This window comes from Mastacembelus armatus, chromosome 13 (assembly GCF_900324485.2).
Source record: "Mastacembelus armatus chromosome 13, fMasArm1.2, whole genome shotgun sequence".
Classification (NCBI taxonomy): domain Eukaryota; kingdom Metazoa; phylum Chordata; class Actinopteri; order Synbranchiformes; family Mastacembelidae; genus Mastacembelus; species Mastacembelus armatus.
The window spans coordinates 514,282-586,370 of record NC_046645.1 but is presented as its reverse complement, the minus strand read 5'-3'; the positions used below and the strand labels follow the sequence as shown (position 1 = coordinate 586,370).

The 72,089-nt window shown below is 42.4% G+C and overlaps 2 protein-coding genes and 1 non-coding gene across 3 annotated transcripts in view; 1 reads left to right on the top strand and 2 right to left on the bottom strand.

The window, feature by feature from the left end:
* LOC113145014 (solute carrier family 25 member 36-A) overlaps window positions 1–4,385 on the bottom strand; it is a 10,166-nt gene extending 5,781 nt beyond the window's left edge. Inside the window, exons 1-3 of the mRNA XM_026331347.1 lie at window positions 3,993–4,385; window positions 2,268–2,432; window positions 945–1,022 (exon numbers count right to left, since the gene is read on the bottom strand). Coding sequence (XP_026187132.1) covers window positions 945–1,022; window positions 2,268–2,432; window positions 3,993–4,033 — 284 coding nt within the window. The 5' untranslated portion in view covers window positions 4,034–4,385. The remainder of the gene's footprint in view (window positions 1–944; window positions 1,023–2,267; window positions 2,433–3,992) is intronic.
* A 444-nt stretch (window positions 4,386–4,829) lies between these two features.
* trnak-uuu (transfer RNA lysine (anticodon UUU)) lies at window positions 4,830–4,902 on the bottom strand. The gene has a single exon. It is a non-coding gene; the product is annotated as a tRNA-Lys (tRNA).
* A 6,545-nt stretch (window positions 4,903–11,447) lies between these two features.
* On the top strand, window positions 11,448–28,090 carry pxylp1 (2-phosphoxylose phosphatase 1). Its single transcript, XM_026298950.1, has 6 exons — window positions 11,448–11,579; window positions 14,903–15,049; window positions 21,075–21,263; window positions 21,546–21,672; window positions 26,443–26,582; window positions 26,743–28,090. The coding sequence occupies exons 2-6, from the start codon at window positions 14,968–14,970 to the stop codon at window positions 27,768–27,770; spliced, it is 1,566 nt and encodes a 521-aa protein (XP_026154735.1). The 5' UTR covers window positions 11,448–11,579; window positions 14,903–14,967; the 3' UTR covers window positions 27,771–28,090.
* The last annotated feature ends 43,999 nt before the right edge of the window (window positions 28,091–72,089 follow it).

The window sequence follows — 72,089 nt, the reverse complement described above, 5'->3', positions numbered from 1 at the left end:
GTCGACTGTGTCTCCTGTAGCCAGTTTGGTTATTGGTTACTACATCAACAACAAGTAAAACTGTCAGGTTCAGCGTAATAAGCCTTAAACATTCATTACATGAAAAGCAGAGAGCAGGACCAACAGTCTTAGCAAACCAGCCTTGTTAGACAAAGAGTTCATTCAGTACACAAAGCACGTCTTTATTTATTTCCCCTAATTAGCTTGACTTGTTTTCACTAATTAAAAAGGCCATAATTAGCATGTTCATACTCTGACTGAATACAAGTGTTTCTGCCTTCTCCCCTCTAGCAGCCATAGCTCGGCCTTATTGTCAGACACATAAGTCTGTATTTGTCTGTGCCTTCACCTTTAAATGTGCGTCACAGCTCAGGAGGCCTTGTTGCCTTCCACTACATCAGCACTCATTCATGCTAACAAAACACTTTACATGTGCTTAGCACTGGCCACTGCCAGCTGCAGCCTCAGCAGCTGCCACCAGTTTGTTCCTGCAATTACTATGGTAATTAATGATAGTGGCTGTAATATGTTAATACCTAACTGCAGTCAGATTGTTATCCTGCTTTGATGGTTAATGTCAGCTGTGAAAATCTGATTATTAACAACAGGTCGGTGGGACCGTTTGGCTGCAAAGTGGACATAAGGTGAGGCGGTATCACGTGAAACACTGCTATCAGTACAAATCTTATGCCCATTTTCCTGCTTAATGCCACATCCCAAATGACAGGATGCTGATGCTCATGTTAACATAATCATGTTAGCATTCATCTGGAAGCACAGCTATGGCTGAGTGCAGCTGAGCCCAAGGAGGTAAAGCCTAATACAGCTATGGACCTGTTCTTATGGAAAATAAGCTATTTGTCCTTATGTGCAATGACCCAAAGCATAAAATAATATCAAGAAATATGCTTAGTGATATAAGTCAAACCCTTGAATGAGCTTACCTGGAAGGTGCCACACCCACCAGGTTTGGGCCCAGGCCCCTGAAGAGGGAACGAGGCCCTTCTTTCTCCAAGATCAATCTAAACAAGAACCACAAACACAAAGTAAAATATTCATTAACACCCAACAAGACCACATGCATGATTTAAAATATTATGTAAAACAGGCAGAAACACATTAGTCGACCTGTGTTGTCTGGTTTCTTGTTGTTTAATATACAACTGAAGTTCAAATTAAATTTCCAAATGCATCTGGTAACAATACAAGTTACTTCTTTAACAGTGAGTTGGTCCATTCAACAACACAGCCCAAGGCAAGATACTTTGAAAACAACTAACCAGACTGTCTAAAGAGCTGGTATGAATATGTAATAACAGCATGAGTACTGTTTTTGATTCTTCCTTATTTTTCAGCTAAAATAACCATCAAGTCAAAGCTTAAACTGATATACAAGTAGGTTGCAATGAAATGTAATGAACACATTCATTTTTTTAGACAAAAATAAATAAAAACAATCACATTCAGAATTTGAAGCTCACATGAACCATCCACCGCTTCCAGCAGGAACTTTAGCCTACATTCAAAGCACTTAAACTAGCAGGGATCTAAAATTAGAAAAATCACCCGTAGTCAGTTGTTTGGCCTGTCCAATACATTCAGATCACTGGGGATAATGAACAGGGGCTGGACAACATTAGCCAGTATCCAGGGAATAGGGAAAACCTGACCAGTTATGCAGGTAACCAGTATGTCAAGCTGCACAATGTTTTCACAAACATGTGAGCTACTTTACAGACAAACAGTAAGATTGAACCTAAAGCCATCTCAGTGATCTATTATTCCTAAATATTGCTGTGGCACATTTGGCTTAGATGGCTGCAATGTGCAGACAGGGCACATGAACATTTTAAAATTTCTATCTGGCCTTGATGATACTACCTCATGTACTGCTGCCTGCAACACGTCAACAATGCCATTTGATTGCAAGCTGAATGTTCTTCCAAATACTTAGATGTAGGGATACTCGCTTCAACAGGACTCTGTGCTTACTATTTAGTCTGAGGGGAGATCATGAACAACAACATGTTGCCTGCTGAGGATGGAACCATGACACTGCAGCCAAGCCTCTCTGGGAGAGCAGGGAGGAGGAACCACGAGCTACATACATGAACAGCTCCATTTATTTTGGTTAAATAATGACCACAACCTAGCAATGTTTACCAAGATTTATGTTCCAGCAAAAATTTGTACGACGTATACAAAACACAAACTAGGGCATGAAAGTTGTGTAAGTGTGACTGTGATAAATGTTGCCGAGTACTCACTTGAGACAGTGGAGAGGCCCCGGTGGGGACACGCGGGCCACACTGGCCCCATTAACGGTACTGAGCTGAACCTCAGACACATAGAGGGTGATGGAGGATGACTGCAGACGGGTCTTCACTACTTCCAGTGGACAAGTCAATATGGCTCCTACCGTGCCCCCACATCTGACAGAAAGGCAGGGATGGAAAAGGTGAAGGTGAGAAAACAATCAATCACCAGTCTGTGCTGGCAGAAGCTGAGGGCCCTCCTGAAGGTCGACAACATTCAGGATGGTCGTAGTTGTCAATCTTCTTGCATAAATAAATTAGTTAACGGTGTGGTTAGTGGAATTCCAAAGATCCCAGGCATGCAGACAAGAAACAGCACAGTGTGGGAATAGCGAGAGCCAGTGAGGAATGCTTTGTGTTTCTTAGGGAACAACAGAAAGCTTCTGTTCAGGGCCACACCACATTCCAATTCACAGATACAGGTATTTTCATATAAAGATTTATAAAATAACAACTCACTGTCTTTTGTTTAGCAAACCTGAGAGTAGGGTCTAACACTGAAACCATTCAATAAATATAGATATTAGATGTTTGTAGAGATGTTACTTACCAAAAGAATTTATTTTATTCATTTGACCATTTACAGATTTACAAAACAGTGAGCCAGGATCTTAAGACAACCATAACTTGGCAGCCTTGCTACATCAAGGATATAAGCTGAGACACAGCTCAGGTATTTCAGAAAAGTCACCTGACAGACCACTACATAAGGAAGACTGTTTAGAGAGAACACAAAACCAAGATCTACACGGACCCCATAAAGAAAGTGAACGTGATGAGATTGTGTTGAGCAGAGCAGGTCTAGACTAGAGGAAAACAAGAACAGCAGCATTTAAAGTAGCTATATTCATTTTCAAGCACCAAAGTGGAGGCAGCAATTCCTGTCTGTGTTGGCAGGTGAACCAATGGGTGTCATGCAGACACACAAGCAGGACACTGGCAAAGCAAAAAAGGTCAGACTTGATCTCACTTAGGCCCAAACTTACTACCACAAACTGCATGTCTCAACTCATTACCAGGATACGCTGCCTGTGGCATGGGTCTGCAAAGTGACTGTGCCATGGCCTGCAATTGATAAATAATAGAGACCTGTCTGTCAAAGTCAGGAGTATGTGCAGTACCTGTCTATAACCACTTCCAGGCTGTGGTTACATCACACTTGGTATAAATGCATCGCTATTAACATAATTTCTGTGCCAGAAAAAAAGCTGGACGTGGCGTGTCTACATGACAGTGTAGATGCTGCATTGTCAAATCGGGTCATAAACGAATCTCTGATTTCCCAACGCTATTTTTTCTGAGTCACGTTTAATGGCAATTTGCCCACGTCGGTTTTAATTGACCAGTGTCACAGCGAAAGAGGGACTGACTCACTTTTAGCCCCGACGGCCTCTTGCAAACAAAGACTATACAGAAATATGTGACTCCTACATCTGATGACGTTTTGTTCAATCCGATTACATTTCAATGCCATTGTAACGTCAGCGTTAACCTGTGACGTCCAGCTCAGCACCTACGGACCAGCTGCCTGACGCTAGCACTGATGTTAAGCTAATAACATTTGCTCACTGACCAAATCCCAACATAACGAACCCACCGACACATCCCAGTCTGCGCGGCTACACCGGTTAGCACACTCGGTTAGCCCGAGTTAACCGGCCCCGGTAGGTAACTCACCCTCCAGCAAACAGGTGAACTAACGTGTCTCTTTGACTCATTGTGGATCATATTCGGGAGCCGGGACAGGGACAACGGGAGCAGACGTGTTGAAACTGGGATGTGACGACGCCGATTGTGCCCAGTACGTCTGTGTTGTGGTAGAGGTCAGTTGCGTGGAAAAAAAAAAACAGACGAGGGGATGTAACTGCTAACTCAGCTAGCTTAGCGCCAGCGGGTTTCCGGTGCTGACTCGGTATCGGAGTGACGGTTCGGGGCGTCTCCTCGACGGACAGGACGATGCTTCATCATAAGGTGCTTGTCGGTGATGCTGCCGGGCTAACTTCGGTCTTGTAGCAGCAGCTGAGACTATGGACGCGACCCCATTCACGTTGACGTACTTTTCCTCACTGAGCGCCGTGCGGCGCAGGTCACGCCAAACAGAGAAGCTGATTGGCTGAGGCGGCCCACGCGCCGCCCCCCCCCCCGTCACTAACATACCCTTTCACGTGATAGAGCTTTTATTTTGAAGGGCAGAGACCATCGATCAGGATGTGGCTGGAGAAACGTGCACATATCTTAACGTTTATTTTGTTGGGTTACATTGGAAAAATAATATTAATCACGCAGCTCAGTGCACGTTTGCCAGACACGTTGTGGTTGTTTGTAAAGATACGTCAATGTTTCCTATTGGGCCTGTTGAAGGAACTCCCATAAGGCACCTCGCTTTCATTTAGAGATGCAGGTACCGGGCAGAAACACCGTAGATTCACACGTTGTCACGATCACACGTTGTCACGGACAGTGTCTTTATCGGTAACGCGACAGTAAAGATGTTTAAGACTTCAAAAGCTTATACGCCCGAACAGGGACTTGAACCCTGGACCCTCAGATTAAAAGTCTGATGCTCTACCGACTGAGCTATCCGGGCCCTGAAAACTCGTGTGTACCGAGTTTTATTTAGAACGCCTTGGCTCAAACCGCATTTTATTATTTTATTATTTTCGTCATTTCACGGAAATTAAGTTACGTTTATACTTTATCATAATTTATAGGATGTGTTATCAAACACCTATGGGTGGGGGGGCAAGTCTGTGCATGCCTAGGTGGGGGCAGTGGCCTAATGGATAGAGAGTCGGACTTGAAAATTGCAGGTTCGAGTCTCAGGTCAGGGGCACAGGGTGAATAGACAGCGCCCTGTCCACCTTCAATACCACGACTGAGGTGAGTCCCCTGAGCAAGGTCCCACCGCCCAGGTGTGTGTGTTCACTTTGGAATTGGGTTAAATGCAGAGCACAAATTCTGAGTATCGGTCACCATACTTGGCCACATAAGCCACATAAGTCACTTTCACTTTCACTATTCCAAAGTAATTGTTAGGCCAGAAGGTTGACCAACCCTGTAATTCAACAGAACCTGCATTAAGCAACATACACTGTGACAGGTGAAGGCCTGTCTCCAGCATGTAGGTATTAGGCTCCAATAAGCTGCACGTAGATGAACATACCAGTCAGCATTCCTGATGATGTTCACTTCAGCAACGTGCTATGACAACATACAGTATCTGCCCATGTAATGCCAGTGACGTTGCCAACTTTCTAATTACAACAGTTGGTACAAATATCAACTAAGTTTTCAAAAGAAAGAACCAGTTATTGCAACTGTACATAGCCACTAATCATATGCTCGACACAAATGATAGGATGAATTTAGACTTTGGGAAAACTCTGCTACCCACAGACCGATTTGGCCTCAATCCATTTTGGTATATGGGACCAAAATATGTCATACAGAAGTTCTTTGTGCATTTACGATGGGCGACTGTATATATATGTGTGTGTGTGTGTGTGTTGTAAGTGAAAAAGAAATTGAGACATGAGACTGAAGTGTACACAGAAAATTAGGTTTTCCAATTTGGACAGTGAAATAAAATCCATGCCCCACTTAATTTCATAATTACAGACGCAGTTTAACCAAATAAGATCATGTGCCACAGTTTCTCATGTAATCATGTTACTGCTTCACCGTATGAAAGGCAAGAAAAGGCACAAGAGCGTGACAGCCTGACTCACTACTCTGTTTTGTGTGTTTTCTTGGGTCATGTAAAAGTTGCAGTAGTACTCCAACAGAATTGCTGTCACAGCTCAATATAACTAAATAGCAATTTATTAATTACTTGTTTTCTACCTTAAGCTAAAGTGAATAAAGAGAAAACCCATGAACTTTTTTAGGACTGCTTCCTAAAATGCTTCGGTAGAGAAAACAACAACATTTTTGTGGCATTTTAAAGGTTTAGGTGGCTAAAAAAAAAAAAAAAACAGTAAGAGGAAGTTCTGGACTTACCAGTCAGCATTCCCGCTGCGGGGAGTTCAAAGGGTTGGGGGTTCGAGTCCCGATCAGGGCATCACCTTCAGGCAAAGTCCTTAATGCTACTGGTTTACCTCGTTACAAAATGAGTGACAGAAACACAGGAGTCATACTGGCTCGGATGTTAGCCGGGTCAACAAGGTCCACGTCAGGTGCTGGGGAACCAGGGCAAACTGATGAGAACTGGGCTACTGGAAAACAACACTCATGGATCAGGGACACTAGTTTATTTGTGTATATAATATTTTCTTCTGTTATGACTCATTCATATGCAACGTTAATGGCGCTAATGTTAGCATTGGGCTACATAGGTTATGTTGGCTATTGTTCCAGATTTTAGGAAAATAACAAATCCTCAGCAAACAAAATGAAACCTATCTGTCCAGGTGAAACAACCATCAGGGCATCACTTTCAGACCTTTTCACCCTCAGTTGTCACAACTTTTGAAAAGACACACTAGTGTTAATTCATCACATGCTCTTTGTTTTAGTTGGAGCTTTCTTGAACACTGTCTTCCATTTATGAACCAAAGCTGCTGTGGGTTCTGTCTCTGCCATAGGTCTCTAGTTATAAAAACAGTGGTACCACATTGGCACGCAATGCCTTCTGGGAGACTTTATGCATTGACTGCAATGTGCGCACAAACAGGAAATAGGTTGACAGCCAATGGTTTTGTTCGGGTCAGGTAAAATGATCAGTCTGGCTTTTGTTGAGCCCTGTAGATGAGATAGATTTTCTTGACGTTGTCAGTGAATTTAATTTATTCATTGTCGTCAGGATACAACGAGAAATCACGAAATGTAATAAAAAAGCTTCTGAAAGCAGTCGCCAGCACTACCACAACTGCAGTTTGTAGTAATTACAAAATAACAATCTTGGATTTATTTTTCTCACATTAAATTTTTGTTCTTTAACAAATGACACATTTAATAGTCTAAGGCTGTGCTTGCAACCCAGTACTGAGGTCATTTCCAATTGAATGGTAGCCCACTGTGAACAAAGTGTGCAAACTAATGGTGATGAGCTGGTAATGAGTCTTGTGACTGTGCTCTGCAAACTATTCATCCATCCTGCTCTAGTCACGGTAAGACAAAGGTAATTAAACTGTGATTTTCTCCGTGTGGGTGCTTATTACTATAGTACGTTTATGTAACAGAGCCTTCTCTCACAGACATTTTTTCCATATACCTTGGAAAAGTTTCTTGTATTTCTTCAAACCTTGGCTTCAATCTTTTTCAGGGTAACAAGTGTAGGCTGGTAACTGTGAGTTCTTAGTCTGGCCCTTGCTTTCTTAAAAATAGACAGTTTAATTCACCCTAAGAAAGATTTATTTGAAGAACTGGACATTTGAAGAAAGCAGGATTTTACTATGTCCATCATAATTAGCCAAGTGGATAAGATCTCTTATCTGGAAGAGGTTAAATCCCCAAAAATCCTTCTGTTCACCAGTTAACTGTGAGTCTCTGTGACTGTAGTTAAAAGCCATTGGAAATTGTAAACCCAAGCAATCCAACAATGTGAAATGTATTCTTGTTTATGAAAGAATGGCAACTGTGGGTACATAAGCATTAGGTGTCTGTGAGGAAAGTGTATTTTTGAGCTGCTTCCATAGTGTTAGTTTTGGCTGCCGAGCCAGAGGCCAGTGTCTTGGTGTCGTCCATACAGGTCAGTCTGGAAATAGTCAAATAAAATGTTAGTCTGAACTCTGAGAGCAAACATTATTTTTGGTTCACCTCTGAGGACTCACAAGATGACAGCTACAGTGGAGCAGCCAATGCATATTTTAAAAATGAGAGTACGGCGTGTTATTGAAATAAACTTTGAACCAAAGTTGACCTGTGGCAAGTGTTACTGGACAAGTCCACCACTTATCATGAATGTGTTGTGACAGCTGCCAAGGTGTGTGTCCCCATGTGAACCCCATGGTTCCTGCTCCTGCTCTATTAGGGAGAAGCAGTGAATGTGTAGCTGTGTAGCAACCATATTACGGTGCTCTCTTATAAAGGAAATTCATTTTCCTTCACTGTGAAGTAATTCATGGCAAGTTTCTATATTTTGAAACTGGACTGTGACCCTTCAGAGGAAACTTTAGGGTTTCTAGTTTATTCTTTGGAAATGATATGTTGCTGTAAAAGTAAAACTTATCAATTTAATGCTGTGGTGATTATGGAAATTAAAATGAACATATTTCTGTTGCAGTTGCAAAAAGAGCAAATGCCAACAAATTTTATGTTTTATAACCGCCTCCATTCATATATTGAGAGATGAAACTCAAACAGGCAGTTACCAGGCATGCACTCACTGCAGGCTGTTAGGACTGATGCAAATTAGTGTCTCATGATGTTCACAAACTCACATCTGACTGCCACGCATAATTTAGATTCTGTCAAAATTATATCAACTCAGCATTAGCATTAAATCTTTCTCAGAGCCTCACTATATACAGGGTATATTTGGATATGTAACACAGCCATTATACACACTTACACCCAGTTTCATTGTCAGTTTTGGGCTATAACTTGGCAACAAAACAGAGCCACATGCACACACATGCCGTTTGCAATCACTAATGCTATCCCTGTCATTCCTGTCCCATGACTTCTCCAGTCAAGTGGGAAGGAAAAAGATCAAGTTAAGTGGTTGCACGTTCAGCAGCTTGCCTCATATGACTGCCGTACCTACAGATATTACTGCAGCAGAGGAGGGAGAACGATACAGACAATGATCCGCTGACGTCCTGGGAGCTTCCTTTGGGATGCCTGATTAAATCATCAGTAATCACAGACTTAGATGCTACTTTGGGACAAATCAGGGGCGACTACATTTCTTTGAAAAGCAGCTGTACCAAAAGGATATATCGCAGTTCTTACAAATATCTTAGAAACATGTGACTTTTCACCTGCATTAAAGCCTTAAGTTTAAAAGAATGTATGACTTAGTAGACAGAAGCTAAGAAATGTTGAAATGAATGCAGGTTTTAGCTGCAATTTAAACACTATGTAAAACACCAACTATTCTGCTGCTGATCAGACACAAATATAAGATGATATTCTCTCAGTGTTTGAATCATTTCTCAGTGTCTTGCTCTGACTGAAGCTGAATGTGCGTAAACTTAGCACCTTTGCAGAATTTGCTGACCACATGAGCAAATAGTGAAACTGGGCAGACACTGATTAGTGGAAACCAGATGGCAGCGCTACAGGACGCTCACAGTCGTGTCTGGAGAGGACCAGGCTGGTAATAGTGACCCATTTTCAAAATCTTGACTTCAGCTTAATTTTTGTTTGCAAATCAAAATGTCTACAGGAGGTATTTCTAAATAAATTCAACTTCTCTAGATGATCAGTAACTTAGATATAGAGATACAGATATAAGCATGTAACTCCAGTATCTATTGTTATTTGGTTCCCAATTTTCATTAAACACAATTTAAAACACATCAGAACAATTTTGACTTTGGCCCCACCAGTGGCAGAATTGAAAATATACTGTGGTACATAGAAGTATGTGGTAGTCAGTGAAGGGCTGATAGCAGCACACAAAGCCTGCAGCTGTTTGTGCCAGAATGGTCTCATTTTTCTGCTAAAAACAACATTTGTAAAAGATTGTAAAGGAGATTTATAGCAATATTCCAGCCAGAGTACAAAACTTTTTCCCCTTATAAGCTTAAAATTTGTCTGGAAAACATTTTGTAGGTCTTTATTGAAGAATAGAGGACATGGCTATTAATGTATTCCAAAAATGAACATTTTATTGGCTTAAACCAATACATGAATAATAAAACTTCTGTAAAAAATCCTGCAGCATGCAAGATTTTTGATTACATCTTAAAATAACTTTTATATTTCTTTGTCTAGACGTCTTTGCTGTAGTTGGCAGTTAACACATAATGTCATGTCAAAGTCTCAGCACCGTTTGTATCATTGCAAATGTTCAGTGACATTAACAGTGATGTCAGGTCCAAGTCCTTTATTTGGGCTATCAGCAGTAAAAGGAAGATTTAATAGACATTTTCCCTCAAATCCTTTACAAGGTCATGGCAGTGATGTACACATAGCATCATAACAGGAGAATTAGAGCAAACAGCAGTTATGATGGTAGTTTGCTTAGTTGTTTTCATATCTAACTCTAACACATTGTGCATTCTGGTTTCAGATTGTGAAATAGCAATTGTGATTTCAAATGCGAATGCACCAGATGGTTTTAGGAAATAGAGCAGTTGACGTGGCCTGTGTATTGACGACAGTCTGCGTAATGTAATGTAATCCATATCGGTGGCGAGTGGTTTGCATGTCAGGGATGTCAGAGAGTTAAAGGTATGTGCAAGTTACAGATGTTTTAGCAGATTTAGCATTTGCCAAATCTGAATAGGTCTGTGCTAAACCTCAAAAACTGGCCTCCCTCTAGACTTTGCCTGAATACACCACTGAAACAAATCTAGATGACATTTCCAAACACAGCTGTGTGAATAATGCTTATGAGGGGACTTTTACTTTGCAGTATTAGAGTAAAGAGGCATTGACTACACTTGCTACTTCAAAGTCACATTTCAATTGCCAAGGACATTCATGCACAAAACAAAACAAGAGACAGCTCCTCACATCTCTAGTAAAAAAACATGGTTTACAGTAAATACAGAAAATAAATGTGCCATGGTCAGTATAAGAAGCCAACAGGTGCATTGCTGGTTCAGCTCCAGTAGATGGAGCAATGAGGTTGGGATTTTGAGAGACACAAATTTGTGATTTCAGAACTGCCAAATGAAAAAGAGTCAGTAAATGAAACCCGGAAAACAATACATCTTGCTTTCAAAACAATATTGTATTATTGGCCTTTGTTCTCCAAACAAAACCAGAACCTGTGGTTCTGCGGGTGATTGACACAGAGGAATGATCATAATACCATATCAATAATACCAATAAAACCCCCCGAATGACTGCAAACGAAAATGCCATCCCACAAAGTTGGCCTACATGAAATGCTAGGATTATTATTTATTATTTATTTACAATAGTTATTAAAAATATATATTTTAAAAATCATCAGACATTCCGTATCCCATTCGTAAATAGAAAGCGTTTTATTTTGAAAGTTGCCACAGAAAGTGTCTCCCTTCAGGTTGCGGGGCTTGACGCGGGGCTTTGCCGCGGTCGCCAGTCGGTCGGACCGGAGGAACCGAAGCGCTGGATTCAAGTGTTTCACCCGGTGGTGTCGTGTTCTCACACGCTCACGTCCTGCAGGTAAGAAGACACCTGGACGTTTTACGTCACGTTTTCGGTCTTAGGTGTTCAGGTGTTCGGGTGTTCGGTGTTTTGTCCGGTCGAGTAACGTGTTGATGTGGCGGTTTAATCTGTTGCCGCGGTTCGTCCACAGCGACACGAAGCATCGACACGAGCCGAGATGGAAGCAACAGGTAAGTTAGTGAAAATCAAAAGTTAGAGCCACATGCGAGGGACGTGCTCTGTCGTCACACACGTTAATCAATGTAGGTAACTAGCTAGCTAACCGCGAGCTAACTAGTTAACTGATAGCCAACTACTTAACCGATGGCTAACTACTTAACAGCTAGCTAACTAGCTAGTTGACTGTGGTCTAACTAGTTAACCAGCAGTCTGGTGAAGAAATGGTTTAAGTTTTTCTGGACTTATTACCAGATGGAGACTCCAGATCCTTGTACCGACGAACAGGACAAATGAGGCTTCATTGGTCCTGGAAGATAAAACATGTCCTTTAATGGTTTATGCCTTGATTCATGCGGATCACAACATTAAAGTTCCAACATTTTGACTGGGGTTTGGTGTGAGAGCCTGAAACCACAGATGAGTCTTTGCAGGCGGCGGTGCTGGTCCAAAGGACCAGGGTGTCCCGGACCAGAGAACACTGAAGGGACTGGTTTGATTCTCTTCAATCAAATGACTACAAAAGAACAATAAAAAGGCACAAAGTGAGAAAAAGAACTATGCACTAACTAGTAAAACTATGGACTAACTAGTAAAACTATGGACTAACTAGTAAAACTATGGACTAACTAGTAAAACTATGGACTAACTACTAAAACTATGCACTAACTAGTAAAACTATGCACTAACTAGTAAAACTTGACACAAAATGCCAAAAAAGAAAACACCAAAGACATTAAACTTCTCTAATCTGTAAAACAACTGGAGAAAACAAGTGAAAATAGAGACGAGTAAAAGTGGCAAAATAATGTGCTAAAAACAGGAAACAAAACAAAAACAAGAAGTTAGAAGTTTAATTTCAAATCACATGGTGACTTTTGCTGTTAGAAGTGAATTAGAGACGGGAGCCGTGTCTGTCCCCAGGGACCCGTTGTCTCATAATCTGTCCACTGGGTCCAATTTTAGCAGAAGCAGTGTTTCTCCTACTGGACGTTCGTATTTTAATTGTTTCACTGGTGCAGGAAGCAACACAGTCCAGTGTTGTTTTAATGCAGAGCAAATGTATATGTGAATCCAGCCTTATTGTATCTGGGGTAGACGTAGCCTGGAATGGTCTGGGTTGGGCGTATTTTTAGACCACTTAATGGTAGGGTTTGTTGTAGGGCTGCATTTAAGGCCGTCTTAGTTTGTTCCTCCCTCGTGTTTCTCTTTAGTTTCCAACCCTTTGCCCTTTACAGACTGTTGATGGACGAGTAAAGCTGAAAAATGGTGCAGACTATTACACTGCAGTGTGATGCTGAAACCCAAGGGGGCATGGTTTAACAGTTTACTTGCATATGTTCAATTTGGTTAGGTCACTGAGCGTTGGCTTTTGATCAGTTGCTTGAAGTTGTGAAGGTGAACCATAATACATGTGAATCCTTATTTATATATGTTATGGTAGTAACAGACGGAGTAAAAGAGCAAGGGTTATTTCCTACACCTGTGGTTATTTCATAGCCTGACCCATGGATGGTATTTCAACCAGTTTGGTAGTGGTTAGGGCTGTGCCACGTGTCCTTGTAAATTTGGGATTTGGCCCAAACCATCAGCAGTTAATCTGTCAGATAATAGGGCGACTTACGCTATCGTGTCCTCCAGAGACGGTACACTTAAGCAACCTAGCCACAGAAAGTTAAATATGGACTGCCTTCAGGGAGACAAATCAATAAGTCATGTTAGTCACTGGTGGTGATGGTGCATTTAAACCTTTCTATGTAATGACGATAGCTGGAGGAATCCAACCATACGGGGATAAGGGGGAGGAATATGTAGGTTTTTTTCAGGACCCAGACGGATTTTTGCATTGATTCTTTTTATCCGTGTTCTGATCCATGTTGATATATGAGCCGGCACTTTCTCAAATGTTCAAGCTCCGGGGTTCCAAAGTAAATCAGGAATTCAGTGATGCATGTATGGGATTTTTTTTTTTCTTTTCTAATTGAGGACAGATCTGATGAGTGATTTATTTATTTAGTCTGAGGCTGCAATTACAGGCCACTTTACCACAAGTGGGCTATTTGTAACCCAGGATGATTTCTAGACCAAACTTTCACCAAACCACTTTAGTTTTTAGTTTCTTTTTCTTATCAAAACAACCTCCTCATAAACACAAATTGCTGATTTATACTATTAGACATTACAGCTGCAAGTAAATGATTGGTAACATTAGTTAACTGGAAATGCCATTGTTGTTACCTTAAAATGGATTTATAAGAAGCACCTGCACAAAGCTCAATCTTAAGGGTGCTGATTAACTGCTGTGAATTAAAAGAGCAGAAGCGGAAGCTACACCTGACATGGGCTGACTTGATCTGGTTGATCTGCTTTATAACGTCACTATTCGTGCTTGTATTAATATGACTGACAGGATCAGTTCATCCCTATAACTTTCCTGTGTTGAATTTCTGTGGAAACTTCATAAGGGAGGCTTTAACTGTGGTTGGAGCATGTGGTGTGTATATCTCAATAATCTAATTTCTGTATATGAACACCTCAAACCTGTAGTGCTGATCCAGTTTCTCCCGTCTGCCACTGTCTCCGTTTTTGCGGTGTGATTGTATTTGAATCCCCTTAATGTTTTTCTGTCTGTGGAGTGGACGATTATCAGACATTTCCACATATAGATACTGCAGGAGGTGAAAGCTGCATGTCAGTGGTTCGAAAACAGCAGGAATTTAGTTTAAGTTAAACACATTCATCAAATTGCAATATCTGCAATTTCACTGCAATTGGCGTAATCAGTTGCACCTCATCTAACACACAAACATTATAAAGTTATTTTTGGATTCAGTGTGATGTAAGAATATTGTTATCTCCAATGTCCATTAAAAATAAATGTTCATAAAGCGACTTTAATGTCACAGGAAGAAGAGTCTGTGTAATTAATCAAAGTAATCCAGTGATGTCTGATTGACAACTCCTGTATTAATTAGCTACGTCTGAGTGTTTTCATAATTAAATTATCTTACAGTTAATAATTATCTTTAATAAGGAAACAAAGACAACTGTTAATCAGGCCCTCAGATAATAATTTTAATGGCCTACAAATTAGAACACCAGGCATGTTCTAAAGTTGTTACTGCATAATATGGTGTCTCATCAGCTCACTCCTTGTGTTTCAGACTGCACGGATGGGCCGTAGTGTGGATGGCTGACAGCCAGGGACGTGGACCAATCACATGACAAGATGCTGGCTCGTAATCGCTTCCTCCTGCTGGTGTTGGTGGGTGGGGCCGCGCTGGCCATCATCAGTCTGAGCCTCCAGTTCTGTAAGTTCGCTGTGTGCTTATTTATTGTCTTTTCACATGATATTCAGATGTCCTGATAGTCCACAGAAAAGTTGCACAGTTGTTTGGTTTGCATATATCTTTGTGTTGATACTTGCATATCCTGTCGTTGCTTTTCCATTCAAGTGACCCTATGATACTAAAACAAACAGAATCCCCTATAGAGTCCCTATAAATATCCGGCATCAACAGTGAAGCTGTAGATGGTATGAAACCTCTGAGAGCTGGTTGCAGCACATGTGCTGTGGAACTAGCTGAACACAATTATGTCTTTTCCCCACCAACTCATTGTTCAGCATCTCCTGTAGATATTGTCTAGACGGCATATCCCTGGCAGTCACAGTGAATGCAAGGAAACCAGTGTTCGGTCAAAGGAGATGTCTGTCCTGCACTGGCTGTGATTTGCAACCCCCACACAGCCATAATTGGAAAACCACTGGGTGATGAAGAAGGCGTAGCATGCAGTACAAATGGAAATTTGTGTGTGGAAACGAAGCTACTTTGTGCTAATTTTCTGGAAACCCCAGTGCAGTCGTAGTGTTTTTCATAACTGTAAGCTTGTAGCTGGGCAGATATATAGGTTTAGACTGATAAATCATAGAGCTGGTATGTTGGACTTAGTCTTTGCCGTTTTCTGAGCTGTCCATCATCAGCTATTTTAAGATACTGTCCTTTCTTTTAAAGTGAAACGTCTAATCTGTAGATACAGAAAGCTGTAACTTCCTTCTCTTCTCTTTGTTTTGCTGCTTTAAATGTCATGCAAGATTGAAAAGTCACATGTAAAAAAAAAAAAAAAAAATTCCTCTAGTCTGTGAACCCATGAACACAATCAGCCATCACTCCCTTCATACCTCCCTCCCTCCTTACCTGAATAATAATGTGTGTAAAAGGAGGATGGTGTGTAAGTTCTTATTAATGTTTCCTCTCCTGCCTTGTAATCTTTTTAAAAAGCTCAGAGGCAGCAAACGATGCTAAGACGAGTGAAACTACCCTGCAGAAATGGCGAGGTATTTGCATGCATGCCTGTTTGGTGGAAACCAGATTATGTGGTTTCTTAATTAACATACTACTGTTTGTTGTGGGAGTGCTCACTGTCATAATAGCCATCGACTAATCTTTTTTGATCAGTTGTCCTGTGGGATCAAAGCTGCTGCGATCATTTATTTATCTCACATAGAGAAGAATTGGAGCCGTTATTCAGGGGAAGCACACGATGAAAGCGTTTGACGTTCGTCCTCAAGTTTAATAGATCGTCAGCTGTTTTTATTTTACTTCTCTGCTCTTGCTCACTGTCAAATCATCTGGCCTACTTCATCTGCAGTCTGTCCTGGTCTCCTTGCTGGCTTTTACGAGTAGCACATCCATGTGTTTGTTAATATTTGTTGACAATTCTCAAGACTGACGGATGATGATTATTGACAGAGGAAATGTCTCTCACTGGTTGCAGGCTGCCTCCTATCAAAGTGCAGTGACTGACCCTTGGGAGACTCCCAGAGAAAAGTAACTACACAGGAAAACTGTATTAGTGGGAATTAAAGTGACTGGAACATGAAAAGGAGCTATTTTGAGACACGAGCAGCAGCGAAGGGAAAGGTGAAGTGGAGGCTGATGGGAGTTAAGTGCTGCAGGAGAGTTGGTAGATTCACGGTGAAGGATGAAATAGAAAGGAAAGGGGGCAGGTATGTCAAGTATGTGACTGGTTTTAATTCTTCTTGAGTAATATAGTTCTATATAAATGTTAATATTGGTGATACAATCACCAACTGGCACTAACCGATGTGTGTGTTATTGGAGTGACAGGGCTCAGTAATCCACCTGGAATTTGCTTAAAAACCTTCCAAATGAATTGATCAACATGTTGCACATAACTTTAGTTTGTGTCAATCATTTAATTAATTCACCCTCTAACCTTTTCAACCTCTTTTGAAGAGTCATGTTTAGGAAGTGGTGAATAGATGGATGGATGACAGGGGAACTTAACGTTCTGTCTTGGTCTTCCTGGGTTTTAACATTCTGGCTTTGGTTCAGCCAACTAATATAATCGTTTTATGTGTTTGTGTTCTCTTACCACCAAAAACACACGTTGTCTCTTCAAACCTCATGTTGTGGCACCAGGGTGTGCTCTCACAGCAGTGGGAAGACGCTTTGCCTGGGTAATATGTACCAGTTTCTCTATACAAGAACTTTGTATAGTGTATGTCAATGTGTGTTTGTAGCTGCGAAGGCTTGGGGCTGTTTAGTACAACAAACTGATGTATTGTTTTTTTCTTGGAGATTAGGTTTCACTGTCTGACAGCCAGCTTCCTACAGATGCATGACAAATAGCATTAACTGTAGAGCTGGGAATCTGACTTTACAGAATGAAACCGTGAAGGGAGGTTGTTCACATTTCTTCATGATATTGCACAAAACCCCACGGGACACCATGAAAAATGTTGTAATCATGAAAGACAATCCGTGATTTAGACGGTTTTCCTAATCCGGAGCTGATTAGCAAACAGTTCTGATGTACACATCACTTTTCTGGTGTGATATGTGCTTGTCCAATGCCAAATTGTGTGGGCTTAAGCCTTTCCCAGCATGCATTTTAAAAAAGGGTCCTCCACAGGTTGCCAGTCTATCCCAGGACTAATACAGACCAACATTACAGCTAACATGTCTCATATGGATCTAACAAACTCTAGGTTTTTGCCCATTTCCTGACATTTAACTTGTTGTCTGGTCAAAACTTGTCAAAACTGACATTCCCATGAGCCTTAGCTGCACCTTTTGTTAAAGTTTATTATACCTGCTGCACATTAGCGTGCTGACATTTTTACTGTGGCAGTGGTAACAGCTGTGGACTCTTATTTTTGTTTTGCCTTCATCTGAGCCAACTAACCAAAACTAGAGCTGTGGAAGTTACCACATGCATGCATTCACATGCTCTGGCATTTTAGTGTCTAGTTTACTGAATAAGCTTGGACTGTGGGAAGAAACCCACTGTGCTTCTGCAATTAAATTTGGACAAAAAGTGTATTGCAAAGCTTTAGTATGAGCAGATACTCTATATTAAATGCCAATCAGGGACTTTTCAGTACATGCCTAGCTTTTGCTTGTGTTATCAAGCATTAGTGCTTAATTAAACATGTTTAATCCGGGCTTGGATCAGGTTGGTGTCCATGCAGATTGTTTACAAATCCACAGATTTCTGTCTGTACAGCTATAAATAGGTTTTTTTTTTTTGATTAGGTCTCTGTGAGCACGAGAGAAGTTGGTTTTCATTTGTGTTAATCTGATGTAATGCAGGACGTCAGAAGGTCTGTTGTGATGGACAGCTGCAGGCAGCCCTGTTCATCAGTGACACAGTAATTAGTCTGCCTCAATATTTGTTACGCTCTTTTTCTCTGGGCTTTGGTCACCACAGTGCTCCCCGTACAGAACAGTTTGCAAGTGTGGACACACCTTCATAATTTAAGGTCAAACCACATTCTGTGAGAACCTGTTCACCTTCTAATCACTGCGGTGCCTTAGCTATTACGAATTTGTTTGTGTGCATTTTTGAGGCAGAACACCCTCTTTGCCTTCAGCTACAAGTGAAGCTACGTCTGTGTGGAGAATGATTAGTTTACACCAATAAGGAGGTGGAAGATTTAATAGTGTGTTCTATGTTTAGCTCTGTATTTGTCAGTAATATGCATACATGTTTGTGTGTGTGTGTGTGTGTGTGTCTGTGTGTAGTGTCGAAGCATTGAAATTCAAGGGATTTGTGAAATTGAGCTGACGCCTCTGTTGAAGGCACTCTGACAGCCTCGTGCTTTATTTGCAGGATCTGAAGGCGGCGGATGGAAAGTTGGAAACACTTTTAAAGTCCTAAACCTTTGCCACATTTAGTGTTGGTGCACGGATTTGTTATGTGCCGTAAGTGTTTTTGTGTGTGTGCGCTGAAGTATGCGCCGTGTGCCGTTGCTGTGTGTGCACTTGGTTGTGTTGGGCAGCCAGTTACAAAAGCTCCATTGTGTAGGTGACTGTGACTGAGCTGGCCTCCAAAAGTTTGGTTAGTTCAGGCCAGCGTGTGTGTGTGTGTGTGGGGTGGGGGGGCCCAGTATATGCAGCACAGCGCAGGGGACAGGTTGTGGTACTGAATGAGCTCCAGTGTGTGCGGCCGGACCTCAGACTACCAGGCAGTCGTCAAAATGGTCTCCACCGTCTCGACACATCTTTTCTTCCTCCTCATCGGTGGTGAGTTTATGCAGAAATCTTCATACGAAACTCAAAGCTCTCTCAAAGAAGACTTTACTACATAATACCATGGCATGGATTCTCATTTACCTTAAGATAGTTTGCCATGCTCTTTCTGGGTTTAGGTCCAAAGCTGAAAAATAATGAAACCTTAACAAGATCAGGCCTAAAATCGACTTTGAGGGCCTCTAATTGTGTTTCTGTGACCTGAGTCTTGAATTTTGACCTTCTCAATCTCTTAACTGTTTTGACATTGACCAGTCCCCAGTGGGATCACGTACCTGGTAAGGTTAGTTAACAAATAAATCCTGTTTATTATCCAAAGCCAAACAGTAATTTTTGCTTGAAGAAAATGTTGTTGACTAATTAATAAACCGAATCTTTGCTTCAGCTGATTTTATGATTAATCTACCAAAGAAAATACAAATTAATTTCTATCTTCATCCACTACGATGAGGCACGTGTTAGCAGCTGCATTGAGATACATGGGTAGTGATGATAATCCTTCATTTCTCCAACTGAATGTGATGTTTTCTTCTGCTGCAATTTTTTTATCTTCCCATCGGAGTGGAAGCGCCAGTCGATGTTTACGCTTCTTGTACATCATGATTTATTCACCAAGTCTGTTTCCATTGCACTTTATCACATTTTGTTTTTATCGATAGACAATGATGTTTAATTTACAATGCTATAAAACAGAAAGTAGCTGGAACCAGTACAGATTTGACATTTTTGTTGGATAAATCACTCAAATGAGCATTTATGTTTTTGTCTGGTGGGTAAACTGCAGTTTGTAGATCACATTGATGGTCCAGAAGAATAATGTTCTTCCAAACTTTCACTTCTATTAATTTCAACCTGTCCTGCTTTGGATTAGTTAAATCCAAAACGTAAAACGTAGATTTTGTAGATTAAGTCTGCAGTGCTGTCGACTTTATGAGCCCAAACGGCGTGAAGAGAGCGTGGACACTGTGTTATTGAGCAAACGCTAACAAAGGCTGTGCAAAACACCGAACACACAATACTGCATTCAGAGGAGCTGATTCAGGTCTGAGGGTTGTTAGAGAAATGAGAAGCCATTAGCTCTTGGTGTTTTATGATCAGGCAGACAGACAGGGGCCTTGCTTTCCTTCTCTTCAGCAGGATGTAATATTTACACAGTTGACTGAAGCCTGGAAGTCTGGTGTGTGTGTGTGTGTGTGTGTGTGTGTGTGTGTGTGTGTGTGTGTGTGTGTGTGTGTGTGTGTGCGCGCACGCACGCACGCACGTGCATGTGTGTGACATAGGATTTGCATTGGATTGGATTTGACTTGCTGTGGTGGGATATGGGTTCAGCTTCTTTCATTAGAGTTGGATCTTCATGAATGGGCCTTGCGGTTCCCACAACACCTCTGCTCTTATTGGACGGTTTGTCCCAGAGGTCACAGGTCACTAGTGTCCAGGCAACACACTGGTCGCAGTGAAGGGTTTTCGGATGTAGAGCTGTTGACATGGAGATAAGCTACGGTTGAATGGGTTTTATGCACTCGTCATTATGCTGTTATGCTTTTTCCTTCTTCTCATTTATGAATTATTTTCTGCAAATCTTAAACATCAAGTGTTAAATAATTTACATTATCAATTCATTGCTTTCCAGAAATGTATTTGTAGCCACATGACTTTTATTTTGAAAACCTTTACGCTGCCTGCACACTGGTGTTGTGAAGCATGTGTGGTGTTTTTGCCTTCTGAGTCTTTTAATTTTTATGCTCGTCTGTCACTTTCATTTTATTTATTTATCTTGCAGTGAACCTGATCCCCACCGCTCCTGAAGTAGAGGAGCGGCCCTTCCAGGCTGTACATGGAGGCATTGGGGTGGCTCTAGTGAAGAGCAGAAAGAGAGTGTTCCCAGTGCCTCACACCCAGGAGCCCAACCCCATATCTGAGGCCTATGGCTACTGCAACGTTCCCAACAGCACCGAGCAGGCCTGGGAAGGTGAGACCTGTACGCCGACACAGAAACCATCTCAAGACCAGTTCTCAAACTGTTAGAACCACCTAAATTTATGGACAGTGAATAAATACTTAATATAGTAATGAGGTCAGATTCATTGTGTCAAAACCTGGGTGATGTTTTTAATAGAACCTTTTCTGGGGACACTGTTACAGAGAGAACACGAACATGTTCTTTTAATACCCCTTCACTGCAATAAACAAAGTCATTAATGTGAGTAATAAGGGCTTTTATTTGGCTGATGATGTGAGTCTCCTCTGACAGGTCACAGTCCTGCTGATTACAAGCTGCTGTCTGTCCAGGTGATGATTCGTCATGGAGACCGCTACCCGCTCTACTCCATCCCCAAGACCAAACGACCTGCCATCGACTGCACCCTGTCGCCCACCAGGTATGACACACATTAGAAAGGTAAAGGCACTTTGAGCATCAAGACATTAATCAGTAGCTGTTTTAACCCTCGTGTTATTCTGCGGGTCAAAAAGTATTTAATATAATAACAGTTTGTTTGGTTTGAGTCTTCGTCTGCTTGGCTTAATTAGTGTAATCATATCACGTATAAAACGAAAATTGTTCATTTCACATATTTGTAATATACAAGAAGATAACAGGAGTTAATAACCGTTTAAATTAACTTTGTAAATAATAGAATATTTTGTAACTTTAATGTTTTTCGGGCATTAATTGGACTGGATGTCATCTGCGAATATTTTATGGGAATTTTCTGGTGATTCATCGATCAAATGATTAACTTGATTGAAATTGAGAAAATAATAGTTAAATTCATTGATAACAAAAATAATCGTTTGTCTCGAAATTAAAAAATGTTCTTGGCACTGAAGAGAAGATAAAGGAGCGTACAATAAATGACCGTGTTGTATTCTCAGTGATGTACCCTTATAGTTCCTCGCAGTGATGAGAATTTGTCATCTGACAATATTGACAATATACGAAATGACGTGCTTGTATTTGCACCATAACGTGGCGTCTCGTGCCCACAAACCGAACACACATGGTAAAAGTGGAGCTCGCGTATCAGGAGCCCTTACAAAGTCTGGAAACACAATTTGTTCCACCACCTCGAGCAGAAACACCCACCGCAGTAAATGTGTTGTCAGCATATTTGCTTGTAATAAAAGAAGTAACACTGGAACAAACTGAAGGAGGCAGGGCATGTTTTCTAAAAACATGATGCCTGTGTTAACAAAGGGATTTGTGAATATTAAGGCTCCGTTATGTTTCTTAGCCTATTTAATGGGTATAGGTTTAATTTTACTTTTTGGATCACTGGTGACGAGACCGAGTAGTTGCTGCTAAAATACACTTAAATATTGCGAAATACTATTTATTATAAAACACTGAAGACACAAAGCAAATAAATGTCTTTCTACCTTTCATTGGTTTCTAGCGTCTGAAGGTAAAAGCTTCATGCCCACAGTTTTAATTAAACCAGCTCAGGGAAATGCCACTAGGATTTAAATTCACTTCCCAGCAGAGTTTCAGCCACTTGTGTCTGATGCCAAACAAGGAGAGCTGCTGGAGACTGGAGAGTGTGAGACACACCAATTACTGCAACGGCTTTTGATATGTTCCTTCAAAACCCGCTGGCTCGTTAGCAGCTGTCAGAAACGAGGCTCGGTCTGCTAAAGAAAAAATACTTTTTTTTAATGTCCTGTAACATTTGTGGGGCTTACAACAAAAACAGTAATTGATTTGTGTCACATTTGATATTCAGAAATTAATTGGTATTACATTTAAAAAGCACCATAGCAGATACATCTTCACATCATTTTGTTGATTTCCATGTATTACTGCATGTGTCAGCAATAGCGGGTGAGTTTGCTTTGCCACATGTGTTTTTTATGCTTTGGTGCAGATGAATACACACATATAGACACAAAACATTTGTGTGTGTGTGTGTGTGTCTGTGTGTGTGGTCTTTTGAGGCAGAGTTATTGTCTTATTCCACTTGATTTGAGCCGCCCCCTCACTCAGCAGCTCTTGAAACGCAGAACCGTTGCTGCTGCAGCAACTCCCTGCAGAAATATGGGCAGAAAATACACACTCAAATTAATATTATCTTTATGTAATTCATTTTACTCCATTCTTTGTTTCTGCTGCTCTTCGTGATACAAACCTGACATGTCTCTGGAAATCATCTTTAGTATATGTGTGATATCAGCACTTTGACGCTCTGTCTTTATACATTAAGCCTTAAATTTATGCCTTAAACTTAACTTAAACTGTGCTGTTTTTTCTATTTAGAGAATGTAGTTTGGCTTAATGGGTTTGATGTGTGTGCCCATTTCACCTTGGATGATTTATTAGACCATATGGTGAATAAATTCCCTGTGGCCAACCCCCTTTTCCCTGGGCTGTGTACCTGGCTTTAACCAACGACTTAATTTTGCATGAGGTTTCACTGCAGCCACATCATCTTTGCACATCTGGACAGAGCAGGCAAATTGTAATCTCTAGAACTGGCACAGTGTGCACACAGTTGCCTTTCAGATTGGTATGATCCAGTTGATCTTTCATGTACATTTGATTATTGGTGCTGTCGATATCCTTCATCCTTGAACTCAAGCTGCAAGTAGGCCATCCTGCACCAAAGCCTCTTATGATGGAGGCTGGGATGCTTTCACAATCAATTATGTTGGACATTTAGTGTGTGTGTGGTTTTTTTTTTTAATCTGTGTGTGTGTGTGTGTGTGTGTGTTCGTGTTTGTGCATGTGTGGGGGGGCAAAACCTAAAAAAGCACAAATGTGTTATTGAGCAAACATTGCTTCCTGCGGTCCATTCTGTGGCCAACTGTTGTAGCTTCAAGCTGAATACTTGGCTCCCAACTATAATATATTGTCTGTGTGACACAGGGTCATGTTACCAAAGACATTAATCTGCCCACATGGTACAATTTTACATCCAGAGACTCTTACATATGAAAACCAGTCATATCAAATCTAACATGCAAAGACACTGTGATATACAGAATAGACATAGTGTCAGTATAAAACAACTAAATCGTTGGCCCACAGCAACGGCAGAAGGAACATCACAGAAGATTTAGCTTTAAAGGTTTCTGTGTTGAACTATTTGTGTAGCTTTTACCCAAATCTCTGGTTTGTCTCAATCTTTTGCATCATCTTTTGTGTCATTAATTCCCATCCTAATGTTGTCATGCCCACTCTTTCTTTTTGTGGTGTTTGTTTTATTTAATAGCTTCATCACAGCAAGAAAACTGAAGCAATCAACGCTGTGTGCAGACACTATAAAGACACTATGTACACAAAGGGCTATAAGGGGCTGATGGTGCTTAGATACCTTTGTAAAGCTCCTTGGGTTCAGCGTCAAAATGTTCTTAGATAATCTGTGGATTGAATGTTCTTGTTTTGTAAGCACAAGGAACATTAGAAGCCAATTTCTATTTGTCCTCATAATAATGTAGGTAGCTCTGTTTTTTATTTAGATCAGGGAGTAATTACAGGGATATGAACTAGCATATGCTGTGGGCTGGATCTTTACAGAGAGCTCAGTGGTGTGTGTGTGTGTGTGTGTGTGTGTGTGTGTGTGTGTGTGTGTGTGTGTGTGTTGGCACCAGCTTGTCGACCCACTGTCTCCGTCTGCGGTTAGCTGAGCGCTCTTCAGCAGGGCACATCTCTTCTCCCTTTCCCATTCTTCTTCCATCAGTGCTGCCTTTGTCACGCTTTTGTCTTCCTCCCTCATCATCATATAATTCGACACCATGTCATTTGCTGTCATGCTTGTTCCTCCTACACATTTATTCTACCTCTTCATCTCTCCATCCCTTCCTCCCTAATCTCTTCCCCTGTCCTGTCCAGTGACAATAAGCCCTGCTTAATGTAAGTGGGCTCTGTAATCTTTGCTTAGCAACAATCAGCCTAATAGATGGTGAAATGGCTCTTTGCCCACAGTCTGTTGACATCCAGTCGCCAAGCACAGCCAATTTAAATCAAGATTGTCCCAAAAACTCTGCTCAGCAAACTGGTCTGTTGATGGCAGAGCAGAATGGAGCAGTGGTGGTCGCTCGTTTTACCAGCCCCATGTGTTCGTGCAGCTTGTGATACTAGCGTTATTATGTATGTGAATATTAAAATAATGCAGAGAGGTGATGGTGACAGCAAAAGGAAACAATACCCTTAAAAATAGAAAACCAAGGCTGGAGATCTGGAACCAGAGCAGTGCCTTGAAGCTTTTATTTTGGAACAAAAAATGATGTAGGGAAAAAAACAACACACCACAGTCATAAGAATAAGGTTAGTGACAGTATTTTTTTAAGGAACCTGTCCATGATCACTATGGAAACTGTGTGTGTGTGTGTGTGTGTGTGTGTGTGTGTGTGTGTGTGTGTGTGTGTGTGTGTGTGTGTGTGTGTGTGTGTGTGTGTGTGTGTGTGTGTGTGTGTGTGTGTGTGTGTCTGTCCCAGGGCCGCACATTCTTTCATCTTTTTATATCTCCATCTCCCATATTCCCACCCACTCATATTGAACGGTGCTGCAGCCCAGCAGTGTTGTGTTGGAGAGACACCTGGTGGTGGGTGTAGGGAGTGGACGTCATTTACATCAGTACTGACATTTACATCAGTACTGACATTTACATCACTACTGACCATGAAGAAAGAAGTTGTCTGTGTATTGAAAATAAATTTATTAAAACAAAATTATCTCATTGGACAAATTTCTATACATTTGTGACACATAAGCAAATTGTGTGAACCTTTTTGTAATTTGCTGTTATTCAAATTGACTAGATGGGGAAAAATGACTGACTAGTTTATTTTCTTGACTGTCTTCTTGTTTTAAAACACAGAAAACCTTTAGGTACTAACTTGCTCTTCTCTCTATTTGTGCCTGTATCTAATGGACCTTAAGTTTAATAAGGTTTTAATTGTGAATGCTTGTACAAGGTGCATCATTTGACGGTATCGGAAGAAGTAGAAAATGTTGCTTCTAATACGGGTGCATTATTATATCATAGTATAGGGGAACATTTTTGCATTGGCATCCTCAGTCTTGGAATAAATTGGAGTTTTCCACTAAATTGGCACAGCGGCAAAAATGAGCACCCTCCGAATCCTAGCTGATCATCTTGTGCAGTTTTTTAGAATAATACACACTTTGTTTGATCATTTACCACCTTCAGGAAGCCTTCCCACCCTCTGATGAACTCCTTCATCAGTCACATGGGCCATGGTGGACGTGGCCACTGGGAGTCGCCACTGGGCTCTATTCCCCGTCTGCCCAGCCACAGTGTCTGTGAAATGGGAGAACTCACACAGACAGGTAGGCAAGGAACCAGATGTTCTTCTCTTTATCGTATTCACCAGATCCGAACATAGACCAGTATTATGTGTTCATTTATGCTTGTATCTCCGGCCTGTCCTCCATACTCTTAATTAAACAATATCATGCCAACCTCTGTCTTGTCGCCATCCTGTTGCAGGTGTGGTGCAACACCTGCATGGTGGTCAGCTCCTCCACCAGGCTTATAAGCATCGCAGTCTTCTCCCGGCTGATTGGTCACCACGCCAGGTTTGGGTGGAGACTACAGGTAAGAGCCGCACTCTCCAGAGTGGACTGGCCTTCCTTTATGGCTTCCTCCCAGATTTTGATTGGACGAAGCTGACCGTCCGTCACCAGTGGAACACGTTGTTCTGTGGCTCAGCCTGTGACTGCCCCGCCAGGAACAAATACCTGGAGGAGGAGCAGAGGAGGCAGTATCGCCTCCGAGTGGCCGATGCTGAGCTGGAGAGGACTTATGTTGACATGGCACGCACTTTGGGGCTGCCTTCCCGCCAACTCCGGGCTGCGAACCCCATAGACTCCTTGCTCTGCCACCTGTGCCACGGTCTTTCTTTCCCTTGCATTTCTGCAGGAGATAGCGGCACTGGAGGATGCCTGACTATGGCGCAGTTTGCTGTGATTCGTCGGCAGCAGCTAGACGATGAAATAGATCGGAGAAGAGTGGGGCTGTATCATAAATACGCCATCCTGGCTATGTACCCCTACCTCAACCGAACTGCTGCTAAGATGGAGCGTGTCGCCAAGAGCAGTGAGGCCGGCAGGCCGCCTCGAGCGGGGGGCGAGGAGGTCTTCACCCTCTCCTCAGCACATGATGTTACCATGGCCCCCCTGCTGAGCGCCCTGGGACTGCAGGAAGCCAGGTTCCCACGTTTTGCAGCAAGAGTAGTCTTTGAGCTGTGGAAGAGCCCCCCAGTGACACAGGGGCAGCCGAAGAGCAGGGGTAGCAAAGGTGACAAGTCTAAAGCAAAAGCTGGGGAGCTGTTCATCAGGGTGCTGTACAACGGTGAGGACGTGACATTTCACACCACCTTCTGTCGCTCCCACAACCGCCATGCCAGCCAGCCCCTCTGCCCTCTGAAGAACTTCCTGTCTTTTGTCAGGAGAGACATGTTCAGTGTTGTCAATGCTACTTCCTATCAGGAGGCCTGCTACAGACGCCACGGTTGACAGATGGAGATGAGGGTCAGTGAGGAAGGACGCATTAGAGCTGTATTCCACTTTTGAAGATGGTGCACTTTTATGCTGCTCATTGTCTTAAATTTTTACACGTCTTTCTTTTTTGAGCACAAAGTGAGTTGTGAGAAACACAGTATTTACATCATACCAGGAGTCTTCAGTTTCTAACCTTTCTACAATCCTGTATGAAAATCTTTTTTGAAAGTCGAATATTTACCCAAGTATATCTGTAAGAGATAAGTCGAGGGATGTTGTACAGCACTTAGCCACTTTATTCCAATGTTCCACTGTTTTTAAATGTCTGCAAGAACGAAAACTGAAACACTATGCTGGACTCATTCATAGTTTGTCTGCGTTAATCTTTGCAGTGAAAATACACTTTGGGCTAGTTTGGGCCACATTATTCAAAATGACCTACACACCTGTCACTTAGCTTTGAGCTTTAGTGGACATGTGTTAAGTTTTATTTAGGTTTGTTTTTCTTCAAGATTGACTGCGGTACTTGACTCTACATCGACTGAAATGATCAGTGTGTGACGTGATTCACTACAGTACATCTGTATTAACAATTGGTGATATAGCTGATCACGCTCCACTTGTTTTCTTACTGAATACTCCATCTTGTACTACATTCTGAACAGACGTTTAATCTGTAAAGCACATAAATAGTAAAATAAATGCTCATGTTTTCATTGTAAATGTATTTGTTGTGGTGTTTTGGTATAAGAATCCCACAGTCCCATATTCTTGTTTTAACTGTTTAATCCAGTGTTGGGTGGTTTTATTCTATAAGTATTATGTTTTATAAGCTGATGGCTGTTGTAAATATAAATTGTATACACAGTAACTGGCAGCTATGATAATAATAGTATAGAGCTATAATTAACTATAGCTGAGTGTGAAGTAAAAAGGGGAAAGAAGTGTTCTCATGAGACCACTAGATGGCATCTTAGCTCCATCACCCAGACCCAGACCCACTCTGGGCCATCTGCTACTATCAGTTATCCACTTTGTCAACAGTGCTGCAGGGGCAGAGCACAAAGTCAATACATTTATATAAATGTAAAAACCTTGAGTGCCTGTTCCCCCACTGCTAGACAAGTCATGTGTCATCATCATTAGAAACATAATGCAATGCTGACAAGATATCAATTGTACAGCTCATTTTCAAAAGTGCTTCGACATGCTTGAACTGCTTTTTTCCTTTCAAAATGCTCAGAATCAGGAGAGTATTGACTAGAAAAACGCAGTAACGAGCGAGTCGGGTAAATTACATTTGCAGCGTATGGACGTTGTATTTGTTCTGGCAGTTAGAGGCTGTTCACTAGTGAATAAAAGGGTACGTCATTGATGCTGCAGAGAGATTACAAATGTCATCTGCTGGGCAGGAGGTTTCATTTTGTTATGGGAGCAGGCATACATGACTAAGGTAGTTGTGGGATTTGTGAGTTGTATAAATTTAAGTATCTTAAAATGAAGACCTGGAAATCTAATGTACATATTCATGGAGTCACTGAACTTTATTGTTTGACAGGAGTGGCATTAAAATGATGTCAAGTATGAAAATATCTGAACACTAATACCAGTGGATTAAAAATCACATTTCATTCAATTGCTTAGTCACAGCCTGAAGTTCAGTTCACGTCTCGATCCCAAAGTAGAAGCAAACCGCTTAAGTGCATGTAAATGTATTCCCAAACTTTCCCCGGTCACATCCAGACATTCTCTCAGGCCATTTCCCACGTTATGCCGTGACGTAAGGGTTGTTAATGACAGGCGCTAACCTTCGCTGGCCGGCCCGATTCCTCTCCTCTTGTTCTCTCTTCCACCAACGCCTTTCCCTCCAGGCCCTAACGCCCCTCTGCCACCCAGGCCTCTGATGTCATCCCGCCAGGCTGAGGCGGAGCAGCAATTTCTTCCTACCACAACTCGCTCAGTGTTTGATGTTGTTAAGCTTCGGCTTATGCACTGCAGCGTGTGCGTGTGCGTGTGTGTCTGTGTGTGTGTGAGTGAGAAGGGCAGAGACAGTTCAGGGTGAATATGTGTTACTATGACTACAAAATCCCATGCATAGATTTCCAAAGACGCCCAGGTTGTCCAGCTTATGTAGCAACCACATCGTGTGTGTGTTGGTTAGAGAGATGATGATGGGAGGACAGATGACTGACAGCTCAGGAGTAGCACTGTGGTCGAGGCCAGAAGAAGCAAAGACTGAAGGAGAGAGAGAGGCAGCGGTTATGGTTCAACATTAACCTCATGGAATCAGCCCTGGACTCCCCTCTCTCCATAACCACGGTTGAAGCCACAGGTCAAAGGAATTAAAGGCTGAGGTTGGATTTCATATGAAGAGTTTTCACAACAAGGACCAGCAGCTACCAGATTTGGGGCTGACCAGAGTCAGCGGCCTGGGTTCAGGCTAATGGCACCACTGAGCTGATCTGTGTATCTGTGTTACCTTTGGACAGTCTGTCTAGCTTCTTGCACATAAGGAGCTACTTTTGGAAGATGAAGAGACAGAAGAGGTGTGTGTGTGTGTGTGGGTGTGTGTGGGTGTGTGTGGGTGTGTGTGGGTGTGTGTGTGTGTGTGTGTGTGTGTGTGTGTGTGTGTTAAGTCTAGGGTCAGCTAATTGGGGTCTACAGTGTGTGTGTCCTGCCTGTCAGTGTCTAGACTGCCACTGGTGTATTTTCTCAGATGTGAGGGCTTATGAAGCAAACCAGCCAGCTGACATCAATCCCTCTAACCTGCTCGCAGGTTTGACTGCAGGTTGAGTTTGATGCTCCTTGTGTGTGCACTTACCTGTTTGTGATTTATTGAGATGGGAGTGAGTTCTCGTTAGCTAAAATAATCAGGATTTATGGGTCTCTCCGTGCTGTAAGTGACGGACCAGAGGCTTCGCCCCACACAGACACACACACAGTCGGGCTAATTGAGTTCGGTCATTACTGTCTCGTTCCTCTATCAAGGGATCGTTCAGTTGCTCATCCATCACAACACACGTGCACACTGAAAACTGTTCCTCTCCTTTCTGTGCACGCTCTTTGAACACTTGTTTTTTAAGGTGTGCCACATCAGCACTGTGAATGCCATAACATGCAGACATACGCTGATGTCCGTGATATTTGCGTCTTTATCACGCTCATATGTCGATGCCTCTGTGCCTTCTGTCTTTGCAAACGTTGAATGTCTGAGTGTGTCTGGCAAAAATGTGTGTTAGGAATGAAATACCCTCATGAATGCAAATGGCTTAGAGCCCCCTTCATCATTCTGGAAGGGAAAACAGGAGGAGGCAAAAAATAAGATGGACAGATGAATGAATGGACATACATACGAAAACTGCAGACTGATAGAGAGATGCATACAAATATGCAGCAAGTCAACAACAGAGTGAAGGAAGAGGGGGATAAAAGTGTTTGGTAAATGGGTCAGGCCTGTCTACTATCCCAGGCACATACACAGCGTGCAGCCCCCCAGGGAAAGACCCAGAATGTACAACACGCTGCTTAGAGGAGGAGAGACGAGAGCAAAATGTAGACGCTTGCACATGTATCACAAAAAAAATGGGGATAAATAGCAAGAGGATGTGTTGGTTCTGATCTGAAAGGGTCAGTTCCCTCAAATCACACGAGGGCATTACCGTGTTTTGTTGGTGTCTGGATATGCTGTTAAATTTGGGTTTGATGGCATTTTACAATGTGAGTTTCTGACATTTCAGACAACAGCCCAGTTCTAATTCGGGGGATTCCTTCAGAAGAAGTGAAGCAGTGTGTAAGCGTTATCAGATATATTCTACAGTCGACGTTAATGACATAATATCCAGTTGTGTTTTGTCTGTTGTGGCAAGAATGTTTTTTAGCAGCCTCTCTAGTATGAACTAAAAACTCAACTGCAAAGTTCCAGCAGGATTTTAGAAGTTTCACTGTCATGACTGATGACTCGGATGACTGCTGCATTTCTTTATTACACTGTTGTTTTATATTTTGATTTTGTCCTTGTTTGACAGAGTGTGTGGAGATGTTTTGCAAAATGTCGACTGAGCCTCGTACTGTTTTGATCTGCTGTACTTCGATTAAATTATGTTGATACTAAGTTTGGAAGAGCAGGATAGTTATGTATTGATGCTGAAAATAAAGCATCAATGCAACGATCCCTTAGAGATTTACAGTAAACACTGTTTATAAAGTTTTTCTCATCCATGTACTTTTCTTTGACAACTTTGAGTTTTGCGTGACACATCTCATGGCTGTAGAGAGATGGGTGTAACCCGTGACAGGGGTCCTGCAAGTCTAAGCCCTGCTGCTGAATGTGGTTCAGCCTGCTGCTGCGCAGGTTGCACCAGTCATTTTTTATGGTACACTGCTACCTGATGAAAGGACATGGTGAGTTTGTTTGCTGGACTGGAACTGCATCAAAGAAAGAGCGAGAAGAAAGAAGTGAGCTCGGCTGTCACTGAGGTGAGAACTGTTTCATGGCTGTTTGGTTTGAACAGATGAAAGGGTTAATCTCGTCTGACAACACACAATAAGTAATGACTCTAAAACCTCCCACTCCCTCTCATGCCTTCGCGCTGTTTACTCTCAACTCTTTCCCTGAAGCATGGCCTTGTTTGTTGTAAAGCTTTTACTGCTCTCTGCCTTGTTTTCCTCCATTGTATGTGCAGCACCCTGCCGCTTACCGCCTGTGCGCGCCTAGGTAAACACATTTTAGGAATAGCAACTAATCCATCATGGGTGTCACACTGAAATGTTTTCCCCAGAGGCCCCGTGCTGCTGTGGTATCAGGTGGAAGGGTTCCACTTCCTGTCTTTGTGGGCAGGTTCCTGACCAAAGGCGACAATCTCTGTATTGGCCCCTGGTGAGTTGAGCATACAAACTCATGGGCGACACAACCTGTTTCACCACAGCTCCGGACGGCGCCACTGCAGGGCCTGTGGGAGGGTGTGTGTGTGTGTGTATCTGTGTTTTGGTGTGCACCGTGTTTATGAGTAACAAGAAGCTGATTTCTGCAGCCAAGAATTGAAGTTCAGCTTTGGTTGAACCAACGTCATTTGTAGTCCTGTTTGTGTAATTATAGACATTCGCCATAGCTGTGGTGTCAAGTTTTGATGTAAGGAGATTGCATTACATCTTTGTGGGTCGGGAGGAATGGTGCATGTCAGTGTCTCTGTCTCTCACACACACACACACACACACACACACACACACACACACACACACACAGAGTTCCTCAGTGAGCTGTACAGATTTTAAATTGAATCTCCCTTGTCCGTGCTGTGGGTGACCTTCCCATTCGGAGCTGAGGAGGAGTGTTCCATGGTTTCATTCTCCCAGAGCCCGACAGAGATGAGGAGAGAGAGCAAATGCAAAGAGAGTGTGAAGCCTGAACCAGAGTCCTTGCACATTTCTTGTTAATTCCAAGGTTGGCACAGAAGAGATGGGAGAACAGTCTTGATAGGTAGCCACACATTCACCCAGTCGTCATCGCAGCTCGAGGGGCAGCATCCATCAACTCCTGTAACTTTCTGGAACCGACAATATGAAAACTCTGGCTGCTCCAAATGGCCCGGCATGAAGAACATGCTTTGTTGTCCCTATTTGTCATTCAATGGCTTTATGAAATCTAACTCTGACAACACATCACGTCTGCTAGTTAGTTTCAAGCACACCTCTTTCTGTGTGAGCTGAAGAAACAATGCAGAGACACTGACAGATGAGGCTGTGTGGTACTTTCACACCAACGCTGCTCTAGAAAACACATCAGAAGAACTCCCACCTTGGTGAGGAACAGTCTCACCACAGATGGCTCTCTCAACAACAGCACACAGACAAAAGTTCACTTCTGCCATTGTGGGTGGAGTGAGGAGAACGAGTACATCAGCATCACCACAGGGGCCCAGAAGACAAAATCCATGTATCAAGAACAACGATGATCAAATTAGCGCTGCAGCTCGTGAAGCTCAAAGGAGGCCGTGTTGTAATTGGGTGGGATTACAAGCAAAATGGAAGATTTTGATGGCTCCATTTCTATTCAACGTCTCTAGTCCTGATTAGTTTTTCAAGGAGAAAGAATTATCACGTTTCACAAGCTCATTTAATGTCGAACACATTGAAAGAGAAGTAAATAGCTATAAATCCACTGAAGGTCAAATAAAAGCGGGAGAACTCTTAAACGCAATAATCTCCCATCAGACTAGCAAACTGTTTCAGTCCTGACTAAACAAAGCAGAGACAGCAGCTTAATGAGTCTGTCACTCACCGAGAGACAGCAGCTCCGAAGTCACGTCCACGTTACATGTTTGATAGTTTCAGCTGCGTTTGACTCACCTCGACCTTGATGTGATCGGGGTCGAATATTTTTTCTGCCTCCTGGACAAAGACCTCAGGCTCCTACGTGTCCTTGATATTATAATTTCATGGTTGTTTTTGTGTTTGATGGATCTTTGCAAAAACCAGGACATAGTGTTGAGTTTGTTTTAATATAGTAACCAAGGGAAACATCTACCCTGAGCTGGTTGAACTACAAACCACCAACATACTGTTAGACCTGTTAGACCTTATGATCCATTAACTCAATGCCAGAACTGCAGATTAAGCATCAAAAGTGAATTCACTAATCATGGTGATTCTATTAAAAATTAATTGATACAATTATGGATAATATTCTACTGCAGTATATTTTGTGACAATCAATTTAAAGTTATGACTTATTTAAATAATTCACGCAAGAAAACAAATATAATTCTCCAATATCCTGTTATGTTAAGAAAAAGTTTACAGTCATACTGATTTTATGTTGGCAAGACAGAAGGATAAAAAGTGGGTGAAAAGCCAAATGCCAAAGAGTGAAGGAGGCAAACAGATGGAAAGAAAAAGTGAGAAATAAAGAGGTGTAATAATGGCACAGCTCCGCATGGCTTGTTTCACCCCCTAAAATAAATTCTGTTGCTCTTTTCTGTTGTTGATGCCAGTGAGAAGCACCATGGGTATAAGATCAATAAGTCTCAATTCTGCCAGTGAGCATGGCTTTACAGCTGAAATCCATAGCACTGTTTTGAATTATTATTACAAATCCATTGCTCTTGTTTTTCCCTGTAAGTGCTAAAAGAGCTGGGGAGGTTGTCGAAACAATGGGAGTAAATCAATGTCTACGGCAAACAAAGCGTGTCCTGTGGAGCCCCCAGCATAGGTCAGGCCAAAATAAATAAACAAATAAATAAATGCAATAGTAAGATTAGTATGATTCAATAGTTCTGCTCCTCGGTTTGCTCTTCCAGGAGATTTACACTCCTCCCTGAGTGGGGAAAGAGATGGAGGGATGTTTCCATCTATCTTTCAAGAGGTAATGAAGTCATCATCCCCCAGTAGATGTGTCCTGACCCTGTCGCCTCCCGATGAGTCATCTGCCTGTCACTTCGGTCACAAGCCGTGCACACACAGGCAGATTTTCCCTAAAGGACGAATGAGGATACTCACACACACACACTCAAACCCTCGCTCAACACAATCCCTCCTTCATGTCCTCCCACAGTTTACAGCCCCATCATAACAAATCCCTGTTATTAGACATAACACCATTATCACAAACGTACGCCCCGCGCTAATGCGGCGGATGAGGTGAGTATATGGGAAGGTGATGTTGAACGTACATGTCCAAACACACGCAGGACTTAAAGCTGATGTCGGCCTCGCTGTGGGAACATGACGAGATTTGGACTTGATGTAAACTGAAGGAATCACGTTGTCTGTGGGTGTCACCTGTGGTCAGCCCCGATTGAAACTGGGCATGTGCACGAATGTGACAGTCCAATTTTAGTTCCTGCTGGCAGGATAATGACAAGACAAGTTACTTTGCTTGTTATGGCTTTATTAAAAAGCATTAGTTTATTAAAGCCAGCCAACAGTTTGGAGGTAACATGTAGCTAGCTTAGCTGTTTGTTTGTTTGTTTATTAGGATCCCCATTGGCTGTGCTTTACAGCCAGCTCCTCTTCCTGGGCTCCTCATTAAAAACATTTCAATTCATTACACGAAACAATGAATAATTTCTCTCAATATGAAGCAGACAGCAGTAAAAATTAAAGTAGCTGTGGCGACTGCACGCAGCACTATGGGAGTTCACAGGGTTCACTCAGCCTCACTGCTGAATATAGATTTAGTTCTTGGTGGCCAGGTCTGTGAATAAAGCAAATTTAGAGTCACCCTTCTTGTTTTGGTAATTAGCTCATTCTGCTTGAAAAGTGGGTAAAGGCTGCTCATTTGCATAGTCGTGATGTCGTGACTGTGTCTATAGCTATAGGAAGTAAGGAACCTGTCAAACTAAACAGTATCTGGCTTTGCTGTTTGATATTCTTCAAGCTGGTGTCAATATAAACGTGAATTCTTTGTCCACCTTTAAAAGCTTTTTATGTGGCCTGTTTAATTATAAAGAGAGAAGAAATATCAGATATATGTTTTGGGGAAAAGTGGAGCTCTCCTCAAGAAGTCGCTGCAAGATGATTTATTTTGGAAAAACATCAATTGAGGTGTCAGTAAAAATAAAAACATCAGCTCCTTGACTCCTGGTCTGACCCCCAAGATGTCATTTTAAAAGTGCCCTGGTACTGGGGGTAAAACATATGATATGATTACTGAATTCCAAATATGCCACTTGTTACTGAAAAAGTAATTACTGTAATTCAGTAAGGCGATACTGCACGGCACTGAGCAGATCTGTGATGCAGCCAGGGATTCTGGGAAAGCTTAAGAAGCAAAGGACAGCTGAACTCTCTGTTTGACAGATGCCCTGGCTCTCAGAGGAACGGAGTTAAATAATTGACATAGTTTGGATGGAAGACTTTCACGCCCTTCTTACTTTCTCTCTCACACACACACACACACACACACTTTCACAGTGCAAGCTGTCTGACAGAACATAAACACGTATTAGCTGTAGCATCTCTCATCGACGCTCAATGCCACAGCACCGGGTGTTAACACGACACAGACTGTGCTAATGCACTGGGGCTGGTGCAGGTTTAAGTGGCAGCTTTGATGTGCTGTACATACGGTTACACACATGTGGGTCACATGCAACATATAAAAACTACAGGGGCGAAGCCTGAAAACAAACACGAAACGGAAAGACTTCACCTCAGGGGTTTATAGTGTAGTTTATGCTACGCTAAGGGAGGAATAGCTAATATGTAATAATCTTATCAGTGTGAGTGTGATATGTCTGAATGCTCTAATCCTGTTTACTCACATCCAGTGTCTGTTTAGTTGCACAGTGTCATGATTTGACAGGAAGTGTTTAAGTTTTCATGCACAGAATAGACACACAGCATCTGTGTGTGTGTGTGTGTGTGTGTGTGTGTGTGTGTGTGTGTGTGACTGTACGTTCAACCACTAGTGTTAACTTTGGCCTCGTCAAGTCATAATCGAATCTATAATTGATAATCGCAGTAGCTGCCACTTCAGTTTTCTTTTGCCTTTTCTCTCACACTCACCTTCTCTTCCTTTCTCTCCTGCCTCTTCATCTTAGCTGACCTTTCTGAATTCCTCCTCCTTCCCTTCTGATCCAGTCTCTTCTCTAATCTTGCGGCTTCTTCCTGCATCGATCACTCCTCTCTTTCGATGTCTGTCTCTGTTTGTCCCACCTCTGCTATCGCTGCACTTGTGGACTGTTTTCCATTGCTGTATTTAACATTTTCTCACTCATCCTTTCTGTTTTTCCAGCATCTCCCTCCCCACCCGTTCTGTCCTCCTTCCCAATCACGGGGTCTTATTGGTGTTAATTGGATGATTCGATGAGGGATCCAGCTGACCGTGCCATTTTGATCTCAATCTCCCTTCATGAACTTTTGCTGAATGGAGGCACGAAAACACTGATTATTTTCCCCCCAGGACCCAAGTGTAGTTTGAAAAATTCTCAGGCTCGTAATTGATTTTCCCTCTCTGTTTTAATTTGTGTTTGCTTGCACTGTGAAAAATGTCCATCTTAGTAAGACATGGTCTGGTATGGGGCCAAAGAGACTCGCTCATATAAAAGGTTGGGTTATTTTTCTGTCAATCTGCCAGTGGTGTGAAATTGTTCCCTTGCTTTACGTGCACTGAGCATTTTTGTGGACGAATATCTTTAGATCATAAAGAGTCAAGTAAGATGATGAGAAGTTGTACAGACGTTGATGTTTTGGACTTTAAAACAGTTTGAAAGTTTTTACTTTACATATTATAAATTCAGCATCAGGGGTTTTCTGGGTCCCCCTTGCTGCAATAGATCTGACTGTGTTTAACCTGTCGCCCTGCGTAGACTCTGTGATCTCCAGGGCGTGTCGTTGCACCACGACGTCACTGTGATTCTTTGCTCTCAAATGTTGGTTGCACTGTGCTTTAAATTTAAGAATTCACCCTTGGTCCCATATTTTTATTTTTAACAGGAGGTTTTCAGAAATAGTTTTAAACACTGACTAATTTTTTCCCGTCAATAAAAAGCCAGTGTGTGACTGTGACACACTGACTGATATGTTAACCTTCCACAGGCCCGGCCGATCTCGGGGGAATAGCTTATAGAAAGTTGGAGGTAGTAATTATAAGTTTGCTCTCCCCTCCATAAGAAAGTTGCAGGTCTAGTTGGTCCAGTCATCTCTGATGGAGAGATAAAAGAGGAGGAGGAGGAGAAAGGCTTGATCTCAGCATACAGAAGAAATAGATGACTAACCAAATAGGAGGGCCCAGCCAGCCGTGACCACAATCAATGTGCTTTCTCTAAGTGTCTTCGATTTAGACTCACACTCCTCACTTCACTGAAATCTTTTCCTCCCCCCCTCTCTCTCTTCATCTGTGTGTGTTTGTGCATATGTGTTCAACGCTCTTTCCTTCCCTCGATTTCTCTTTTTCTTTCCTCTCACCCTTCATTTCCTATTTGTGTCCTTCGCATTAGTTTCATATTCCCATCCTCTCTCTTGCCTCCTTTGTTTTTCCCTCGCTCATTTGTTTTTGTCATTTATTTTCTCACTCTTTCCTCCATTAAATTAAATCTGTTTCTATCTTTTTCTCTTACCATTCTTTCATTATTTTTCCTGCTTTCCTCCTGGTTTACCACTCCTTCCTTTTTCTGTGCCTTTATCCATCCCTCTCCACATTCCTTACACAGTGGGCTGCATCTCCTCTAGTCTGGTCTCTTCTGTCTTTCTGCAGACCCCCCCCCCCCCCATCCTGTGCTGGTATTGACCGAGTCCTTACAGCTTCATTAGGATTCTGCTGTTCACCTTGTTGGATGCAGCCCCAGGGCAGGGATCCAGCAGGGCTCTTGAGAAAAGTGCGTTCAGGTTACGTGTCAACTCCTCCCATGTTTCACTTACAGCAGACTTACTTTTACTTATCAGCTCATTCCAGGCTGCTGAAAATGCACTTTGGGGATGTTCCCACCTCACCCCCCATCCTGGCATGAAGATGTGTCACAGGCAAACTGGAGGTGACTTGTGCTTAATTTAGTACATGTGTAATGTCGTTGTAAAGTGAAGTTCAAGTTCAGGGAATATTTTTGTGGCGTCACATTTGTGATGGCACATAAAGGCATCACATGTGTATGATCCATGTTAATTCAGGTCTCAGCCAAATAAGTGTGTTTTGATTACCAGCTGTTGGAAATCCAGTCCGGTTGACAGTTTGCTTTACTGATTGTGGCCATATTTGATTAAGGTATTACCTACATAAATAATAAAAACTAATTGTTGTGGACAAATCATATAAAAACTGAAAATACAAATAATAGCATTATAGCAACTATGCAGGAGCAGAAATATCTCTGCTAAAGCTCATGTTTTCCAAATTAAATCAATTTCAGTATATTGCCTACATACTTACTGAGCACTTCACAGCAGATAACAACACTCTCCCTGTCTTCACACTAAATCCAAATGTAACTTTCTGTTACCACACGTCTCCCTCCCCACCTCTTATGTTTCGTGAGCCTTTACACCCTTTCAGCTAATGTTTCAAGCAGACGATTAGTCATGACTTTGCCTAAATATGTCAGATTGTGCAGGAGAGACACAAAGCAGAAGCCGAGGGGGGAGAGTGGAGCAGAGTGAAAGTAGGGACCCCATGGACAGAAAGGCACATACCGCACTGATAACCCACACATGAGAACATGCACCACGCTATCGCTTGTGTATATGTAAATCCCGAACATACAGGGGTACCTGTCAAATGACGACGAGATGACATATTCCCACATAAAAATTTCATTGCTGTGTTTGTTCACGTTGCCCCTGTAACATTAGTCAGTTCCAGCCACTGGCTCGAGACTCTCGACAGGCTGTGTTTGATATGTGCAACTTGTGTTTTCACTGGGCAGCTGCCGTCTTCCTCTGTGAGCTTGGTAAACCACAGGATGAAATGTTGTCGCACTGATGTATTTGAATGTAAAATACCTCTGGCACCTTGGTCCGAACTCATCAACAATAGCACACAGAGAGAAAAGAAACAATGGTGTAAACTAAACACCTCTGATGGTCGTTAGTTGCCTATTTCTCTGTTCGCTGCAAAAAGCAGACAGCTAACAAAACACGACTCTAAACGAATGCTGCAAGATATTAAACAGATATTTCTAACGCTGCCAGTTTCATTAAGTGATGTGTGTTTGTTTTGCCTCTGCTTGTACTGAGGTTAAAACATAAACATGTGCAGCTTTAAATAAAAGTTGAAAGAGGATCTAAACATACACAACAGTAATAAAACATTAAAAGGACAATAACAGATATTATCGCCTTTTCAGGCAAACTCATTAGCATCAGCCTTCAAACCCATGTCCCTCTATCTCTTAGATGTCTGCAAGTTCCCAGGTGTGTGTGTGTGTGTGTGTGTGCGTGCGTGCGTGCGTGCGTGCGTGCGTATGAAGTGCTGGCTAGTGTTAGGTGCCTTTCTGTACTACCCTCCTCCAGCCCTCCCAACCCCTCTGTGCTCTATGGTGGTTCAGTTCCACCATGTTTATTTAGCCTGACATTCCTCCACTGCTCTGAATGGGAGAGCCAGCTTCTCTGCCTAGCCTCATCCTGACTCAGTCCCAATGACATCTGGAATATGTGTGTGTGAATCTGTGTGTGTGTGTTTGTGTGTTACTTGATGTTTCTAGGAGCATGTGCACATGTGTGGGAATACTGTAAATGCCTAAAGAGGCATCACGACCATCATCGGGTCTTTGTCGGTGTCCATTATAGTGTTTAGAAGCACGTCAGTCTTCGGTGAGCGGCTGCACAAAGCCGTTACTCTTAATGAGCGATCGCAGTCGTGAGGCACCGACTGAGCTCACGATGAGCTTCAAGCTGAAAGAAGAAGCGCAGGGTCGGTTTGGCTGCCGTGTCTGTTTATTTACCCTTCACTTCTCATTAGGCCACTGACTTTAGCCTGAGCATGGTGGCCATTTCAGTTTGTTGAGTAGCCACAGTCCGTGGGGGCCTCTAATGAATCATTGGGCTTTCTGCCGATACCGCTCACATGTATGTCTTTGTTTGCCTCTGTTTAGGGTTTCCACTAATTGATATCGAGCGCTGAGTCTCGTTTCAGTTAGCGTGCGTTCAACTGCTTGTCACTCAAAATTAGCCATCTTTATGAGGCTGATGTGTGCCCTCAAACACGTCCTCATGGTGTGGCTAGCAACACAGTTTACAATTAATTTACTTTACCTAGACGTTTGGCTGTGGCGGCACATTTCTTCTGCTCATTTGGGTCAACTTTCCATTTCTTTTATGCCTTCTGGAAAGCTCAGTAACATATTTCAGCCCCTCATTGGGTTCAGAGCCAGACTATTGGATTTCTCATTAGAAAAAGCTCACGCTCCGTTTCTAAAATCCCACTGTTCATGCTTTATTGCCGTTGTGTGTGTGTGGATCATGCAGACATGTGATTCAAATCTGTCATGTGCTGTAGGTGTGTGTCGGTGCAGCAGTGTGCTTGTGTTACTTTTCCTCATGAACAGTTGCTTCTGGCCTGTCTCACTCATTACCCTGTCATAACAAGCACTCTGCCTCTGTATTTCACCTCACATGCACACAGCCAGTGCCGACATACGTGCGCACCGAGGTCCAACTCACACATTATGACTTTTCCTCACCTCATCAAGCTGCAAAAGATGAGAAGAGGCTGAAATAAGGAGCGAGAGAGAACCACGGACAGAAAGAGACGGTGCAAGCCTCTAAATGCCCGTGTCTTGTATTTTACATGTTTCTAGGCCATGTTAGAGCAAGACGGCCTGCTAAGTCGTCTTGTGCTTTGAAACACTAAGTCCAAAGTGTCAGGTCAGATCTGTCAGCCAGTCTAACGGTGGAGTCCAGACGAGAGAAACAGAGGGAAAAGAGAAAGTTGAGGAATGTGTGTTTGGAAAGGAAAGTGTCTTTGTGTTCACTAAAACTCCCAGTCTGCTTTTCACATACCCAGGCATGCATGGATGAATGCACAGACACACACATACTGTATCGTCCCTTCGACTACTCAACCTTCACACACACACACACACACTGCTTCTCCCTGAGCTGATGGAATATGTACAGTATGTAGTGTGTGTGAAAAAGCCAAAGGCCCGCTGTGATTTAGCAGCGAATGCCTTTCAGCCTGGTAACTCTGCAGCAACCATCCGAGTCTATCGTGCAGGGTTAGGGCATAGGAGCAGCTGCTGCGTGAGAAGCTTTGGCAGCTGTCTTTCTCTGGGCCTGGATGCTCACAGTGGGATTTGACTGTGGGGAATGTGATAGCGACCTTGCCTTGTTACACTAATGCAGCCTCTGCAAACACAAGATGCATAGGTTGTCTGCAGTGGCTGCCGTTCAGACCGCAGAGCTGCTAAATGCATATCCTGCGATGCTTTTTATGTTTTCCTGTGGCTCAGAGTCATAGTGTGCTTACTGAGCGTGGACCCAAACATGCAGATACATTTTTCAGTCATGTTTTTTAAAGATATGCAACACAGTCCAACCCCAAGGTCGGCCGCCTGATTTTCCTGTTAGGTCTGGTAAACTGATTGGGGGAGCGTTACCTAAAGTATTCCCCGGATTAGGTAAACATGAAACACTAAGGGTCAGTTCCTCCTGAGGTTGGGCTTTGCTGTGTCAAGAGTCTCCTGTTTCTAAAAGGAAAAGAAAATAGTAATAGATTCAAATCTGTTGCAAATTGTCTGCAGCCATGCGAGCTGCTCCGCCTTTATCCCAGGGACAACATGAATTTGCGTACCAGGTCTCATGGTGTTCCCTCGTGGCCACATCAACCAAATCACCTCTGGTTGCACTAAACGTCAAATAATCAAATGCTACTGCTGAATTGTTTCAATATCTGTGAAATAATCTGACTTAAAACCACTTTTATATCTCTTGTAGTGTTAACAGACAAGTTATGGGATCACTAAGGTCAGTGACCCTAAATGGGAATATGTGGGCATTGACGATTGATTGATTGATGGATTGATTGACTGATTGATAGACGTTGATGTATTTCACTGAAAAAGTGAAAAACTTGACTTGCTTGTGGCCCTAAATGAAAAGCTCTCCTCAAATGTATTTACCAACTTTATGGCCATCCATCCACAATTGTCATAGTTAAGATATTTCACCAAATGCTGCGACTTAAATAGAAAATGATCACGCTCAGAAACTTTTTTCCAAAAAGACACAAGGATGAGAATCCTCACCGTGGCAGCAGTGTCATTTTCTGCGTCTGTGAGTCAGCACAGGCTGAGGCTGTAGCCCCGGGGCCTGGATGCCAATGCAAATACGTTACCTGCTTCACCCATGGGCCAAGTCAACCTGACAGGCCCGGTGTGAAAAAGACATATTCCCCCAACCAGCCCACAGCCAGATAGAGCTGTCAACTTCAACCACGGTTTGGTCTTGGCAGCAGCAGTGACAGAATTTTCATACTTCATCACCATCAGTCAGGGAGGCTTTGATGGATGAAAAGCTAAATTGCTGTAATTAAATGAACTGTTAAATTGTTCAAAGTGAGCAAAGAGTATGTGAACATGTTGATAAAGGCCAGTGCTGACAGACACAAACATGAAAATGGAAACACATGACCCTAGAAGAAAATATAATGGACAATAAAAGGAAGCAGAAACCAAAAAGGCTAATATTGCCAGATAAACACTCCACCTCACACCTACGTTTTGCTCCTTCCTTCCTATCTCCTTAGTTCTTCTATCCTGCTTATCCTCTCTCAGCGTGAGAAAGCACAGGAAGCTGATCCTCTCAAGTTAAACTCCACATTCGCCTCTTCAGCCATTTGCTGCCCAGGAATTCTGCACACCGCTCCAATCATAACTACAGGAAAGAGAGATTTGAGGTGGGGGGGTTACAGACAGGAGGTGATGGATGGCTTTTCAGCACCATGTTTGTACAATGCATAGCTGCTGATGGGAAGCGACTGGCTTACGTGGATGAAAACAGATACGGAGAATTAAACAGTAAGGTTTAAGATGCTTAATGAAAAGACCTGATGACTGCAGCAGCACTGCTTCTTGTGCTGTGACGTTAAAAAACTAGATGTTTTGAGCGTCTAAGCATGAGATGTACACACACACCAGATATGTTGCTTGGCTGGTTGACACTTCTTGGTATACAGAGCGTGAACCGAGGAGATGCGGTCCAGCCCGGGTTATCCATCTATTAGCTTTGGCCGCACGACGGGTCAGCAGGGGTCTAATGTCTCGGCCAGATACGCAAGTAGCTCCCTGCAACCGTGTCCTCAAAGAAACCTTTACCCTCTTTTTACTTTTTCTGTCAGTTCATTTGCATTCAGCATCACTTTATTGGCTGCACCGTGTTTCACAAGTAATGTTGCTGAGTGATATGAAATTTGCACAAAGGCTCCAGGGTGAATCTACATAATGATATCAAGATATCAGTCAGACACACTTTTCTATGAATAAACATCACTTTAACCCAAGTGAGTGATACATCACAATAGTTCCCAAGTTGTCCTGCTTTTGTTGCATTACCAGATGCGTCTTAGCTCTAACTTTAAACTGTAAATCAAACTGCTATACGCATTTCACATAATTGGTAAAGCATGCCCAAATGTTTTGTTGATCGGAGACCTCACCAGTGCTTTACTTTCCTTAGTCCTCTGGATGCTTTCGGCAGTGACTCCACACACAGTGGGTTGACTGTGGTAGCATAATTATAGAAACCTCAGGTTTCAGTTCAGACACTGGAGCAAAACACCGACACTGAAGGGGGATATTTCCGAGGATTACATTAATCTGCCGGTGTGCCAGAGTACTGAAACAGAAAAGTAGGACCGGAACAGTCATCAGCAGCACGTGTAAACACTTTAATCAGGGCCATGCTTTATTCTGACTCGTGACCTTCGCTGGATTATTATGTTCCTGTAAACAAAGTCACTTTCAATTGGAACAAGGGAAGTTTACTCAGCTGTTGTTTTCACATCCAAAGTTTTTAATGTGAAAGGTGTATTTTATTTTATTATGATATAATATGGGGCAGTTCACATGTGCTGCAGCATGTTAGTGGAACGGACAAGGTCCAGATTAAAAAAAAAAGATAGTTTATTCATTTAATAATATTACAGGTATGTAGTTTGGAAAAGTGTATAATCCCAAACTGCTACATCAGCACAACAATCACTGAACTACAAGCAGCACAGAAACACAATGTACAGGAAATAACGTTATTGGATTCCCAGCAAAGCATATTTGTTTTTAAGACTGGTCCAAATTTCCATTGAAAGTCAATGAAATCTTTCCTTGTCATATGTCGCTCAGATATATCCTCCCATCAAACAAACATGTTGACAAAGCTAAATGTGGAAACTGAAAATCAGTCATCAACTAGATCCTTCACATCTGTCTCTCTTCCTGTCTCTGCCTCCCTCCCTCCCTTCGGTCCACACAACTGAAAACAAGGTGATTGGAAGTGACTGCACGGAGTAAGAGGCCTTTCCGCTGGCCCGGGACAAGGAGAGGTTATTGTGTGGGTGTGTATGTGTGTTTGAATGTGCGATTCAGGTGACTAGATTGGATGTGGCTTTCAAGGTGTCGGGGTGTCAGGAGGCCCCAGCAGCCACTAGTAGCTAGGGAGCAGAGGTGGAAGACAGAAAGGAAAGTGAGGAAGGAGCTGACAGTCGGGTCTTTATATAGCCAGGAATGAATGAAACGATCAGGGGTCATGGGGTCACAGCTCAGGAGAGGACTACAGGATTTAGCCACACATTTAGAGCTGTTGAGTTAAACCTCATAAAAGTTGTGCACGAGTCACAAACCTCAAACAAAGTTGCTATAATGAAAGACGTATTTTAGCATTTTTTGGCACCACATTAAGTTTGAAGAGTAAGAATTTAATTGCCCTTCAGTAAGAAATACCTCCACACTTTTCTAAGTGTTGGTTGCTTTGTGTCCTTGAGTGTGAGGAGCGTACAGGCCGAAGCTCGAGGGGAGTATAGATAGGTTTCATATAGCAGCAGCAGTCAAAACAACTTTATGAAGAGAAACGGCTATTGATCCGAGCAGCAGGCAGTCATATGATATCAATAACGACTCCACCACACAGACGCACATGCACGCGCACATGCACGCACGCTCTCTCCATTCAACATGGGATCAATACATTCTCTGCTGTGGACCTCCAATTGATCACACTATAGGGACTGATACATCCATCCACCATGCATGTGTGAGCGGCAACTGAAACATTTGCTGCCTGGTTGTGCAACGATGTTATACAGACTAAATGCTGCGTGTCAATATTTCATAGTAATTTAGAATAAAGGAAACTTTAAGCTTTTGCTGCTGATTTTGTGCCACTACATGTGTCTGGGTGGTGGAAGTTTATTGCCTTAGTGTGTTTCAGGTGAAGTGCTGCTTGTCTCACAGCCTGTAACACACATTTCAGTTTTGGAGGCATCACATGTGGCAGTTTCTTTCAAAACACATATTTAAAATATTACACTCATCTTTATTTTATTAATCACACACCAGCTGTCGACATTTTTTGTTTAATGCCAAGTGAATGAGAGATTGTTGTAAACTCTGTGCTGTTATCCCACTTTGGGCACTTCATCATGTTGAGACCATAGAGATGTGTAAAATACACAGACTTGCTGCAGATAGGCTGTGGAAGTGGGTAGAACCACCACTAACCACATTTAGAGCAAATTGTGATTGAATGTCCATTAAACTTGCAAAAGAAAATGTTTCTTATTCTCTTATTATTTTCCAAATATTAGGAGTTGGTGCATCTCACTTATATTGTGTTCACAAACATTGTCTTTGCAGTGTGTAAATGTACCTTGACGAGGCGATGAAAAGTCGTGTGTCAGTCGGACGCTGGTGTGTGAGCATGTGTGCACTGGCTGTGTGTTCAGCCCCCTCAGATTTCTGGTGTTTCTGGTCAGGCTTTTCCTGGATAAACTGAAAGTTCGTGATGTGATCGGATGACATTTTGTACAAATGTGTTTGTTCGAAGTTTACTGGAGCCTTAAATTGAGCTCTGATATCATTAAACACAATTTGACAGGATATTTTTTGCAGCTCATGTGTTTCAGAAATGTGCCAGAGCAGATCAGACAGAAACAGAACACAAGACACAAGCTTTTATTTAAGTAAACAAAGATTTTAGTGTTGTTGACTTTCCATTTTATCCTCATTTTATTGTTTGTGTTTTAATGACATGCAGCAACATGTTACACTCTACTTCCTGAGAGTCACGACACACATAGGAAATAATAATATAGCAACATTTTCTGCCACAGAGTTTGACACTGTAAAGCAGAAAAAGAGTAATTGTTCAAATTTGGGCTGTGTGGACGCTGTTGTCTAAACAAACATATCACATCACACAAATATCATATTTTGCACATGCAAAAGTTAAGACTTCAGGGGGCACGTTTTAAACGTTTTAAATTTAAAACAAATCTTAACCTCAACGTATATTTAACATTTTTAAAAGGTGAAATATTTAGTGATCTATTAGCAGAAATGGAGTAACTTCATAAATATGTTGTCAAATAGAATGAGCCTGGTAAATCTACATAGGAAGAGTGTCTCCTTTCATGCATCCATGTTGTGCTGACAAGCTTCTACCGTAGCCTAGAAAGGACAAACCAAACACTCGCTCTCCTTTAAATCAGTTTTACTTTCTTGTCTATAGTTCAGCTTAGCATAAAGTCTGGAAGTACAGAGAAAGGACTTGGACTTTTAGGCATCAGCAGCAGATATCAAAATAAAATGGTGCCTAAATGTTAATATTCTGCACCTCAGTTCACAGGGGCAGCTGCAGTTTCCTCTTCTGAAGCTCTGTGTGCTAAAGAACACTGGTCACCTTGTTTCAGGTGTATGTCTGACAACTTGCCAGGGTGGATCACCTGCAATGTGTCTGCACATTTACCCTGAATTTATAAAGACACCTCAGAACAACATTTAGAGGGCGAGAAATATGACTGCAGTGATTTTCTTCCACCACAAAGCTTGTTTTTCTATTGTGTCTCAACCTATGTGCTGCACTTCCTCTGCTCTCCAAATGAGATTCTCGAGGTCTTGATTTGATGTCCAGGCCTTCATTTCTCTCTCCGCTGTCTCCCTGAGGTGCATTGTCTCCCATCTGCTAACTCAGCTCTTTAAGTTGCAGTGCAGCCTCCCCTACTTCTCATAATTCATAAAGTTTGCTTGAAAACCCCCACACACACTTATTGCTTCTGTGTTCAACCTTGGGAATACACTTAGGGAAGCAGGGAAGTACAGACTGAGAGCTGGTGGGAGGGGGGAGAGGAAAGGATGACTGTTCGCCTGTTCTTTCCCCTGGTTCATAATTACCTGGTGAGCGAGGTGTGTGTGTATGTGTGTGTGCATGGTGTGACCCGTTGGGGGTGGTCCTGTAGCCTTTGTGCAGATTAAATGCTGATGCAGAGTGGAGACAGCTGGGCAGAGTGGAACTCAGGTCATTAAGGTTCTACTAGCAAGAGCAAAAACAACCATCCACACACACACACATTTACCGCACCACTCAATGAGCCTTTTATTTTGGAAAACAAACAGAGGAGACTAAAAGCTGAACGAGGGGAAACAGTGCTGGTGACAGGCCCTCTATGGGGTCTTGGGATAGAGGGATGAGGGAGCGAGAGAAAAACGAGACTGAAAAACAGGGAGGAGGAAGGGGAACGTCTTGAAAAGCTAGACAGTCGGAGAAATGTGTATTTGTTTAAGCGAGTGCTTTTGAGTGGGTCCAAAACAAAGTGGAGGATTATAGAGGATCAGACGAGAACCTCTGTCACCCCACCCGCTGTCCTGCTCCATTCTTCCCACCCCTTTATCTGTCCCCTGTCAGCATGAACATCCAGTTCACGCCCGGGGGTCCTGCAGGAACTATGGGCCTTTGTGCTGCAGACCACATGCGAGAACACCCTGGTATATTATTGCTGAAACGACATTTACGCAATCTTTTTAAAGTGTAATGTTTGTTGGAGGCTGCCAGCAGCGTTTCCATTAGACCAGTATTAAACCACTGATTCCCATTTGGTCAGACAGAAGTCCATTAGAGATGAAGGGCCTGCTGCTGAATTTGATACAGTATTAAAACTGTGGCAAAAAAACTCCAAGGCAGGAAAACAACCATGAGAACCATAATTTGGATTGAGTCTGCTCCAGTCAGGGCCAGCTGGTACTGGCAGTCAGGAGATCAAATCCTGCAGTAGATTGAGCTCAACCATGCTAATTGTCCTTCCTCTTATCCAGTTGCTGTTTGTGCTAAATTTCACAAACACAATCATAATGGTTTATGGAAACACAGAGAAAAATGGGGAGCAGTCAGTAAGAAAAGCAGTGTGCCATATAATTTTATAATATCACAGTATCCACCAGTTTAAACCTCAAATTTAGCCTTTTCCCCAGTTGTTAGTTCCAGACTTAAAAGTATCAGCCTGTTGTTGTAGTCACTCAAAAATGTTAAAACTAACATGCAATTTGTTCAGATTCATTCAGATACAACCCACGTTGCCCAAACTATGTCCTAGAATAAACGTTGTTCCTTTCAGTCCAAATTAATGTTAATATAAGGCAGTTACACTTTTTTAGAGTCGGCCTCTGTTGTAGTGTCAAATCCTAAACGCTTCAGCACATTACTTCCAATTTCATTGTGGTGTCGTGATTATCCACTTTGCAGCTTCCTGGTTTTCACTGGCAAACCAACACCCACGGTCCAGTTTACTTTCATAGACGCAGCACTTTAGCCCCTCTGCACGAATAACAAGCAAATGCTGTTGCACTCACTTTTCCCATATTTGCCTGGTAGCGCGAATTTTAGAGTAACGTCCTGTATAATTCACTAAACCAGTCGGTTCGTAGCTTTGGATGTTGTTTGACTGAAGAACGAACTGAAGAACAGGGTCAATCAAATTCCAGGATGTTTGTCGACACATTATGAAGATTCTGCATCCCCTACGAAGCACCCCTGTTCATCCCAGTGCTCTATTTTGGAAACCGCCGCCTTAATGATTTATCCTCCCTTAAGAGCAGATTTTGCAAGCTGTGTGCCTAGATGCACTTTTCCATTTGTGAAAAGATGATTATGTCGGGAACTTTCTTGGGAGCTGTGGAGTCAGTCAGGTGGCTGAGGTGCGCCACTGCGGCAGCTGTCAGGAGACGTGAAACAAACGCCCCTCCAGCAGGACTCCCTCCCAACTTAATTTCATTAAATCTGTGATTTGTTTCTGTTTGTATACCGCAGCGCTGGAAAGAGGGAATGAGAGTGAGGAAGGAAAAAGAGGGCGAGAGATAAATGAATGAGTGAGAGCGAAGCAAAGTATGTGTGAGAGAAACAGAAGGCATCGGAGGAACGATTAGTGCGGTGGTATCCATCACTGGAGCTGCGCTGCTCTGGTCGATTGCCACGGACACTGAGGAATACTTCATCTGGTCCCAGCGAGAGGACTGCGCACACACACACACACACACACACACACAGATATTCATCTATTATTCTGTAGTGCGAAACTCCAACCACAGCCCCTCTACTTGTTTTTCAATCCACTATTACCTCCTTCTATCTTGAGTGTTTTCATTCCAGCCTAAATTATTTCCATCTTTTTGTCCAACCTCTTAACTTTTTTGCAGCGTTATAGTATTTCTACACTTTTCTACACCCAAACCTCTTCAATCTTGTTCTAATTGCTCTCTTCTCTGAAGGCCTGTCTGCAGTAACTTGCCATCTCCTTTTATTTTGCTAAAATGCATATTGCATTAGGTGGGGTGTGTGTATGAGTGTTTTTTTATGTTTGCGTAGTTCTATCAGGCACACACATATTTGTATGTCAGTGTGAATGCAAGCTTGCATGTCTTCATACATGCATGTGAGTCTGACTTGACAGATGTGTGTGTGTGCACCATCATAAATATCATTAAAATTACAGGACAGCACTTTGCACAGTTCACTCAGGCTATAAAAACAAAGGCAAACAGACTCAACCCCTAATCTTTATTTCATGATCGTACTTGTGTGTGTGTGTGTGTGTGTGTGTGTGTGTGTGTAGTGGTGGCACCATGTGACTGCACAGACTGCATGCTATGAATCTTTTCCTCATCTTTAGAGGGAAAGAGCTGATAAAATGGCATAATCGTATGTATATGTGTGTGTGTGACAGTGATGGCATGGGAACAATTAGGAATGGAGTGTGTGTGTGTTCAGCTGACCCCTCTGGTGAAAATGGAAGAATCATGTCAGTCACTTTTTCACCTCCTCTTCCTCTCAGTTTTGCCTTGTGAGCATCCTGGCAGGTTTTTTCATGTTGACAATCAAAGCGAAGAAAGTTTTATGGTTTAATTGTGATATAATATGATAATCAGTTATTATAATTAAAGCCCAAAGGTAATCATGTTGAAAGTGACTTTGTGGCTAAGTATGGTGACCCATACTCTGCATTTAACCCACCCAAAGTGCACACACCCGAGGCAGCGGGCCCAGGGGAGCAGTTGGGGGTTCGGTGCCTTGCTCAAAGGTCTCACCTCAGTCGTGGTGTTGAAGGTGGAGAGAGCGTTGGCTATTCACGACCTATGAACAAACTATGATGCTCGATTTTTGATCAGTGTCAAGCAAACACACACCAATGCAAAGGAATCTAATTATTTGTGTATTTTCCAGACTCATTAAATCCTGTAAATGAGGATTGAATTAGCATTTTCATCTCGACAAAGTTCTGATAGAAAATCTAAAGTTAATGCAACAGTAAAGTTTAAATGTCCAAAATATTCACAAAACATTTTCAGCAGATTCAGTGATGTTTCAGGTCAGCACGGAAACATGAACCACGATGTTTGATGTTAGGTTTTCTGTACTGCCTTTGCCTGAAGTTTCTGTTAAACAGCCAAACAGTTAATAGCGGGTAATAAAAACAGAGATGGGCAACAACTGCAAGTTTAAATCAGTCCATTGCTCAAGTTATGGTTCGAAGTAACGAAAACAAGAAGATAGAAAAAGTTTGTTTGCTGGCGTCAACGGTGGTGTCTGAGAAGGATTTATATCCCATCGGGGGCCAAGCCTGGCAGAAGGGAGACGACAGAGGCTGGGAGGTGTTTGGGACGGCGGTGCCATACATAAATCACCCACCTGGAAAAGCTACAGACTGGCATTGGTTGTGGCGAAGTGCCACCGACAAACAAGCCGTTTATATGCAGATGAGGAGGAAAAGGCACAGTGATAATGGCGAAGGAACTGGACTTTGTTTGTTGGAGCTCGCCACAGTTTGCAGGAGTCCTGACAGATGGAAGTGAGGAAAAGACGGATGTGAGTTAAGGGGATATACAGTACGAAGAACGGAAAAAAGATTTTCGAATCAAAGTTGTTGGTTGCACGTCAGTACTGTCAATAACAGACTGAACACTAACAGACAGAAATACACGTCAGGCAAGATAAATGGGTCGTGCATAAAGATGTCACTTTTGTTCTCCAAGTGTGTGTCTTTTTGGTGTGTTTAAGAAAGTGTGAAGACTGCATGTGTGTTTTCACTAAACTTTTGCTCCGGTCCCTTGAGTGGAGGCCTGAGGAGGGAAAGTTGGATGCAGCACCACACACAGCATGTTAGAGAGTTTTCCACCTTCCAGAGACCTGGGAACAAGCCTCAGCACGGACACATGTGGAAGACGTCAAATCCAGCAGCACAGCTTGGCCAAAGAAATAAACACTGAGTGATTTTAGCTTGCCTGATTGTCAGGGGTCAGTTTTTCACTTTTCCCCCCATTTACTAACGAATTGAAACATCCACAATACAGTTTAATGATCTGGGAAACTGCAGCAAACATCACTAAGACAAGAAACATGTAGCAACAGAAATGCAGGTATCTTTGGTGCGTGCCAACATTTTGAGCCCTGGTACAATGGGTTAGGTAGGTTTTTCTTTCTGCTTGCTGCAGCTGTAGATGAGGGTGGTGATTGTAATCAGGACAGAGGTTGTGGCATGTAAAACCAAAACAACAGCTCAAAAACACTTTCAAACGCTCCGTTAAACTGGGCTCTGGGCTGAAATTCTCTTTGGGTTCATCACTTGGAACATTAACTTTCACAACAGACCTGTTTAACCCATCACCGACACACGAAAATAGAGACTGGAGCAACTTTGACGATACGACAACTTAACTTAGCGACTCTAAGCCAAATGCAAGTGAGTGAAAACATTCAAAGGCTTTATCTTTTCTCAGCACTGATCATAGAAAGCTGAACACTTCGGGCATGAGGGGCAATAAACGTATAGATGTGTCCATTCACACAGACACAACATTCACAAATACGCACACACACATACCCAGAGTTGAAGAACTACATCAACACTGAAGGGGAGTTGAGTTTGGAGTGGGTCTGTGTCAGCATGAATATCAGGGTGAATATCAAAGCAACAGGGAGAGAACGGCAAAAAACAGGGAGAAAGGAAGTGACAACGAGAGATGGGAAGGAAAATGGAAGAAAGTAAACACTGGAAGCTTTGATAGTTGGGGCGAGTGAGACAGAGTGACAGGAATGTAGGGAAAGGGGGATGACTGAGGAAGAGAAGATGAGGAGGAGGAGGAGGAGGAGGGCTGGAAAAGTGACATTTGGATATTTCACAGGAGACAAACTCCAACCCAGGGCACAGCGATGACAAGCTCCGAGCGCTTATCACCACCACTGTCGCGTGGAAACTCACATCTGCAGAACGTTCCGGTTTGAGGAATTAAAAAGAAGAAGAAAAACAGAGCAGCTTTGTGGATCAGAGCAACAATGCAGTCACAACATGGGGTTTGAATAGCTGTAATTACTTCTGTCAAACATCAAAGTCAGTGATCACTGTAGCTGTCACTCTAATTAGCAAAGTGAGAGATATCACATTGGAGCGTACGAGCTTTTTAGGCTGCAGGAGTGTTACTTAGCAGGTGTGTTAGTGTGTGTTTTCTAAATATGACAGCAGATCCGCCCTCACTGTCTCTCTGTCTGGCTGTCAACCAGCTGACACAACCTGTTTCTGTCTCCGCTCTGAATTTAGACAAGTGGAAAAAATACATTTACACAATTTGGAGCAAACGAATGAGTCGGTGCAGGAAAAGTTAGAGGTGCAGCAATAGCATCAAAGCTGTTCAAATAAAGAGACGGAAGCGGTTTCGTTGCTCACTACACCAAACGCAGGACATTTTCATAAAGACGTCGTCGTCAGTCGGTGTCTCAAAGTCAGAATATGCTTCATATTTGTGAACATGCAAGAAAGACACAGAAATGCGTCTGTAGTTTGCAGGTGACCAAGGGGTGGAGCCAACCAGAGGCCGGCGGTGTGGTCCAACAGGGTTTGCATACACACAGATACACAGTGACATGTCAGCGTGTGTGTGTGTGTGTGTGTGTTTTCTTCTCCACACACGTTATCCTCCAGGATGGGTGGAGCTGATTTTTGGAAGCTGCATGTGTGTTTACTTGAGGTCGTGGAGGTGTGAGTGTGAGCATGCAGGCCAAGCAGTAACAAACACTGTTGTGTCTCATATGCATGTGTGTGTGACAATAATCTGTTACCCAGCTCAGTCAACAGAGGGCAGTCTAACGCCTCCCTCGTCCTCACATTCCTCACACATGCAGACACACACACCGACTCCCTTTTCTCCCCAAACCCTCCATCCCAGCGTCAGTTCTCTTTCCTCTGGTTTCGTTTCATTGTTGACCAAAGTCCTGACTATTGCAGGTGGGTCTGAATGTTCATGCGAGGGTGGTACACATTTTAAACTGCACTGAGCTTCATTTTGTTGACAGACCTATTTACTAATCTGGCTCTATTCGTACAGGTGGCAATGAGGGACAATCTTGACATGTTTAGTGTTGTTTATGGGCTATAAATAGCAGTGCATTAGCTGGTGGCGAGAGCTCCTGTGATGGCTGGGTGGATGGACTTCATGTCTGGGTGAAAACACGCTGCTGTTTTCACTGTTGCCATTAGGAACACGTCGTGTGTGTGTGTGTGTGTGTGTGTGTGTGTGTGTGTGTCTACACCAGCGTCTGTCTCTATTTGATTGTATTCCTTCTTGTGTGTGCTTGTGTCTGTATATCCAACGTCGTGTTTATAACTGAAGTAAATTCCACGGCTAAGATTGATTGTCTTCTGACATGCTATCACACCACCAATCTGTGTGTACATGTGTGTGTGTGTGTTTATGCATGAGTGTGTGTGTGCGCTCAGGTCTTATCATGAAGTGCTCCCAGTTTCCCCCTTTGTCACTTCTCTTTAAAATGTCTCTTTCTATTCACCCATTGTGGCTGAGAAGGATCCTTCCCCCTTTCACTCATCTTCTCCCTCTCTCTTTTCGCTCTCGCTCTACAGTCCTAATTACCCATACTCCTCGGAGTGGCCCCTCCTTCAGAGCCTTTGAAGTTATTTTAGCACAAATTCTACTTAGCTACACTGCAGACAAAACAAGGAAAAGGCTGCATCTGAGGGCCTCTGGAAGTGTGTGTGTGTGTGTGTGTGTGTGTGTGTGTGTGTGCCTTCCTTTCTGTTGATCGAATCACCAGTGTCTCCTGTTTCATATGTGTTTATATCTAAGTGAAACCAGCAGAATGAATTCTCTGTGTGTGTGTGTGTATGTTGGTTGAATTAAGGTAAAATTGAGTCCATACATTTGAGAATGTTTTGAGAAAGTATCTGTATATCCATGTGTGTGTGTGTGTTTGTATATGGTGCAGGTTTGTGTGTGTGGGCATGAGCACAAGCCTGAGCTCTTATTGAACAGCCTGTCATGGATCTATTGGCCAAAGTAGAACTACACAAACCATTTGCTTTCTGTGAGTCACACACACTAATACACACAGACACTAATTCATAAGTACACATATGCTTGAAACTGCAGGAACACATGAAGAAATGCCTGCTCTTGTAAACTAACACTCCCATAGCAGCATGTGCACGGTAGAGCTAGAGATAGACGCTATAATGACACAGCAGCTGGTCTTCATATTTTTCCATTTTTCAAAAGAGGAAAAACTCAAAGCTCATATTTTGGAACCAACCTATCAGCTTTGTTTTTAGACCTTTAGTGACCTTTGTTTTTACTTTTGTATTGACAAATCTATAACTGCAACCTTTCAGGTTCATCCCCCGCCAGTCCAAAACATGAACGAGCTGTGAATGTGCGTACAGACGATCGAGAAATTCCTCCTTTGCTGATTTAATGTGACAATTAAAGATTTTTCTCACATTACTTACAGGAGTATCAGCTTCTGATTCTTCTCTATTCATGACATTTCAACGTAAGATGATTCTGAAATATATATATTCTATATATATGTACATTCAGATTCATACTGTTGACACAGCTAATGGAAAACTACAGTTAAGTTTAGTTTAGTTTAATCAGCTTCTGTGCTTCAAGGTTAACAGCCAGCTAGTAAGTCAAACTTACACGTTTATATCAGAACCAATTCCCACTTTTTATGTTTTTTCACGCCTGCTTAGTCATTGTCACACACACACACACACACACACACACACACGCACACACACACACACACACTGGTGTGTTTACTGCACATTATACAAAAGGGGGGATCTCGGTAGTTTTACTGTCTTTTTGTCATGACTGTTAAAGCTCATAGCAGCAGTTAGTGCTTGTCGTGCAACAGGATTCCACATGTTCCCCAGTGATCAGAGTCACGACATGAGTTATGTACAGAGTTATGGAGTCCATGAGGAACTTGGACTTGGACTCACACAGGGGACTAAGGAACAGCTAATAACATCGGCACCACTGCCGGTTAGCTGCCTGTGTGGCCGCTGGAATTGAAGTCACTGATGATTTTTAGTGCCTACGCACAAACACATTGAATCAATCAATTTGCAATGTCGACATCATCAGTAGGAACCAAAAACATTCACACCCCCCTGGAGAACACTAACGTGAGGGGCCCTGTCATTGCAGAAAAATAACAAAAACTTCTTTACACTTTTGAACAAAGACATGTGCCTGTCAGAACAAACACAACAAACATAAATCATGTTTAATTTCAGTTTGACTTCACTATCAGACACACTCGCATCAGCAGAAAGTGACAGGACGTAAAGTGCGGCCTGCTCTTACCTCTTACCTGCATGTCTGAAACCGATGAAAGTCAGATGTAAGTTTCTGTCACTCAAAGCGTGTTTAAGGTTGTTCCTCTCTCCTTCTCACACACGTCTTCATTTCTAGGAGCTTAGCAGGGTGTTAATTATTCCCAGAGTATCTCAGTGTTTTGTCTCCAGGCAGCCTGGCGAAGGGAAACTCCAGGGAAGTGGGAGAGTAACAAGTTTTTTTTCACGGCAGAGAGATGGGAGAGACAATGGTGCTGAGGATGAGAGGATGAGGAAGAAAGTGGGGGAGAAGTTGTGAAACAATACAAAAGTAAAGAGGAGGAAATCACAATGAGCAGGGAGCACACCCCACACCCTCACCCGGGTGAGAAGACTGAATATCACCAATGGGAGCGCTAAAAGAGACTGGGAATGACAGGGCTGCTGGATTTATGAGGCAAGTGCTGAGGCGTGGGGGGAGTATTCAATATTTCCCATCTGACTCAGCCCCCTCCACAAACCAGACTCAAATGAGAAACACAAACACTTGCACTGTGGGCCAGAAACTGTACAATGGCGCTTGCTTTGTAATCCTGGAGCCGTTCCAGACTCTCATATCCTCCTGGTGTCGCCTCCTCTGAAAGAACGACTGTGGTCGGGAAGAACTGAAGAGGACGTCCTGGTTCGCCACACTAGATTACTGCAAAATGGTTCAGTCCGGCCGTGTATTGGGTTTGACGACGAGCTTCAATCCACCCCTGTGTCATCCTCACAGTTGGTCCTCCCCAGCTGTTGCTGTAGGACGCCCTGATGTGCCCCCCCCGCTGAGCCAGGCAACATATGGAAGCATCCACACACATGCAGCTCCACCCTCAGAGGCAGACAATAGCGTTCAGCAGTTTAACATTCCCTTTCACACCCACTTAGGCCCATATGTACCCCTGTAATAAAATACAGATCTGGACAGGAAGTATGACGGAGTTCTGGAGTTTTAGAAGAGGCACTACACGTGAGGAGTTGTTTGTCGGAGGCCGAGGCGAGACCTGTTGTTGTGTTTATATCACCACCACGAACGCGGCCAGGTGAGGGATGGGGTCACCAAGTTATTAAACTCCTCCATATGAGGATTTGATTGGCACATCACATTGAGGAATCAGAAATATAATAAAAACTTTACAAAACTTCATAATAAAAGTTCCTTCCATTTTTGTACTAAACAGTTTCAGCAGCGTAAAGTCAATTTATTCTAAACATTGTCACAGATGTTGTGTTCGACAGGTGGATGTCCTCCTTTATCTCCAGTGATTCCTGGAGAAGACTACCGGCACCATGAGGGTCACTAACATGTTCTCCTGTATCTTGTTTGCTTAAATAATGAAAATGAAGATGACGTGTAAACGTGTTTTACAGAGGGATGTATCCAATTTTGGTTTGGATTAAAAACAACATAACTCAGCCTGTATTTGTGCTAAGCTAAATTAACTGGCTGCTGGACATAGCTTCATCTTTCGCCTACAGACGTAGCAAGAAAGAGAATAAGCGTATTTCTCAGAAATGTTTCCTTTAAAATTCAACACTTAGGTTGTATTATTATTATTGATTATTATTATTTTATGCTGTTTTGAAAGGTCAAGAACGTCTATTCTGAGAACATTGTCATGTCTTTAGAAGTTGCTGATATAATTAAAGCAATTGCAAGACTTTTTGACAGACAACTGGACAAATATGGATGAATTCATGCAAACTTAAAGTCACACTTTTACATCAGCGGCCCCATAAATTGCATAGATCTATGCATTATTTATCCTTCCAGCTGTGTGTGATTTATGTACAACTAGGAAAAGGTTTCTCTTTCTTTCTGCGGTGATTGCTGTGGAACGTTTACAACCCCGATAGCATCTTGACTGCAACATTTAATCTTTTAACGACACTTAATTTGCTCAGTATGTCTGAGAGTCTCATGTTGTGTTCCTCCCAGCCTCGGCGTATGGTGTCTGTCAAGATGGAGGAGATAGAGCGGGATGAAATGTGTACAGATAGCACAGAATATATGATGTGTTAAAGGAATATTTATGTTGTACTTATCATTTCTCTCTGTCCATATCTGTGTCTGCTGCTCTCTAATAGACAGCTGGGTAAGAGAGGATTTCAGCATGTCAAGCAGAATCACATTCTCTCACTGGCTCCTGTCACTTGGTTGTTTTCACAAACAAATGCTCAAATGCTGACAAACACTCACATAAAGCACAACTCTCACGCACAACCAAATCAACATGCATGCAGATGTAACAAACAGATCTCTTATGTGTGTGTGGGTAGACTCACAGAGCACACACACACACACACACACACACACACACACAGTGTTGCTTCCAGACTGTACGATTATGCCGACAGCGTCCCCTTAAATTTGTCTGCGGCTACTTGGTTCTGTGATGAGTGAATGTCTTTCTCTGACAGCATATAAATCAGCTGATCCTTCCTTCATCATGAGACTAGTCGCAGAAAAAACTCTGAGGTTCACACTCAGCCCTAATTTATAGCATTTGAAAATTCATGGTCATATGTCAGTAAATCTAAAAATTTGAAAAGGGGCATTGAGTTTCTTTTTCCTTCCTTCTGCTCTCGCCAGTCACACATGCAGACACATCAGCGCGTGAGGCCGAGCATGTGTTTGTTGCAAGAACTGGGTCAGTGGTGACGTCACAGTGTTTTAAAGCGAGGCAGGGTTTCTTAAGAAGCTCCCAGTGAAGGTCTGCAAACTGCCAGAGCAACAGAAAACTGTCTGCAGCTGCACTGTGGTGCTGATCCGTGGAGGATGGATGCAACAGTGCTGAAGGATTGCATGTAGACTCATTTAAGGTTAATGAAACAGTCCAGCTGCTGCGTATCACCCTAGCCAACTCTTTAATCAGTGGTTTCCCAGGTGTGATGGGCCCCCTGCCTGCCTTATTGCTGCTGTGTCTGCTTGTTGTGGTTGTGTGTTGTTCTGGTTGCAGGGGCCTCAGGCGTGCAATGGCCTCATGGGCTGCACCCGGGCCCAGTGTGTCCCATGGTATGTTTTTGGAGTCCAGAGCAGAAACCAGTGAGAGGGAGACAGGAAGTTGATGGATGAAGGCAGCAAAGGGTTCTCTCCTCTCCGAGCACCTCAGTGTGTTGTTTTCTTTCTTGTTTCTTTGTTTTTCAGTGAATTAACCTCTAAACTCAGTAAAACTGTGTCGTTCGTCTTTTGTCTCAGACTTTGAGCCTGTGACTCAAAAGTCATGTGGTTCAGCTGTTGCCAGTAACCTAAAGGCTCTGATTAATGCCGCTCTCACTCATCTGTATTGATCAATCTGTCTGTGATTAATATTGATCCTTGTGTTAGCACATGACCCCGAGCACTGACCTTCTGCCGTGAATATGGAAGAAAACATGGTGGTGAAGTATCACATTAAAGAAGCAGAAGGAAAATCATTGTCTTGTCCAAACAGCTTTATTCTCTTCCCTAATCCATTCTTCTTCTATCTCATCTAAATAATCTGTTTCTCAAACGTTTCTCTTCTTCACATGGTCTTTGAATAATAAGTAAACTCTGAAATGAATCAGTGAAAACAGTCTCTAAACTACTTAAGCAGCAGCATATGGACAACAAAATTTAATTTCTTCTTCTCCTTTGTTCCCTTAATGGTATTAATGTTTTTGTTTTTTTTAAATTATGCTTGTGAGAATAATTTAGGGTTACATTAATTATCTATGGTGAGGCCATTACTACAGTGTATATGGATGTTCAGTGTGTTGGTTAGTTATGTTCATCCTGCACAGCTGCTGTATTTATTCAGGTCTTGGTTTTAGTGGCTGATTCAGGTCTTCGTATTGTTCTTGCTGTAGGGGGAAGACTGGTGCAAAGGTTTCCTGTCAACCTGGATTTTAGTTTCTGGGCGTTGTAGAGTAGCTTTGGTAGCTTTTACCTCTGGACACACTTGGCCATGTTGCTGCCAACAGGCCCTCTGATGCTCGTTGTTGCACCAGTTACTTCCTGTGTACGAGTCTAAGGCACCTGGGGGAACAGGGGTGGATTTTATGAACCTCCTCATGAAGCGCATCCAAAATAAATAAATAAAAATAAAAAAATCAAATGTCTGGTACTTGAATTCTTCGATTCAGTTCTTGAGCCAAGGAATCCAACAAACAAAACTCTCTGGCTGCCGGGTCCTGTGTTTGATACACAGACTCAGATTAAAGGGTCACTCCACCAGGTTTCAGCATAAGGATTTAGCTTTGGACTTATATTAATTCATAATAAGGCATAATGTTGGTGACTGAGCTGCCCTAAGGCACCCTGAGCTGTTAATCATGGACTCTAACTTTAAAATATGCATTTTCACACAAGATTTACCTGAAACATTTCACCTACAATGCTCACGAATCTCAGATATAGTGTGTTTAAACACACAACTTCTGTCCTAATTAATGTATCAGTGAAAAATAATCCTAAAGCATTTTGGGGTAAGGTTTTGCAAATATTTTTTCTTTTCCAAAATAACACATTTTTAGCAACTTGCTGTCTCAAAAAATAAGAGCAGCATGATGCTCGTATGAATCATCTGCTGGTTTCCTCAGTTGCTAGAAGCAATAAGCTCATATGGCTCGCCCGAGAAGAGCTTTAAGAAGCAGCCTTTCCTAGATATCTGGCAGCAGATCAATAAGTCACCAACACAGTGCTGCGAAGGTGAATCCACCATTGTTCTGTTCTGTTATGGGGAATGATTCCAAGAACAAAAATCTCACCGTGTTTTGTCATCACCCGCCTCCAGCCGTGTAGCTGAGCCCAGCACAGCTTTACAGCTCGCTCCCCCTGCCTTGCTCAGCCCTGGTTGCATGAATTATGGATCAGAGAAATATTCCTGGACCTGTTTTTAGAGTGCACTGTGGTTCTGGACTCTGTCCGGTCCTTCAGAACCGACCTGAGGACAACCAGATGGTCCAGTCGGAGCTGGGCCAACCCAAACAACACCCCTCCGAGTAGAACAAATCCAGAAATATATATATATATAAATAAATATTCATCTGGATGATAATGTGCAGGGGCTGGTGCCAGTATAAATAGAGAGCTCAGGGCTCTGGACCCCCTCTAGGTCGCTGTTGTGGCGAATAAATAGAACGCAGCCTTTGTCTATTATATTTTCCTTTCTCTCTGTCATTCCTTATAAGAATTTTTACAGCTTCGGTTTTAGTTCTATCAGTCATTTTCCTCCTGTTTTCGTCTGCTGCTGCTAATCTTTCCCGTGCACCTCTAATCTCATCGCATTTCTTTGTTCTTTATCATCCTCCATCTATCCTACTTGTCTCTCCCCTTTTGCTCCCCAGCTGTGTTGTCTTCCATTTTACATCCAGGGCTGGCTACCTGGATCTTGGCTGACATTTCACAAAGCTCAGCGTGTCCCTCATTGTCTCCCCCTTCCCTCTCGATTCCTGAACCGCCTCTCTGGCGAGATCTAATGAATTTTTTAGAGTGGAAACTTCCAAAATTTGACATCCAAAGCTTAAGTGAACATCCGTTGTTCCCTCTGTGGAACTCATGCGGTGGATGATGCTCACTCCTGGCCTGATGGCAGTGATGGAAGGGGAAGGTTGGGAGATATTGGTCTTGCATGGTTGCTTTCTCTGTTTATTTGGCCTGAACACACAGCATGGGAAGGTGAGATGGCTGTATGGGTTTCATGTTTGGCTGAATATATACGATGAGGAAAGAGAAGTGAAGGAAGAAGGAGGGGAAATGAAAGACAGACTTTCTAAGACTTCACTCCGAATGTCAAAACAGAAGTGTATGAATGATTTGCTGGGTGAAAGAGAATTCAGGATATAATTCTCTCCATCAGTCTAAACATAATGACTTCATATTTCTCACTCGCCCAGCCAGCTCATAAACAAACCGGGAATAAAACAAACATGTTAAACCGATTCCAAAATGACGAGGGCCTCTTGTCTTCCCTCTTTGAAATCCACTCTGCTCGGGAATAATTAAGGCGGCTTACAGCTGAGTACAAAGGCAGAACATTGTTGAGTTGTATTGTATTGTGTGTGTGTGTGTGTGTGCATGTGTGTGTGTGCGTGTGTGTGTGTGCATTCATTAGAAATTCAGGGAGAGACTGTGACACCTGCATGATATTCCAAAAACACAATGTTTGCATGTGAATGTTGCGTAGGTGTGTGTGTGTATTCTTTGCATAATTCTCATTCGTGTATGAGCGTGTGTGTGTGTGTGTGTGTGTGTGTGTGTGTGTGTGTGGGATAGAAAGAGCATCTCTGTCTGAGAGCATTAACAGCGAGCCCGTTCTCTGTATCTCAATGAGGGGATTAGAGGACTATTCATTAGACTATAGGTGACTAGCTGAGTCCATCCACCGCTGCTGCTCGTGTGCTGCCAGACAGGGAGGCCAGGGGGTAATGGAGGTAGCCAGGTCTCTACACTCTGTCTTTCTTCATCCCTCTTTGTCTCTGTTTTTTTCCTGCTGGCATCTCTGTCTCATCGCTTTCAACATTACTGGGAAGATCTTTTTTCAACATGATATAGTCAAATCCTGCTGCCTGTTTTTGGACTGACAGGAATGAAGTGGAGAGTAAAAGTACTACAGCTAAACTGTTTCCTGTTTACGACTCCTTTAGGTTCCTGTCCCATACATTTAAATGACGTTCTTAAAATGCCAAGGAACGGTGAGAGAATTGTTCGGTGTAGTAATGTCATTGCATTGGTTCCTTAATAGTGTTTAACATTTGTGCAGGTTGTGTCAAAACTAGTCGCTGACGTGTTACTGGAAATTTAACCGTAAATTCATCGAGCACTTTCTGAAGCTCATGATCTAATTTGCTGCGGCTCTAGTTGATGTTTCCCAGCTGAACATGCACAAACGTACAGTTTGTCTATAGGCCGTCGTGCTGAATGAACAGTGACGTGTAATTTCTTTGTGTTAACACACGTATGTGAAGGAAATCAAACTTTCTTTGTAAATACTGTAGTTTTCATTTTTACAAATCACTATAATTGGGTCTTTCCACAATTCTTCTTCACTTTTTTGGGACCAAGTGTTTCTGTTACTTTATTCTGTGCATGCACCACTTTACAGTCAGCACCTTAGGGTTCAGAGCACCCATAAGGGGTCAGGGTCAAAAGGTTGTGAACACGATAGGAAAAGAAAATAACATCTTCTTGCTTTGCTCTTTGCTTTATATCCTGTTTCTCAAAGGTTCCTCTAAAGCTTTTTTGTGAATTGCTGTAAAACTTTATCCGCACAGGCGTCTGAAACTGGAATTAGTGTAGAGGGAACCTCATTTCATTACAGTTGGGGCCCACTGCCCTAAACTACAGAGGTTTGAATGTTGTGTGTAAACACTGATGTGGCTGATGACATTTTTCAGTCAGAATCATTCAGTTACTTTTCTTGTAGCGTCGTGACTATTTGACTTTGTCTAGTATTTTGGTTAATGATCAAATCAATGATGCTCCAACCAGCCAACACCTGCTGAACATCAGCAGCATCATTGTGAGTATATTAACATGCTGACAATAAACTTTATAAAGCACGTTTCATACAGATTCAGTTCAAAGTGAAAGTTAAAGCCATTTACAGCCAGAATCCATTAAAACAAAATAAAATGAGATAAAAAGCATCTGATAATAAACTGGACACAGGGTGGTCTGCCTACGCTTTTGTCCTGTTACAGTCTTTCCACGGTGAATCTGTCTAAAACGAATGTGAAGCATCATTCCAGAAAAATGGTGATTGAGAAAAAGCCCCGGCAGCATTGGATGTGTTTTTCTGACAAGCCATAGGTTTTAAATGCGGCACAGAGCATCAGTGAGGCAAATGGAAAAATAACATTTGCCTGAGTGAGCCCATGTATATACCACTGATGGCAACATACGGTTTTTATTTGCCTACAAAAGAGGAAAAAAGAAATCCCCCCTGAAGTTTGCTGAAAGTACGTACTCTGTTCAAAAGATGATACGATAAGACAAACATCATGAGTGGGAAAGGAAAAACGTGACATATTTGTAGGTGTGCGAGTGCCAGAGAATCTCTTCAAGCAGCCCACAGGGATGAGAAAAGATCAACTCCACTGGTATCTCGTCCTCCTCCTCCTCATCATCTCCTTCTTTATCCCTCACGTCTCTTATTTTCTCCGAGGGCTCAAGAATGTAGACATGGGCCATGGGACGAGTGGAGACTGAGAGAGAAAGGGGGGATGAGACGCTGTCAGTTGATGAAGAAAAGGAGAAAGCAAGGGATGACGAGAGGAGGGAGCTAGGGACTCGTTTTGATCCCTGCCTCTTAATAAATCTGTCAGAGCAAGACAGAAAGAGAGCAAGAGAGGGAGCGAGATGGAAAGATGGATCTGTCCACAGAGGTCTGCTCCAGGTGGTTTGAAGTGCAGAGCTACTGTATTTCTCCTCTTCTTTCTTCTTGCCCTCCACAGATGCTCCATGCTTTCGTCTACCTGTTGTTTTGTGCCTATGTGGGAATGGAGAGCGCTGTGATGTGTCTTAATGCAGTACACATGAATTTTACATTTTTGTTGTGTTTAGTGGGAGTTTGCAGTTCAGCCGTCTCAGAACTGTCAAAATGATTCAAGGTATTTTTAACTGAAATTATTATTATTCATGAAACAGAAGATTCTAAAAATAAATTGAATGAATGACATTTTAATGCATTTGTACATTGTAATAACAAAACTAGACGTTTCCTTATTTAATAGCTCAGACATTCTTATTTTTGGTTGCTTGCTTTTTGTATTTATTGTAAATATAGAATCAGATGGAGAAGAACAATCCAAATAAATCCTGTAAATGTTGTTCACTCTGGATGTGTAAATAGGTGATTAACAAAAACAAGAAAATGATCATTTATAAATATGAGTTCAGTATGTATGTCATGATGAGATAACCCCAGATGACATTATTGGGGGTTATAGTTTTGAAAGAAAGAAAATAAATGAAGCCAACTTCAGTGTAACTCCATGATGATTAGTTTCTCTGTGACGCCTCATCATGTAATTTCAAATTTCAACGGGTCACTAAAAAATAAGGCAAATTTATTGGCATTTAGCGATAATAGGTGTTTATGTAACAGCAGGTAATGTGCTATTTTTAAATCACCTCGCACCACAGGCCATTAAATCAAGTCCAATTTCCAAATGCAAATATCTACACACTAATTGGATAATTAATTATCTCTGCTTCCACATGATGATTTTGTGGAGCTTCCTCAGCCCAGTAATAAGTCACCACTCATTTTACACAATATTACAAATGTTGTTCGTGGTTACCCCATAAAACACCGACTGTGACTAGGTCTGTTGTTTAAAATAAGCACTGTAATCTGGTCACATGCAGGCCTTTATTACCCTCCACCACCATGCGTGACAAACGTGACTGTCTGACTCTTTGTGTCTAAGAGTCTTGCACAAACGAGAGATATATTTCCTCCTCGTGCAGCCTCTCTTTGATTACCCCAGTACCACAGCTGACTTGACTTGTGTGTGATCTGCCAGTGCGTCTTTTTTCTCAGTGCCATCATTTGATTTACGCTCCTCGTTGTCTCCTGCTTTTCTTTTCTATTTTTCTATTTCCTGCCTGACATTCTTCTTCTGCTTTTACTTCTTTTACACACGTGTATTAATAAACACACAAATATTAGTGATTGCAATTTACAGTATGTTCTATCTTCCATATTAAATGCACGCTCAATATAAAACACAGAAAAATCTCAACGCTAATAAACTCAACACACACACACACTCAAAATCATTTCTTATAAGAATTGTGTTTATTGCCACTAGTTTATGGCGTCTGTGTGACACCATGACTCCCAGTTGGAGAGTAAACACTAAATAAAATGGATGTATGTGTGATGAGGTCACGTGTGTGTGTGTCTTGTTATGGCACTTCCTGTTGGCAGGCCGTATAACTCAGGTTAATGTTATCTTATTTCACACAGCTCTGAGACAACCTCAGGGAGTATATCATTTGAAGCGCACTTATTACTTTTCATTAGGCTAATGTGACGGATGGGGAAATTTACAACAAGGGAGGAGGGCACACATGCACACACAGTGACACACTTTGCCACAGCTCCTCTTTGTGTGTGTGTGTGTGTGTGTGTGTGTGTTTTCAGTGCATTGTGGAGCTTCAGATAACACTGACCATACAAACTTCTCACCCTCTGCTGGAATGAAGCTTATATTTACATATGTAAATAAATTCTTACTGATCAAGATGTTTGTGGGTCACACCAGGGAAACACGATGAGGATTCAAAGCACTGCCTAGGGCATTGTGGGTCTGACCCTTGACCCTGTGACAGGCTGAAGACAGGCAGTGTGTGTTACTTCATGGGGAAATGTCAAAAGAATCTTTAGTTGGACAGGATGCCCAGTGATATATACACTCACTCTAGTTTCCTAGATTCATAACACTTTGTTTTTATTATATTATGGCCAGAGTTTGGGAGTTTGGGCCGAGCAGAAAAGGATTTAAACATTCGGAATAACTAAAATGCCATTTACAGAAAACGTAACATCATTTCAACAGATAAATAAATCTTTGGAAATTTACTTTATTGTGTCAGAGGGGAGTCAGGGCTTCATTTGGCAACCGTGGACTCAAAACTTGACTTAAATCAAATCACTTGGTCCAACTTTTTGTTTCAGGTACTAGAAAATATATTCTTGTCTCATGCTCAAGCAAAAAATGAACTTAGACATGTATGAAGTTGCAGAGCTTGGAAGAAGCAAAGCTGCCCTTCCTTTTTGTGGTCTTACGTCACTGTGATATAAAACATTTTCCTTCTCATGCAGACACAGTGGAGGTTAGTGCTTGGCCTCTTTGTTACGTCTTTTCTGGAAGTCTCCCTTCATTGGATGCTTGGTCTGTAACATCACCAGGATCATACTCACATTCTTTCCTTTTCAGATTTTCTCAATAGAAAAACTATTTTGCTGTCAGCTGCTCCTTTTCTGTCTGGCTGCTTTGTTTTACTCTGCCCCTGCACTTTGCCCCTTAGTCTGTCTCCGTCCTCCTCCCCATCTGCTGTCCAGGCATCGAGGCCACTGATGTTTGTTTCCATCTTTTCTTTTCTCTTCTTTCCTTGTCCTCCGTACAGTAAACACCTGCACACTCTCCAAATGGAAAAACATGATGAATAGTGCCGTTGAAAGAGTGATGACAGCTCTGAAGAGCTCCCATTCACATGCACAAATACTGAGAAGAGGGGTGTGTGTGTGTGTGTGTGTGTGTGTGTGTGTAGGGGGCCAGGGTGGGAAGCACGACCTTAATTTACATTCCCATTCAGTCATTATCAGTCATGTTTGAGTATTCAAATTGTTGTGCTAAAAACATTTCAGTTTTTGAAATCCATTATCCATCATCCGTTTCTCAATGACCAAATCTTATTATTGCAATCATATTATTCCATTTTTGTCTCCGACTTGAAAAAGAAAAACTAGGGAAACTCCTGCAGTATATCATCAGATAAAGTGTTGGTAATTCATTATTACGCTTAATAAACAGCAGGCCTGTTAGCCAACCACTTATTTAAGGGGACTGTGCCAATGTTTTTACATGTTTCAGCCCATTAAGTACAAATCGTGTTTTATATTCTTGCTGACTGTTTTCCAAAGCATACAGTATTTTGGTAGATTGATTTCCCACCCTTCAGGCAGCCCCTGGTTTCCATTCATTTCGATGTGAAAATCAACTTGGAGAGACTTGAAGCTTGCTTGAAATGGGTAATCCATCATAGTGAAAAATTAGTTGACTTTACTTTTTCTGGCTCGGTTTGACTCCATTGTTCTCTGGTGCCACAGGAATGAAGTTTAAAAAAGTTTAAGCATAATCAAGATCTGAATTTTAAAACTTGCCTGTAAAAAAGTCAGAGTTTTATTAAGACATGTCCACATTTACATCGGTGTTCGAGCAGCTGCTTGTTAAAGTCTATAACTTCTGCTAAAGAGCAGCTACTGTGGCCACAAGCTGAGGAAAACTCAGACAGTTGAGCTCTGACATAAGAATTTGTGCCTCCAGATGCTTGTTAACATTGTCAGGAATGAAAATTGTGGCGTCTTTTACATCTTTACCCAGTTGGTTTAGAAACTGAAGAGGGTCTAGTTTAACCCTGACCAATAATGCAACCTCTTTACATTTTGTCAAACATTTTTATTACCAGCAGTGAGAGAATGACTGGATTACAATCATTTAATTCTTTATAGAGTTTTACATTGGAAGTTTTCCAGACTGAGGGAACTTGACAACGGTCGGGGGCGTGAGGTTATCAGCTTGTTCCTGAATAGCCCAAGTACAATAGTGCTGTCAACACATACTTCTGTTCTGCAAAAGGAGCTTCCAGGTGTAGTAAAAATAAAAGCAGACTTCAAGGGAGAAAGAGCAAATGTGACGTCTGCATTTTCACTGCTGGAAACAATCCCTGCTAAAAGACTGGAGAATGCATCAGATCATATGACAAGACAAGAGCACTGCACCATGCTCTAAAATACATTAAACATTAGCTCAGATTAGCATTGGCACGCTAAGGCTCTTTCACCTCTTTAACTGACAGTTGTCAGAAAATACTTAAATTAATAATTCTGACTATTGAAACCATCCACTGTGTAAAAGGCCGATCGTCAGCGTAGCCCCTCCCCTTGAAACTGAAAACACCTGTGTGAGTTTGTCTTTGGCCCAGTAAATTCAGTCCTTATCTAATAAACGATCACCAACATTTTTATGTGGCCTTTTAAATGAATCTCTCGTAACTTAAGTTGATAGCATTTTTATGACTTACCCTTTTGAACTGTAAATGGTGGAAAGGCAAAGAGAGCATAAATTTGACACTAGTCCTGAGCTCAGGATTTAAGGCAGATTTGTGGAATCAAACCAACAACCTTGCATGTAATTAATATCTTTTGCCTTCTGAGCCAGAAAAAATATTCAGTGCAGTTTTTGCTCAAACTTCATCTTGGTACAGAGGTAAAGCTCTGCCTAAGCTCCTAATCCCCCCTCCCTGAAGCAGCTGCTCTCAGACACATTTACATGGTTAGTCTGACATTTTGGACTGAGTCATGCCAACATCCCTGCAGCCATAAATACAACTGCAGCGAACAAAGAATCTCTCACATAAAGTATGAGAGCTATTCGAGTCTGTGTGTGCTGAGTCACTTTGGTTAATGCTCCAATAGATGAACCCGGGGCTCTTGTTTTGGCAGTGGGCTCTCAGAACAGTCACTGATATGATATACAGCAGCTCTTAATACACTCGCTGGCTTTCAAATATGTAACAGAGCAAATTAATGCAGTAGCCTCAGACAAAGACACCCAGAATTGAAAACCAATTTAATCAACCTTTGTCTATTGCTGTCATTTTTTCTCCCCTCTCGTTTCCATCAGCTGCCCCCCCTCCTCCTCATAGCTTTGAGATGGGAAAGCTGGGGTGGGCTGGAGGGTGGTTAAGTGTGGACAGGAGTAGAGCTGATCCCCGGCTCCATCCGTCGCTTTGCTGCCTGGAATTCACTGCAAGATCATTTGTTTCTGCAACATTATGGTGATGCAAGTTTCATCTTTGGCACGAAGTCACAGCAAATACAAGCTGAATTTTCTGCTGATAGTTTTCAATGTGTCGTATATCAGCGTTAATTGAAAAACGTTGCGTTCCATGCTGGATTGAGATCAGATCTTCATCCGAATCCAGAAAACGTGATCTGCCACTTAATAGCCGACCTCTGGAACGAATTAATATTAGTCAGAGATGAGGAAACTCTTCCATAAATCAGCTCTTTCCTTCTAATCAGGGCCTCACAGGGGAGAAAGGGTGCTCAATCACAGGATCAGAAGTTTGAAGGGCTTTTCTTTGGTGCTGACCCAGTGCAGCTCAGCTGAACCCGGGAGGAGACGGGAACGACACGCTGCTCCTCATTCTTCATTCCTCTCTTACTCTGCTTCTAATATTCATCAGAATCTCTTTCAGCTCCGTGACACATCACACACTTCTCATCCTAAACTGCACCGTGCCCCCATTTCAGGAAACCTGCTCGGTGCCTCTCTGCAGCTAGAGTGGATTGCCTTAATCTGACTAGCCTGGTGTGCTACACATTAATAGCGTGTTGTACACCGACCCCAGCGGCGCTGTCGTGTTATTAGTGTCTTGTCATTAGCGTGTCGCTGCCTGCCCTCCATCTGCTGCCCCACCCACCGTCTCTCCAGGGTGTTTCTGGGATACCTTCCCGGTGACCTCTGTGGCAAGGCTGAGCCTCTTAGCATCGCCGCCTGATGGCCATGCTTGGCAACATGACAAATCTGGTTACCTGAAGAAGAGCTGTGCGTCAGTGCCCTGTGATCTAATCTCACACACACACACACACACACACACACACACACACACACACACGGCTGGATATGAGCGATGGATGTTTGCCAGAACACACAGTTACAAACCCTGCTCCGACAAAGGAAGTGTGTATGGGTTGCAGGGGACATCAACATGCAGTAGCTACTGACAATATGTTCACGAACACATTCATAAACAATACAAAGACAGCCACGTGTATTTCTGGATTTCATAATACATACTCCCACTTATATTCTCTAGAAAGCACATAAGCAGCAGGCTATTGTCCAACACAACAACAAATATATGAAAAAAAGCTTTTATAAACCTTTTGTGGCTCCGGATCTCGCTGATAAATGGACTCAGGGCAGTGTCTGTTGGGACTTTAAGTTGGAGAATGAATCATTTTGAGGGTGTGGGTTAAATGGCCGCTACT

Excerpts from the sequence above, each read along its gene's own strand:
- pxylp1 (XM_026298950.1), top strand. The coding sequence starts at position 14,968 with ATGCTGGCTCGTAATCGCTTCCTCCTGCTGGTGTTGGTGGGTGGGGCC. Across the intron at positions 21,264-21,545 it reads CACCGAGCAGGCCTGGGAAG|GTCACAGTCCTGCTGATTAC; the intron begins GTGAGACCTGTA and ends CTCCTCTGACAG. Across the intron at positions 26,583-26,742 it reads GGGAGAACTCACACAGACAG|GTGTGGTGCAACACCTGCAT; the intron begins GTAGGCAAGGAA and ends ATCCTGTTGCAG.